The sequence below is a fragment of the Tympanuchus pallidicinctus genome, unplaced genomic scaffold (assembly GCF_026119805.1).
Source record: "Tympanuchus pallidicinctus isolate F22 unplaced genomic scaffold, pur_lepc_1.0 scaffold1, whole genome shotgun sequence".
In the NCBI taxonomy this organism is placed as follows: Eukaryota; Metazoa; Chordata; class Aves; order Galliformes; family Phasianidae; genus Tympanuchus; species Tympanuchus pallidicinctus.
This window is the reverse complement of record NW_026294618.1, coordinates 23,345,433-23,417,521: the sequence shown is the minus strand read 5'-3', so window position 1 is coordinate 23,417,521 and position 72,089 is coordinate 23,345,433. Positions and strand designations below refer to the sequence as shown.

The 72,089-nt window shown below is 37.1% G+C and overlaps 1 protein-coding gene across 2 annotated transcripts; it reads left to right on the top strand.

Moving 5' to 3' along the window:
• The first annotated feature begins 17,118 nt into the window (after positions 1–17,118).
• Positions 17,119–71,191, top strand: BMP5 (bone morphogenetic protein 5). Of its 2 annotated transcripts, XM_052676962.1 has the most exons (8): positions 17,120–17,375; positions 17,971–18,338; positions 41,123–41,315; positions 46,981–47,129; positions 57,462–57,659; positions 63,724–63,800; positions 65,428–65,538; positions 68,991–71,191. In XM_052676962.1, the coding sequence occupies exons 2-8, from the start codon at positions 18,089–18,091 to the stop codon at positions 69,138–69,140; spliced, it is 1,128 nt and encodes a 375-aa protein (XP_052532922.1). In that variant the 5' UTR covers positions 17,120–17,375; positions 17,971–18,088; the 3' UTR covers positions 69,141–71,191. The 2 variants fall into 2 exon arrangements, with proteins under 2 accessions (XP_052532912.1, XP_052532922.1); XM_052676952.1 differs by having other exon boundaries at positions 17,119–18,338.
• Positions 71,192–72,089: the final 898 nt, after the last annotated feature.

The window sequence follows — 72,089 nt, the reverse complement described above, 5'->3', positions numbered from 1 at the left end:
ATATAAGACCTCACTGTTCCATCCTTCAGCAGATCTTATAAAATCAAACTTCTGGAGAGTGTTTGGATTCAAAAGTATCAGCTTCACTCTCGTAAAGAAAGTGGTGAGTTCATGATTTCAACAGAAGCTGATGGAATTTGGTTTAAAGGAACTCAAGTAAGGGTTTTCCTTTTCATGTGGCATCCTCTGTGTTTTTTCACGTAGTCCTCAATTGCTTATAAAGATTCTTAGGAAATGTTTAACTAGCCAGACTTAAAATGAAGAGGTGACATTAAAGGCACTCTTGAAGTAGGAAACAAAACACGTTCCACACATCACAAATCAGTATTACACTGAAAATAAACCAAACTAAGCAAATTTCATACTTCTTCAAAATTCAGGGGATACCAATGAGAGAAAAAGACTTTCTACAGTGTAATCCTTCAGCAAAGCCTTTTCTGCAAACCATGATCACAATATGTCAGTCAAATTATAAATTCCAGGGTTTATTGGTGACTAAACAATCAGTGTCCATCCCAGTCTTTGTCTAGCTGGCATTAAACAGCACTGTTTCCCTTCACTCTTTGTTGTTTTTCCGTGACACTTCTGAAGCAATTCTCAGTGACACAAAAAAACGTGCTTTCCAATTTCTCCAGCATTTCAAGTATACATATAGTGCCAGACTGGATAAATTGTCTATGACTAGATTTATTGAGAATTTTACTCTAGATAAAATTAGAGTGCCTCTAGCAAATGTGAGGTTGATGTTCTCATACACAGAATCCCAAACGCCATGTTTTGTATACAGAAACTTGGCAAAAACATTAAAATAAATCTTGAAAAATATGAAGCATCTGTTGGCTTTTTCCATTACTTACTGTTTTCTACAATTTAACCCGGATCCTGTAAATTACTTAAGAGGAATTGACCTCATTGAATTTCAGCATGTGTTTAAAGGGAGGGCTTTGCTGAGCTGGGCGTCTTGCTGGTGCGTTATGATTTATTGTGCTTTTATTATGCTATCAAAGTTTCTCATGCTTGTCACCTTTGCTTTCAATGTTAGATCATTTCCAGGAATGTAGAAGCTACGTACGGCAGGTAAGAGAAACAAAAGATGCGAAGATCAGCCAGAATTGCTGAGTAAGCAGAACCAAACTAACAAAATTGCCTTCTTCCAAGATAAAAACTGGCTTTTCAGCACGTCAGCTTCTTCCTTCAGTGTGGTGCTGCCATGTCAAAAAATGTGGTCCATTGAAAGCCTATTGGAAGTTTCTTGAAATGTGCTCAATCTACTCGGGGATGAGGATGGAGTTCCATGAACGTGCAAAAATGAACGCTGCACCATTAGGGCTGCAGACCCCCAGAAGGACTGCTTAGCCAGGTTATGTCTACTTTCCATAAGAGGATAGAAGATTGCAGGCACATAGCAGGAATGCTTCAGACTGACTTAAGTTTCTGCCACTCATCTACAGGCTGTGATGTTTTGCTGGACTACATTGTTAATAATGGAAAAATCACTAATTTTAGATTGCCCATCTTCAATCTGACACATGAACTTTACAGATCTGATTATGCAATTGTGGAACAGATTGTAGTGTTTTTGCCTGGGTTGTGGTTGGACAGCTAAACTGTTGGATTCTTCTGTACGAGTTGAACTTAGCAATGAACGGAGTAGAAAGGCTCATTCTGATGAAGTCTCAAGCAGCTTTCACGTGTCTTTAAAACATACGGTGATAAATGTCTTAGTAGCTTGAGAAGTTGTAGAGAGAAAAAGAAGTCTATAAGCAGCCTTAATTGAAAATGATTTTTTTTAATAAATGGGGAAAATAGAAAGAAAAAGCTATAAAGCTCAATGGTTAAGCTGATTTTCACATCAAATGTACACAATTTTTGCCATAGTTGAGGACATTTATGCTCTTCAAAGTACCTTGTGTTAAAGTAACCCATGTTGCAGAATACAACCATAAGGCATAAGGATACTCATGTAATCACTGTTTTGCTGACTTAGTACTTTGTTGCTTAGGTAGTACTGTCTTGCTTTCTTCTTTAGCATTCATTCCAGATAATATATATTATAATTAAACTGTACACATTGAAAAAATGATGAAGAGCCCAAGCTAGCACTTCTGATTTAGAAAAAATTATGTGGAAGATTTGCTGCTGAAATGAATGCACTCTTACACCCCAAATATTCACAAGTTTGATTCTCTAGAAGTGAATTTTCTAAAAGTAATGCCTACTGTTTTATTATGTTGGACCACATCAGGGGCAGATGTTGGTGGTATGGCAGTAGTGGTTGAGCATTCCCACATTCCATTACGTTTTCTTGTTGTGAGAGATGGCAGCAGAGGGATAGTCTGGCAAAATGGCATCTGATGTCTAAGTGCAGATGATGGAAAGCTGTGTCACTGAATGCTTCTACATGAAAACAATTGCACTTGTTGATGTTCACTGATGCTTACTGACTGTTTATGGAGACCAAAGAGTGGATGTGAGGCAATGGGTGGTGGATTTCAGCAGTGGTGACAGCAACAGTAGGTCACCTCTGCTGGTGCAGGTTTTGATGAGTGCAACATGCAGCCCTTTTGATCATTGCTGATGACATTGCAAAGTTCACTGTGGTGGCTGTGTTGAAAAATAGTGTTTTGTAGCTGAAAATTTGCTCTATCAAGTAGTATTATTGTACTCTAAATAGGAAGCATTACTTTCAGAGCAACCTACGTATAATGTACTTTCATTTTAGTACTCCTGAAATTGTTAATCAAATAAATTAGGTTATAATTATATTATAGAAAGTAATCATGTGCTTCCTGCATACGGCATATTTGCAAAACAGTTTTTCAATTTATGCTTTTTTCCTATTGCATGCAGTCTAGAGTTGTGTTTTGATTGCTCTTTTTATTTTTATTTTTAATAAGCATGTATAGTTCTCTTAAACCATGAGAGTCTCTTTGGAATATAAGTCTGTTTATTTTATTGTGCTCTGTTTAGTTATTCTGAAAAAAAAAAAAAGAGAGAGAAAAAAAGAGAAAAAAAATTACACATAATTGTAGCCATCTGTTGTGTTTTAAGTCCAATCTAGCCCAAAAGTCAAAAAAGTCATGGCAACGACTTATAAAAACAATGGCAATAATATGAACTCACTATGGTTACTGGAGAACCTTTATTTCTCCACTCAAATGAAGTAAGTTTCCTCAGAGAATTATTTAATGTTTGATTTATTTCTTTATTAAATTTGCCCACAGTATGACCAGCTTCTCTATCAAGATTGTCATATAGCTGTCTCCTTGCAGTAAATCTGTATGTCTCCGCAATGTTGAATTCTGTGATTATACAAAACCAAACTCTAAGGGAAGTCACAGTGCTTGCCGTATATTACTCTAGCACAGCCATCAAGAAGGATTAAGATTGTTTAAGAAAATTTATTAATGGATCTGAGTAAAATGTATCATATCATATATTTAACCCATACTCTGACGGATATAAAATTCATTATTTATAGATTTTAGATATTTGAAGAGTATATTTGCTTTATTACTTCACTGAGATACTTGGTAAAAAGTTTTATCGATGAATTTCATCAAAATGTCAGCAACTTTTATGAGAGATTGTTAATTTTCAGTATTATCCTGTCTTCTAGATGTATCTAGTTTGAAAGTGTACCACAATTATCGTAGTGAGGAGTGGTGCATTAAGTACATACAAGTATTCGTAGTGTGAGCAATAAATGCCATGCTCGTGTTGAAAATGACCTCTAGAGGTACTGGGTAAAGTCGGATGGATGCTTTCTGCTGCTGCAGATTGCAGCCACAGTGTGTTTGATTTATTCCCTTTCCTGTATACTTATGGAGGAATCACATGATACAAATCCACACAAGTTGTTTTCACACATCTACCTCCTGCTAAATAGAAATGCTGAAGTGCATTTGGAAAGCAGAGATGTCCTTTTTAGCTGAATTACAGATCATTGGATTCTAGTGGCTGCTATCTACCTGTTAAAGTAAGGGTTCTTAGGACATGAAATGTATGCTAACTCCGCCCATTTCACTCTTTTGACTTTGTAGATCCTGAGCTTATGAAATTGTAGTTTTGACACTCATGCAGTGCCTGTCCTTAGGCAGAATGGCTACGATCCCAGGCACCTCCAGTCAAGTGGTGATCGAGTGATGAAAATAACGTTTCCTTCAGATTATTGAGCAGTGGGCATTGCTGCCTGGACCCTGTAAAATTCCACCATAGTCAACAGCAAGGAACTGGATTGTTTCTGTCAAACCAAATCTGGCACTGTAATGGTGAAGGTATGAGAAAACTGAGTTTGATTTCAAGTTTTTTAAGCTGCCTCCATTTGAAAAAAGAGAGGTAAGTAATGTCAATGTATATAGACTTTTAGTTAGTTAGCAATCATCTCACTGAAATGGGTGATACTTCAAATTCCTGTAAAGGAGAGGTAATATAGGAAATGCAAATAACTGTGTGTATGCAAACTTCATTCAGAAGAATGTCGTATGTGAGCCACCTACTATTTCTTTTGCCTGTCATTTATTGGGCTCATTAAGATGGTGAATGAGTGTCTTTGCATTTACTCTTGACTCTCTTGATAAATATGTCTACTGAGCATGGTAGTAAAATCATTCTTATTAGTACCTGCCTCATCATACCATTAAAAGTGGTGGTATGGGCATGCTTTTACAAGTTATTGCTAACTTTCAAGAGTGTACCAGAACATCCACTTTTGACCAAAATTTACTAACAGAATGATAGCAACTGCAAAATTTGGGTCAAAATATCAACTGATTTTCCTGAGAAACTTACAGTGAACAATTCTTTGCATGATCAGATTTTCTTTTATTTTCTTGAGTTGCAAAGAAGAACTTTCAACACAGTATCATTCTCTAAGCAAAATGAGTCCTTGGAGTCCTTCCCTGTTTTTGTTGTTCTACTTCTTTTTTCAGACTTCTAATCCTCTCTCATTTGAAATATTTTTCTACATGCTTATCATTATTTCTTGTTTGTGTATGTATTTGAGTCGCTGTCTTTTAAATCTTAGTGCTTAAAGTAATCTGGAATGGATGTATTCCTTTTAGTACCTTTTATCAAATAACGCAGTAAGTGAAAATCAATTTATTTTATGTAATTCATACTAGGTAGTCATTTATTTACTATTTCATTGCATAAAACTTTCTCAAGCTTCCTGTATTACTTCATTAGAAGCTGGTCAATGTGTAGAAGTAAGGCATGGCACAGAAGGCAAAAGGAGCATGTGGCTGGAAATAAAGTGTGCCAGACTCATGTCTGATCAGTAATGCTGTTGATAACCTCATTTGGTCATCATCCTCTTGCAGCTGGGACTACATTATGCAGCTGCAAGAGTTTCTGATTTTTTTAATGCTGTGTCATCCATAGCAAGGAAGAGAATTAATTATAGAAAAAAGAAAAGATCTTAAGATGTTTTTATTCAGCTCTGGAAGCTGACATACAAATGACACCAATTTAAATATAATTGGGAAGTTTTGGGATGACTTATAAGCAACTTTTTTTTAAAATGTAATTAATACTCCTGAACATCAGTGATTTATGTTTCTAATCAGAGATCTCATCTGTTACACAGGTGGTTGTACAAACCATTTGAAAAGTATTTGCAGGATCAAAATATCGCAGTTGTGTGCTGCAGTGTTTGGAATTTCAATTTGCCATTAACTCCTCAATCCCGTTTCAGTTCTTTCAGTCTCTGGTTAATATTAATCCTGGCTAATGGTGCAAACATTCTGGGTGTGATGCAACAAGACATAAAAGCTTGTTCATAATCTGAAGTATTCAAGTCATCCTTTTAACTGATAAGCATATGATTAAGTGCTCTGCTGGAACTCTGCCAGAGGACATTTTACTGCTAACTAGAATGAATTTACTCGCTCACTGCATCATACACCTTTAAATCCTGCTTGGGACAAGCCTTCCCTCTGCAGGATAGAGCTGGTACATTGTGCACTGGACTGTTGTCACAACGAACAGCCTCATGGTGTTCAAACCATCTGCCAGTGCCGTACAGAAAAAAGGCAGGGATCACAATCTGTGAGTGAAGAAAGAAACCAGGCCAATTTCCACAGTTCGCATGAAGCAAAGATCTCCCACTGACTTAATTAGGTGCCCTGTCTGACTATAGGCTGTATGATTTGGCCAATGTTTTTTATCATTCCGCTGTTGTGTAGTCATGGTGGTATGACTACATAAAAGAGGAATGTCACCTGAAGTCACCTGAGCAGTTCCAGCTGAGGAGCAGTCATACTTCGACTGGAGGACAAACGGAGGGCTGCTGCAGAATCTGCAGGCAGATTTGCAATGGCTAGTGATACTACATAATCCTGTTGCTCAGCTCCTGTGGAGCTTTCAGATTTAATGACCCTTTTATTTACACAATGACATGAGACAGAAAAGGCTTCCTCTTAGGTAAACAAAATGAAGCTTTTGTTCTTAGCTCTTGTATGTGCAGTATGAAAAGTTCTGTTCCAACAAATCCTGTAAAAATAGTATCTTATTTCAAATGCAAGACTTAATCTTTTATTCTACTTGTTTTATGTTTTTCTATCATAGATATCTTGTGGTAGAAATTTAGTTTCATTGATTTCCTGTTTGCATATCATTCTTAGGAGACGGATATCTAATTATGGTTTCTACCAAACACTCCCCATAGTATTTTTCACTATCTCTCTTCTCTTACTGAACAGACTGAATCTTGAAAATAACTCAAGTTTGTATTGCTGAACATGTCAAAGGGGAAAACTTCTGGTTTTCAAGGACTTCTACATACTTAAGTGTTTTCTTGACCATAGAATACAAATTCATCCTTTTTTGCTTGCTCTTTCTGGCACACCTTTTGTAGATGTTATTTCAGAAATTCATCTTCCTTTTCACATTTTTTGCTTTTTCTAAAAGGCCTTATTCACTTCTCTTCTATAGCAGAAAATATCAAACTGATGAGATCAAATACACCCTCCTAATAGATGGACTTTACTGGTTTCTGCTTTCACCTTTGCAGGCATCCTTTTTCTGGGAATTAAAAAAACGCCCCAAACCTAAAAACATGTGGAATTCATAAACATGATGTCAAAGCAATCAGTTTAGTCAGTTTGGATAAAGGAGTCAGATGATGGGGCTGGTGTTTTCTTTCTTTTTTGTTGTCACACACAGCCTGTTCATTGGTCCCTCATGTTTCATGCATGATGAAATATAGCAAGGATCAGATATAGAGGTGTTTTAGCATATGTCCAAGGGGAGAAAAATTATAAAACTGAACCTACAGTAGCGCTTAATGCAGTAATTCTTCATTACCAGTCCTCAGGCTTTTCTAAATCCCCATATTGGGCTGCATGCTCATTCCTTGCTCTTACCTTCACTCCCTGCTTGCACAGCCCTGGGTGCTTCTCCCTCTGACATCCAGGCCAAGGGTGTTGGTCCCTTCCCACTGCATCCCCTGATTGGAACTTGCTGAACACTGAGTCACTACCATGCCTGAAATCTCTCCTTTAAAGCTTCTCTTCTTCTTGTGATTAAAAGCAGAGCACAAGTCAGCATCCAGAAAACGATCCACTGCTGTATCTACTGGATTTTGCTGTTCTTTGGGACTTCACTGGACCTTGGATAGTTGTAGGCATCCTAGGCTCACGCTCTCTAGTCTTTCCGGTCATCCCATAGATTATTGCTTGTTCACCAGTTTTTCTGCCTGCGCTCTGTCACTGAAGCATATTTTCCTTACACAGTTGAAATCAATGTCACCTAATAAATATCTGGTGAGGAGTGATACGTGAGATATTTGAAACCTCAAAAATAGTTATTGGAGAAAGGCCTATGATATAATTTCTTTACATTTTCTATTGATTTTCTTGTTATTTTCTCTCTTACGTTTCTCTCCATTTGTTCTCCAAGGACACACAATGAAAACAAACACTCCATTTCCATTTTCATTCAGCTGTTTGGCCATCGTTATAGCTCTTTAGTAATTCAATACTGATAGCTGTTTCAGGACCCAAAAGGAAATCACAAGACAGTGCAATTATTTTCTTGTTAATTTTTTTTATTTTTTCAAAGCACACAGTGATAGATTATCTCCTATGCTCTTTTTCCTGTTCTTCACTTGCAAGATACAAAAGTCAGCAAAGACTTGCTGAGGGTCCTCTTGGCAGGAGGTACACTTCTGTAGGAGGAAGCAGGGAAAGATCTGCTGGTAACACTGACTCCTTTATCTCTTTCTTAGCCTGGGAGTGTGTTGGAGAAAAGAAAGGAAGTGACATAATTAGCTTTGATAATCTCTCTGGTTGGTAGATGGGCCTTGGGGAAATGATTGAGCAGTGTTTGTTAGAATAGCATGATTCCAAGGGTAGAAATAAGGGAACGAAGGCAGTAATGTGAGCTGAATTCTCACTGTACAAATGCAAGTCAGTCATGGAAAAAGTATGGTGAGAATCATAGTCTTTTAGCCTTGATCTGCTTTGGTTTGTATTTTGTTTTCAGGGTAAAAATGTTAAAGCATGTGTCCCATTTTTGCCTATGCCTATGTGGTGTTAATACTGCAACATGTTAGAGTACACATGCACTGTTGAGAACTAGTTAATTGTGTGCATATCATGGTCCATCTCTGAATATCTAATTACCGGTGCGGTCTTCCTGTCAAAATGAAATAGAACAACATTTGTGGAACATACATGTAAAGAGCTGACACTGTTTGTGGTTGTTGGCTATGTAAAGATATACCATTCTAACACCATAAAGCTACCTGAAAATAAATCAAGAAGCAAACTAAAAGCCCCAAAACTCAAAGAGCTTGTGAGGCAAGCCGCAGGCAGCCAGCATGGATCTGGCCATGCCTGCATTGGGTGAGGCCGGGGGCTTTGTCCCAGCTCAGTGCTAACAACAGGTGCAGCAGGCTGTGCAACTTGACATGCGTGGGGCTCCTTGGGCCCTGCAGCCCAGCTTCAGGATGCTGCTGGGTGGCAGCTGGGTGCAGGTTGTCTCTGTGGTCCTGGCCCACAGATTAGGAATTCTTGGTTAAGGAGAAAGTGTGATGGGCATCTGTTTTGCAGTTTGCACCTGTCTAGGGCGTAGACATGAGTGTACTTTTGGATTTAAGACCTGGTGGGACAGATAAAGGAGATCAAATTGATACTGTAGTATTACACTTCCCAGAGACTTAAACTATAAACCTTTTCTGATGAGGGGAACAAAAATATCCATTAAAAAATGCAGAGCAACTGAAGTCACCAAAAGACAGTTAATAATGACCTATAAAATGAATGCGATCTTCCAGTCAACAATATAACATTCATTTAAAATATTTAACAAAGAAAGACGACTACAGGCAAGAGTCTCTTTTACAAGAGCGTCCTGGCAAGAGGGGCAGCATAACAGTCAATTATTACAAACAAAATCCAGGTTTCTTAATTAAAATACAAAATACTGGCTCTGCTGCTTAGCCTGTAATAAGTTATGTCTTGAGAAGACTGTAATTATGCTGGCGCCTGCTAGTGCCGCCATGGTTAAGTCTGTCACCATTTCCATTATAAATCCCATTTTTGAACAATTTATAACTTAGCTATAAAAAATAATTTTAGATTGAAACTTGGCAAAGAGGTTCTTAGCCCAAAAACTTTTTTTTTTTTTTTTTTTAATACAAATAATCTGTTTGGTTATCTTTTAGTTTTTTTGAGGAGAGAACTAACCAAGCCAGAAGTTTTATGGTTTTGAAGCTTTCTGGCCATCCTGTATTATAAACATACTTTCTTTTTTCATCAGCATCAAGAGTATCTTTCATTTCTTGGAAGCAGGGGGATCTTAGCTCTTTGAAAGTCCATAAATAAGGAAAAGCAAAAATCAACATTCCTTATGGAAGTAGTGAAGATTCATTAACATTACAATGAAAAAATGAGAATGGACAGAAAAGTTAATCCTGGGCCTCAGAGGAATCATTGCAAAAGGTTTCTGCTCCCAAAAGAGACCTGTGGCACTTTCTCATGTTGGAGGAAGACATGGCTGGAACCAGAGGTAGCAGTATCTCATGGGTCTTGAGTGGACAGGGCCAAACCTGAAGCTTCCTTAGCAGCCCCTTCTGGAGGCACTCACAGGACACTGAGGAAAAGATCTGTCAGAAAATCATAGAATGTTCTCATTTACTTGTTTCAGTGCATTTTTTATCACCAAAGATAAAAAAGAAAACAATGAGCCCTGAACACACTGGACATCTGCTCTGAAAAAAGGACCGTGAGAAGCTGTACCTGTTTACTTGGGCTGTGCTGAAGCTACTCCTGTTAAGCATTATTGATGTAACAACTGAATGAACTACAGAAGTTCCCTGTGTATCATCCTAATCTGAGCTATAAATGAACAAAAACCAGTTTATTTTTATGACCCAAGGCTGAGTTTCTAGAGAGGCAGATACATTCTTTGATGAGTAATACTGAACAACAAATAGTAAAAACCATGAAAATGTAATTGTGTAACTACTTCCCAAAGGAAAAGATTGTTTCACAGTCCCAGCCTGCATCTGTAGCTGTCTGATAATTTACATGGCTTTAGTAAAATTCCTCTAGGACGTACCATTTGTTCCAAATTAAAGGTCTGAATGTTAAAATAGGATCACTGTAGGTAATGAACTTAAAGGATAGAACAGATGGACCGCTTGTATATCTCCACCATATTTAGATTACCATGCCGTTTTGGAAGCAAAGGTTGTGATCTAAATTATTCTTTTCTTGCTTAAATCTGTCTTATGGGGACATGCATTACTCTAAATAACATCATGCAAATCCCATTTACAAAATTCCAGCCCCATAAAGGAAAGCTTAGCTGCTAAAGTTATCTTTTAATGCTAGTATACAGATTTTAGTAAAAAGTAGGTAAATGCTTTGCCTAGTATTTCAGTTTTTGTCAACCACTGTAACAAAGAAACTAAGGAAAACAAGTGAATTTTCTAGGTCAAAAGTACAGATGGTCTTTTCACATTATTCCTTTGCTTTGCCAGCTTACCACATGCTAGTTTGAATAGATTGTTTGTATTAGTAAATTTTGGCAACCATTACCTACTGTTGGTTTAAAAAAAAAATAAAAATAATTCATCAGCTGTGGCAAATTGTAATCATTTGTAAGATAAAGGCAAGTTTATGTGCTACAAGGGAGTATGGTCTAATGAGAGAAATTCAGTCAGGCAATATTTCATTTGAAAGACTTGCATTATGGCCACTGCTGCCACGCTGCTTCTGCCTGTTGTCCAGTTGAACAAACCACAGGGAATTCAAATATTTTGTAATGTTAACACACTTACCTGTCCCAGTTTGGTTGCTATCCTGTTTTGGGTTGTTGCAGTGATAGAGCAAACACGAAAGATGCAGTAAACGTCCTTTCTGATTGAGGTAGTATGGAAACAGTGCCAGCACGTGTTTTCTAATATTACTGGACCATTCACGAAATTTCAGGTATTGTATTGATCACTCTTAGTAGGGCCCAATGTTGCCTTTTCCATACAGTGTTACATAGCTTGACTGTTGCCAATTCCCTAGCTGTGTGTGGGCAACATCCACAACAGATCACCATGCTTGAAGAAGTTTGCACGGAAAGACCAGCCAATATGCACCAAAAACTTTAGGGTGAATTTAGTCTTTTTCAGTGATCCCATGCTCATCTTTTTCTTCTGCAGACTTCTCACAGTAAGAGGTGACTGGTCTCTCAAGGACTGAGTGATTCATGGTAGTGCTCATTTAATTGAATGTAGCTCCTCTTTTACTGCCTGAGAGTCCAGATGATCTTTGACAAAAGGGTAAAAAAATTCCTAAACAAATGAATTCATTTTAAAAGAAGAAAATAAGATCTGTCTGCAGCATGTGGGTAGTGAGAAAAAAAACTTGAAGGGCAGCAAAATACAGTGGAAATGTGAGGGTTAAAAGTGTAAAGTTTAAAAGCTAAAAAGAAAGGCCATGTGGTACCAGAGGTAGCATATCCAAAAGCAAAGAGATATAATGGGAAGAAACACAGGAAAGAGAGAGGGTAGCACAAACAAAACAAGGCACAGGAAAGGTATAAAAACAAAACTGCAATTTACAGAATGATTGCGAGACTGCTGCGTCGTCCAGTCGCCAGTAGAGGTGCTAAAGCCACAGCTATCGAGCTTAGTGGCAAAACGCTCAGGGGAAGAAATAAATCCTAGATTGAGATAGATTGAACGTTTCAAGAAATGAACAATAGCGCAGTACAGCTATTTGAAGGGAATCAGCGAAGTGAATTTTTAAACTTCTTTGTAGGTGAAAACAAAAAGGCAGCCAGCAAGAGGCAGAAGGGTTTTCCCCAAAAGGCAGAGGGAACAGCATGGGAACAGCAGAAAATTCCTATGGAAGCATTGTAGCCAGCAAACAATGAGAGCAGGTACCAGTGTGCAGCTGGGGCACAATAAAACCCTCTACAAGCTGAGCCAAGAATAATCTTCTTAAAAAGTGCTGTACTTTGCTACTTAGAAATGTTGCTCTTGTCCAAGTGTTTTGTATTTGCCTCAGTGCAGTTCTTTTTTTTCTTTTTCTTTTAACTAATTAGAGGCTTATTGTAAACCAAAGGGGATTTCTGGAAGCTCTTTGGGTTTGTAAATTATGCAAATGACAGCACTGTGATGTTGGATCATATTATTAATTGTATATTTTGCGGTTCATGTATTCTAAAGAGTACGTGTGAAACAAGCTCTTCCTTTTTTTTATTTTCCCAGTCCTCAAACACAGTAAATTATAAGAAGTCTTCAAGCAGATTACTGAATGATTTCTGGTTGCTTTTTTTTTTTTTTTTTTAAATCTTTAAAAAGCGAGCATTGTTAATGCTGCAGGCTGTTTTGTGCTGAAAGCTTTACAACATTTTGCGCATGCAACGAACAGAACAAACTTCACGGATTATAATTTAGAGCTGGGGTTCCCTCCATAGCTTTTAAACAAAGTGTTCTATTAAATGTCACCTGTAAGATGCCTGATGACTTACCTCTTGGGCTGGTAAGTGATTGTGCAGGAACTTCTGCAATTCTGAATGAAAAACTACACATTGCTGATTGGTAACCAAATAAATTGCTCTATAAAGTCAGTATTGAATACTTGTATTTAGCAAACTTTGCTTTGCAATGCAGCACAAAATAGAAATGCTCTCCCTATATAATGCTTAGCAATCCTCAGGAATGTATTTACAAACAGGGTACAAACACTGTGTAAAACACCAGTGGTTACCCTGAAATTGAGGTGCGAGGAGCACAGCACAGCTATCATTCTGTCTGGATATGACGTTTAATAAGGTAATCATGCAGAACAAATTTTCAGTTACAGTAATGGTAGCGTTTCTGCGCATGAAATTATTCCTGTCAAGTAGCAAACACTGTGAGGTTATCCCAAGTTAAAGGGTTTTATATAGGTACGTTGCATTTATAATATTGTAATCAATTTATTTCCCAACTGCCAATTTCTCCAGCTAATGCAGCCAATTTTCACACTTTGTCAATTACAAGTGGAATTCCCTTTGCATTAGGAGACATGTATTTCATTGATACAGAAAAATGTTTGTTTTTCCTTAATATGTTTGCAGGGTAAACATGCAACTTTCTAGGCCATTAAACTCAATGAATTAAGATGAAGAAAAGCAAATGATATCATGATTGAACATTTGGAACATATAAAGATAGGCATGTTTATGCTCAAAAGCTTGTATGTATATAGCTGATGTCCAAACCATTGTAAATTCAGCTTAGAGGTAAGGAGTATAGCAGGTAAGCCAGACAACAGTGTCTGTGTAACATTTCTGTCCCATGAAGAATATAGAAGACTTGTTTTCTATTTTTCTGGAGAATCTGTAATTTTAACCCCTAGTTATTTTCCTGTTTCATGAATCCTTTTTATAAAAGTCTTTCTCCATGCACCTTTTTCAGCATTAACCTTGCAGAGACAGCAATGATAGACTTACACATTTTTAACAGTGGGTCATCTGTTTATGCATTATATAAATGCCAAGTTTAGCTGGTCGTTAAGGGGGAAAGAGCCAGCAGAATCAATCAGTTTGCATGTGTAGGCTTCAGACAAAGACTGCAAATATCTTGGAAAGGATCTGTCTTTTATTTTCCTTTGCATGTGACAGGCAGTCACGGAGACCTGCTCTTGTGGTGAATCTCTGCCAGCTGATGTGACAGTGAGGATCCAGTGAGTTACTGCACTTGCTGGCCCTCCACTGATTTTATTTCTGAGTAATGGGCACTGCCCATAAAATCAACCTCACCCTTAATGATTGCACTAGCCTGTGGAGAACAATGATTTGTTCTGTTGCAGTGTTAGGATCCATTGCGATCCAAGCCTGTTGAGACCTGGATTCCCAGGTTTCATGACATTAATTATATTTGCTCTAATATTGTGAAGGTTGATGCAGCTGTAAGAAGCTCCAAATCTGCTCATAGTGCATCCATGAGCCACATCATTTAAGAAATTCATGATTTCTTTCCAACATTGTGTTGCCTGTGGTGCCCACACGATGCTCTGGCTGAGGGCCATTTTGTGTGCTCCCGTGTGTCATTTTGGTTTTCCTCTTTATTTTGTTACGTTGCTACGTACCAGGTAAGTACTGGTCAGGTGATTTCTTACGTTGCTTTCCGGTTGAGCATCTGGGGATGAAAGAAGGTCAATGTGTGTGTATGTTTTATATTCTGGAATTTCAGTTTTGAATGCAGGGTAAAGCTAGATTCTCTAGGGCATCTTTTTTAAATCCCTGTGTTTGATTCTGGGTCAATAATTTATACCGACCTCAACTGTTATTTAGATTTGAATGTCTCTGAACATGGCATGAACATGGCATTTCTTTTAAGTTTTGATACTATGCAAACAAGTTGAAATAAGTTTTTATTGTAAAACTTGAAACATATATCTAAGATGACTTTGAAACTGAACCCCAAGCTAAACTGAATCCAGATAGCTGTGCCAATGTACTTTTATATTTTATCAAACAAAATATCTTGACATACTGAAATTGTATGTGATATTTTTCTCTGGAAGTAAATTGGTTCTTATTGGAACATTGAAATGGGACCTATCAGCTCTTAGAGAGTCCTTTAATTCCTCAAGCAAAGGCTTTCAGTTTTAGAGCTGGCTGTATCTCATGTACATGAAAGATCCACATTAACCATGACTGTTTATGGAATGCAGATTTATTACATAAGGTCATTGTATTTATTATTAATAACAACACATTTATTTTTATGCTCTACTTATGGATGTTTCATAGCTCGGTGACGAGGAGGTTACTGTAAAATAAATCCATTGTATTAGTTTGCATCTTTGGTTGTTGCTCCGTCAGAAAGTGGCAGGAGCTATTTTCATCAACCATAAGAATAGTAGGTTGTCCTACCTCATTTCTACCTAGAAAGAAGTTTACAAGGTAAAAGCATCCTCAAATGTGAGGGCATTCTTGGCTTTCTCAATAGAAAGAGATTAACTAAATGCAGAACTCCAGACACTCTAGTGGGATAATATAGGAAGTTTCTATTGCTGGCTGTACTGATGGGCTGAGGACTTAAATCCTCTGAGCAATCAATCCATGGGCTTTTATGAATGCTTAGGGAAAAAAAAGAGAATATATTGCTGGAAAAGAGAAATAAACCTTGTTGCGAAATACATGATGGGCTGATTCAAAAAAGACATATGTATGGTAAAGTCTCATGTATCATTACAACTGTCCGAGCAGAACAAATGAAAGCAAAACGAAAACGGAAATGATGGTTTTCTTCTAACAAATGGATTTTGGGGGAAAACCTTAAAGAGGGAAGAAAGCATATTCTGATTTTGAGTGTTTTTCCACTAAAAATAGCAGACCTCTTGCTACATAGCTTCATTAATTTCAGTGTTAATCCAGCAGGTCTAGTATGAGATAAATCCTTCCTTGGTGGAAGCATCGTCTATTACGTGTGTTGATTTATGAGAGAGAATCAGCTGTATTTTAATGATAGTTGGACTGCACTGTAGATATAGACTAGGAGTCACAATATATGAGAAAAGCTCATTTGTACTTAATATACTAGATGAATTGTTCCTGGCTTCTTAGGGTGTGACTATACTTGCTGTCACACTCCCAAGTTTACTCAAGGACTGTGTGATTTGCTGAGTAGGTGCTAGTCATGTAAGGGAAAACCCGGCGGGATGCATTTTATATACCTGTTTTTTTCCTCAGCGTCATGTGTTTATTAACTTTTTTTTGTCCTCCCCCCATCCCCACCCCCATCAAAGGAAAATCTCCCCAGGACGAGGTAGGGGTGAGAAAATGTGACCACAAACAATCTGAGTGGTTTGAAATTTAACACTGTGATTTTGTTTTAGCGAGAGGAAAACACAAGTTGCTGGCTCTCATAAAATCCTAAGCTAAATCCTAACTGCATATGTAGCAATTTTAAAATCTTTTTTTCTTTTTTTTTTTTTTTTTTTTTTTTCCCTTCAGTTAAGCTGTTTCTTTCTCCAGTTAATAACAGGTTGTGGGATTAAATCTCAGCTTTTGATATTTACTGGGAAATGTAGTACAGTAATTTATGAGTCAAAATCTACTTTGACTAAATTATCATTGCAAATTACAATTTATGAAAGTTGTGACTCTGACCATAATTACACCGTTGGCTGTGCACAACTTGAAATCTCGCTTGCTGAATAAATTTGTTTTCATTCAGAGTACATTGCCGGCATTTTTAGAGAAGGGTGAATCAAGCCTAACAGACAAAATTTCCTACGGAGTTTGTTAAAAAGGTTGCCTTTATTTGCTAAGCCTACCTAAAATATAAACATTTCTTGAATTAATGAGATGCTATTTTGATCTGCTATAAGGGTTTCATATTCAAGGTTACGAAACTATAGACTCCTGAGTAGAGTCGCAGGAGCTTCCACATTACGCCAAGCCTTCAGCTATCTACACATCCTGAAACTGCTAAAATTAAAAGTGCTTGCTTGGATATTCTGCAAGCTGCCAGGAAAGAAAAAGCAGTCGATAGGCAAATTAAGTGCATTACTGTAAGTTGGGGGGGAGGAAGGCTTAAATCTTTGTCTGGCAACAGAAGGGTTAAGGACTTTTTTGCTATACCCGTTTCAAATTACAATGAGAAGCCTCTTCTTTCCCAGCAGGGTTGTGCTTACATTAGTCTTTAGATCTCTCTTGAAGAGAGCTGTTATATTTGTGCCTGCAAGAGTTGGAAATAACAGTTAAGAAGCTGAAAAGGGTTGAATGGATTTACAGACGTTTTTTTTTTCAAGTAAATTCATGGCAACACATTAATTTGATTAGTACATGCTTTAGAATTACTTTACACTCAAGCGCTTCAAAAGATGTTAACGTTATCACCAGGCTGCTGGACAGATATGTGTTACACCACCAAGGTACAGATCAAGACTAATCTGTGACTCAGGATTTATCTTGGGAAGAGCGCAAGGTGTACGAAGAACTCAGAATAAGAAGGGAAGATAACTCTGGGAACTACAATGTGTCAGAAGAACAGCTCTTGCTGATACAGCTCCCCACCCAAGACCTGGTTATCTAAGGTTTATATAGGAATGCCTAGGTCAGCTGACAAAATACTGGTCTTCTGCTCCATAAATGCAGAAAAAACGATAACAAGAGTGGAAAATTGGAAGTCTGAATTTCAGCTTTCTTAGAAATAACTGCAACCTGACACATTCCATAATATTTAAACAGGGTGGGGGGAGAGAAATCACCAAAGATGTTACGTTTAGAGATGACATTGACATGAAGAATAGGTAAATTTTGTTTTTCAGCCACTGGGAAAGCAGACCTCATAGGAACTCAGGACAAGTAGGAGAAAAGATTTTTTTTTTCCTTGTTCTTTTTCTTTTCAAAGATGAACCTAACTGCACTCAAAGCTTTCGTGGGCTTGCTCTGGAATTGCTGGGTTCTGGTGGGTCACGCACAGGGAGGTTTAGGAGACAATCATGTCCATTCAAGTTTTATTTACAGGAGGCTGCGGAACCATGAAAGAAGGGAGATTCAGAGAGAGATTCTCTCTATCCTGGGTCTACCTCACAGACCCAGACCATTTTCACCAGGAAAGCAGGCTTCTTCTGCACCCCTCTTCATGCTGGACCTGTATAATGCCATGACAAATGAAGAGGATACCGAGGAGCTGGAGTACTCACTGAAGGGATCCATGGCAGGGGAGAGCAGAGGGATGCAGAAAGGATACCCTGCCTCTCCAAATGGATATTCGCGGAGAATACAGTTGTCTCGCATGACCACCCTGGCCACACAGAATCCTCCCTTAGCCAGCCTGCACGACACCAACTTTCTGAATGATGCTGACATGGTGATGAGCTTTGTCAATTTAGGTATGTCAAAGTTTTTTTGTTGTTGCTCTTTCTGCTCTGTTTGACGAACTGTTAGGCTGATCTTGGAGGGCTGAGAGAGGGAAATGTCTCAGCCGGAGTGTAACCTGTTCTAAAACAGCAGGATTGGGCCCTGGCTGCTGTGCCACTTGCAAAAGAAAAGTTGTACTAACGGTGAAGTAGCTACGTTGTAGGTGGCCATGGAAAAAGATTTTTCTCACTGTTTATATAAAGTCAGTTTCTATAACTCCCCTCTGCTGGCTTCTGTTTTCTTTCTTTCATTGATGTAATGAAAATTCTAGCCTTAGGCCAAACTAACTCCTTTTTTTTTTTTTTTTTTAAATCTCAAAAAATCAAACACTTATGCCTATTGCTCGGTTATTTCCCGCACTGTTTTGTTTAAAGCTCAGACATGAACAAACATCAGTTGTTAATATTTTAAAACCCAGGATGTTATGAAAAGGGAAAAGTCAAGCCATTTCTGAGGGGGACCAAAAAAAAAAAAAGATTTCTTAGGTTATTTGGGATTTTTTTTTCTAATGGTAAGAGTCAGATTTTTATTATCTTTTCAGCTGGCTGGCTGGATTTTATATAATCTGTTTCTGTTTCTTTGTTATTTCTGTTTAATAACCACAGACTGTGTTTTACTACACTGCCATGGTGCTCAAAGTCTGCAACAGTTCTTATTTTCTGCCATTAATCAATTAGAGAATTAAACACCAGAAACATGCAAGCAAGGAATGCTTTTGAAAATTGTATCATATCAGACACAAAACCTGATAAAACTAAATTATATTGGCTTCTGAGTACAATAAACATGCTTACCAGTTATGTTGTGGTTAAAAAAAGAGTTACAGATTTCTTTAATAGAAGGCAACCTAAATCTCATGAAGAAAGCTGCAAATAATTCATGAAATGTATTTACTATTTTTATAAGTAATTTAAATGCTGCAGGACTCATAAAGCTATCTAAAAACTTCTTGTTTGATCTAAATAGTAGCAGATTTAATTGGAAACTTCTCAGTAAGCTCATGCAAAATCTGATAAAACCTTACCTTCCAGGATAATGCTTTCTGTAGAAACTTTTTAAGCAATGGCACATGTTCTGAAATACCTTCCGATTATCACACAAGTTCTATACCTTTTATGTCTACCAGGTTTTTAATCCCTGCAGCAGGATTTAAAATGTTTCCAAACACTAAACTCCTCAACAGCTAAAATTTTTGGGAAAAAAATGACACCCTGGAGTTTAGCTGGCATAGTAATAAAATTACATTTGTTTGGCAGATTGGGGGGTGTTTAATTCTGAGATCTTTTTTTTTAGGAGTAACATATGTCTGAACTCTAAATGCATTTGCTTATTGCTCTTGCTCCCGAAATAGCAGGGTAGAAGAAAATTAAATCTCTGTTTTTGGAAAGTGTGTTACTCATCCTTAAGAAAGAGTTACTTCTTATCTCTGCGTTTCTTTTAACTTATCATCGGATGACTCGATTCACCCAGAGTGGCTGGAATACACTGAGTTTAAAAAGGCAATGTTACAAAGAAAAACTAGAAATGCTCTGATCTCTTCAGCATTAGGCAAGGTCCTGATCCTGCAAACTTTTTTCTCACTTGCCTTGTGAAAAACCCTCCGTGAATATGTCAGAGACCATTTCATCAATGGCACTGATGGCTGTTAACATGGGATCTACTCTTTGATTTCAAGAAACGTCTCTGATTGCAGGAGGACTTCTTGCACTTCATGAGTGTAAGTCTCAGGGTCAGTGTCAGACGTGTGCTGGCCTGATCCTGCTGTGTTTTCCCAGATGAAACTCCTCTCTGGGACGCTGCAGGTTTCCAGTGTCTTACCGTAATTGGGAAGTTTATAATATAGTCTCATTTTGTTGGGAAGGAAGCATTGCCTTGAGATAGTTTTTAGGAGAAGTTAAAGTCTGTGTATATTTCAACTCGTGTTTCGAAGCTGTGAAAAGTGGGAGAGTGTGTTATTTTTCTAGTGAGTATGGTTAACAGACTCAATTAGCTTACAGGAGAAAAAAAAGTAAATAGCAGTGTTTGTTTGTGTTCTGTAAAACTAAAATATGTCTCAGCTCTTAGTGAGGCTAAACCCTAATTCACTTCAAATGCCCTTCTATACTGGTTGGTTATTGTGGTTTATCACATATTCCACCATGTAGCATGTGTAAGAAATATTGACGACTGATGTAGATTAACTTCAGCATTTTTATTAAACAATCCTATGTTTCAGTATAATTAACATAATAACAAAATAAATCATGGAAACAGGTAACCATTTTGTATGATTTATGCCACATAAGACTGTGACAGATGAGGGCAAGCTCTTTTAATATACAATGGGAAAAAATATGCAGTGATAAGTGAATGCTAACACTGTACCTTAAAATCAATAAATGCTGGTGCAGCACAGTAATAATTCAAAAGGTTTTAGATTTGAAGCCCCAGTCAACTTGCATCAAATTAATCTGCACTGGAAAAACTATTCACCATATTCATACTTGCACACTATTAATTACATAAGGTGTAATTATAAAGCTTTATTAATCATGTTGATATTTTAAATTGAAATTTTCGTATATTGTTGCAACCAGTTATATTATTTTAAGATAAAAATATTTAAACAAGAAATATGTAACTAAGATGTTTGTTAAAAATTATTAAGCATTAGATTGAAAAGACTGAGTAGAATTAAAAAAGTAAAGTAAAAAAAAATGAGAAATGACAAATAATATTACACTCAAGAATAAAAAGTGGAATGCGTATGTTAATTCTGATAAAAAATCAACCTGTCAGAGCTGTGAACACCTCACTTTCCAAAGCAAATTTAAAAAATAATCATCAAGGGAACTGCAATTCGTCAAGGAACCAGGGAGAAAAACAAGATTGCATTTACTTCTCCTGAAGTTAAAATTGTAAACACCTGCTCCTTACACCGGAATTTCCATCTCTTTCTTTCTTGAAAGATACAACAAGGCAGAGAATATGCCTTGTCCTGTGCTCTGTATAAGACTGTGTGCATTGGCAGCTCTCCATAAATATTGATGACTGTAGCAGAAGAGTTAACTGGGGTTGGTCCAGCAGTCAAAGAATAAATCCTCCACTAAATACACTGGGGTTTTCAAAGATCTGATTATATCACCTACAAGTTCAGGACTTTGTTTTCCTCACTGAGTGTTTTTTATCCTGTTGTTATATTTTATTATATTGTTGCAAATCCCTGACTGTTTAGAGTTCTGGCATCTTCTTTTTGGCTGAGCTCCTAAAATGACATATATGGGATACCCTGTTCTTCCGAGAACATGCAAATAATGCTAATGTAGCTCTGCTCACTTTTGTGCTCACTCGAAATTCAGTTGAGGAAGGACTTTGTTAAGATAAATGTTAGCATTCCCAGTCCTCACCTCTCACCAAAAGAGTGGGCTCAAATAAAAACATAGACATGCCCTGGACTGGGAGAAACAGCAGCACTTTTTGAAACTACTTTTTGAAAGTTGAGCATTTCAAGGACTGAATTTTATGTTACCATCAAAGTGATCATTAAATCCACTAGACTTCCATGTTCCTTCTCATGAAATTCAAATGTTCTGTATTCTCATTGGTTTACAACACATCTGTGACTTTTTTTTTTTCCTAAACATTGTTGCATTCGCTAAGCAAATTTGTTTTCTTCCTCCATATTTTTCTGTGAATTAATTCATGCTCTATGTGTGATAGGGGGTAAACATATAAAAGCTTTGTGGTTTTTTTTTTTTTACATGCTTTTCTTAGCAGCTAAATTAATTTCAAAAACTCAGATGTGAAGATTACTGTAAAATTTGTGCCTTTGAACTGCCCTATGCTAATTTAGATTACAATGCAATATTATACAGACTTTTAGAGTTATTAACGCACCATCAAAACATCTTCACACTCAATGTGATTCTGTCATTTTAATTAACATAGTTAATAATTAAAAAATACACTCTCTGTGATCAGTTTTTAAATCAGGCATGGAAATCTAAGTGAATATTCCCTATTGGAGGCACGGAAGACTGCTCATTTTAGTCCAGTTTCTCTACCCCAAGGTTGCACACTGTCTTGTTCTTCTTTAAAACACTGAACAAATACATAAATTCACAAGATTTACAGTCCATTGTGTTCAGCCAAGAATGCTAACATGGTAGAGCATAACTTTTATAGAGCTGCTTTAAGAATCCTACAGTACATTAATCCACAACGAATAACTGTACAAACATTTTTTTTTGTTTCATCTGAGAAGGAAAATGTTGCTAAATACAATCAGACCTGAAGTGTATTTAGTAGCTCATTTCATAATTTAAGTTAATTCAGTTTCTTCAAGAGAAAATATCATCAGTGAGGGATATAGAGTGCTAAGACCTAAAATATCAGGGATTGTAGAAGGGGAGCTGGTTTTGAAGAATACGTGCCTCAGGCCTCAGGGTTGTTAACTTCTCCCCTCAAATTTTAGGAATGCCTTCCCTTCCTTTCCTTCCTTTCCTTCCTTTTTCTTTCTTTCTATCTTTCTATCTTCCTTTTTCTTTCTCTTTCTTTCTTTCTTTCTTTCTTTCTTTCTTTCTTTCTTTCTTTCTTTCTTTCTTTCTTTCTTTCTTTCTTTCTTTCTTTCTTTCTTTCTTTCTTTCTTTCTTTCTTTCTTTCTTTCTTTCTTTCTTTCTTTCTTTCTTTCTTTCTTTCTTTCTTCCTCTCTTTCTTCCTCTCTTTCTTCCTCTCTTTCTTCCTCTCTTTCTTCCTCTCTTTCTTCCTCTCTTTCTTTCATCCTCTCTTTCTTTCATCCTCTCTTTCTTTCATCCTCTCTTTCTTTCTTTCATCCTCTCTTTCTTTCTTTCTTTCTTTCTTTCTTTCTTTCTTTCTTTCTTTCTTTCTTTCTTTCTTTCTTTCTTTCTTTCTTTCTTTCTTTCTTTCTTTCTTTCTTTCTTTCTTTCTTTCTTTCTTTCTTTCTTTCTTTCTTTCTTTCTTTCTTTCTTTCCTCTCTTTCTTTCTTTCATCCTCTCTTTCTTTTTCTTTCTTTTTCTTTCTTTCTTTTATTTCCTTCTTACCTTCTTTTCTTCTTTCCTTTCCTCCTTTCATCCTTTCTTTCATCCTTTCTCTCACTCTGTCTCCTACTCTTCCTACTTCTCTCTCCCACTCAATTTCAGATATTGCTGTCTTACAACATTATGTGAATTTCCTTGGCGATGGTACAGTTTTACTCTGTAAAATGCAGACTTCTAATGAAAATATTGACACAGCCTTAAGTGAAGTGGCAGAAATAGTGCTATTATCTTGCCATGGACAGAGGGATGCTATTACAGAGATAAAACATATTAAATAACAAATAGACTCCATGTCATTATTTGTGGACTTGGATCAATACCAAGGCAAAATGAGAAAATATTTGTGAAGCTTTTTAAATGGCAACCAAAAGTCAATAAGATGGTGTTTTTCACTCTTTTCCTTAAAATTTAAAGCAAATTAGATCAAGAAGTTCTCATTTAATCTTTGTCTGAAGTATACTTCACTGGTATCTTGAAATCCCAAGATTTTTTTTTTCCCTTAGTGAATTTTAGTCAGCCAATCAGTGAGCTGAAATGATTTGTTGTCACCAAGGTACCCAATCAAGCATTAGAAGTAACTTTTAATAATGGAAAGATTTTCTATGCTCAAATTAAATGTTAAGGCAGCTTTTTACACAGGTTTATTTATTCATTTCAAGAACAAAAGGACTTTTCTAACTGGCTGACATTCCATAAAAATCCTCACCTGATCTTTACAATTCATTAGTCAGATTTAACCAATTTTGGTGTGATGACAGGGCAAGTTGTTCGGAATCATTTTTGATTTTGAGCTAGAAATATTTTCCATACTCCTTTTTGAAATTTTAGTACGTTTGTTGTTTTCTACTGAAATATTTTTATTTCTTTTTTAAATCTCTCATGTTACGTGGACTTTATGAACTACATAGTTTTCCCTCAAAATAGGTTTGTGTGTAATTCATAAATATCATCATCTAACAAAATAATGTTTTTTTTACAACTGTCAATTATTTCTTTGCCAAAGTTAACACTTAAATTCAAGCAAATTATTGTATCTACTCAGCCAAAAAAATGTCAAGCTCTCCATTAACTGGGGCATAAAACTGTCTGACTTTTCTTGCGGACAGATTTGAAAGAAATTGCAGATAACTGAAGAGAAACTGATTTAGCAGATGGTTAGACGTGCATGGTGAAAAGCTATATATATCCATGAATATATATAAATATATATTGTTAATAATATTTTTCCCATTGGGAAGAATGGCTGACCCAGTTCCGCTGCTTCTTTAGAAGCGCTGCTTTCCAGACTAAACACAGACTTTGGGTGGGGTTGTGGGGTTTGTATGTATTGTACAGTACATATTTTCCCAGGAAAACACAATCTCGAAGTGACTCTGGCTGGCCATGAAAGAGGAGGGCGGCTCGCGGAGACGCCTCAGTGCAGAGCATGTGAGGGAGGAATCGGCCTGACATGAGCTGAGTGGAAATCCTCCTGGTTCTCCTCCTAAATCCCACTTTATACGCTTAGATAACAGGACGGCTCTGGCACATATGTGATCTCCTACACTCATTGCTTCTGTCATTATTTTCTCTGGATGTTACATTATGCAAAGAATTTCACCATGGCTACCTGCCTTCTTACTGCCTGAGTTATGGCAGTAATTACAAGATGGGCAGTTCCTTTTTCTTCTCTTTTTAGCCATGGCAGCTCCTTTCAGCTCGCTTTCATGGGCCCACAGGCTAATGGAGTTCTGCAGAAAATTGATTGATTATAGTCTGATCATGCTCGGTGTTGTCTGGTGTTTCCACATAGCTGAGAATGAACAGTTTATGAAGTGCCAATTGCAGCCTCCAGCTAAAGAAAGACTCCCCAGGGCTACAGGAGGGCTCTAGCTGCTAGCAGATTTCATAATGATTTCCCACACTTCTCCCCATCCTCTCCTGCTCGTCCTTTCCCTTGTCTCTAGCCCCCTCCACCCGGTCAGGGTCACTGAACTTTAATTTTCTGTCAGTGGCGATCAGCTGGGGAAAGGATTAAAGGGGGAGAAGCGGTGAGAGCAGGCGACGGCGCGGGAGATGGTGGAATGAGGGGAGGAATGAGAGAAAAATGGCAAAGCTCCGAGCAGGCCTCAGAGGGAACAGAGGCCTCTGCTCAGCAGGCAGCAGCCTGTGGGCCTGGGAAAGGTTCTGGACAGAGGCACTGTGTGTGCTGGGAGGCGACTGGTGTTACTGGGAGCCTCCCAGAGGTGTTGTGAAGCAGAGCGTTGCATGGCAATCACAGAGGCGCAGTGGAGCAGCAGTTTAATGGTAGGGAGAAGAAGGTGCAAGCACACAGAGAGAGATGAACAGAAGAGAAAATGAGAGAGAATGTCATAAATATGGATCATTTATAATTGAAAGAGAAAATAAGTCAGGGCTTGGTTTTCTGTTTCCAGCAAGCCTTTCAGGTGAAGCGAGTGGTTTTCTTCCCGATCCCTCATGGCAGAGCTGCTACCTCACCCCCCAGCCATCTCCCCAGGCAAAACTTCTCATTCCTGCAAAATAAAAATGCAGCCCTCCCCACCTCCAGTATGTGTATGCAGAGAGCGCACAGACGGCCAACTAACGTTTATGGTAATAAATAACATAGAAGCTAGCTTTTAAAAACCACAGGTTAAAGGATGAGGGCTGCCATGACGCACACAGAGAGATTGAGATCAGAGGAGAAGCTAAAAGGGGTCAGGAGAAACAATGAATCCCCTTGTTCTTAGTAATATTTATGAGTGCTCCATTGCACCTAAAGTTCATATTTTATTGGCGAGGCCATGGGGTTTCCCCATTTGCTCATCTCTTAAAATAACACCCTTGGTTAAAATTTCCTATAAAACACAGAAGTGCTACAGCAGGCAGAACTTGTCAACCCTGACAACTACATTATGTGAGTGTGTGGGTGAGGTACACCTAGCAGGAACTGGTTTGTGAATTTGTTTCCATGCAAAAAACGACTGTGAACCAAGCAGTTCAGTTCTCTGTCCAGAAGCTTCCCATGATTATTAAGAGATGCTCCAAAAAGTAAATCTGAATTTTCAGATTTCAACTCCTTTTTTTTGAGCAAGTGCTCCAGTGCAAATTGGTTGACATCCTGGCTGCTATTAAATATTTTGATGGCATGTGTGGCATCTTGCCAGGATGCAGCTTCAGTTTGCTGTAATTAGAGCAAAGTGAGACAACATTTTTTAATGAATCAGAGCATAGAGAGATGATCAGGACAACTAGTAATGGTAAAAGACATATATCTGTACCTGTAAACTTTCACTTAATCCTCTGAGCTAGAAAGGTGAACTGCTGAAATTTCTTTAAGGTTTGTCTTCTGCTTAGCAATATTATTCATTCAGACCCCGCGAGAATCTGGTTTGTAAAATTCTTCTGGAGACTGTATCTTTCAAATGGAATTGTTGTTCTAATTCTCAAAAATCTGACTACAGTCAAATCTTGAAAAAGCGTAGCCATGATCCAGAATAGTCATAAATTAGTAATAACTTATCTAAGTATATCCGTATGAAATATTCCTTTGAAAAAAACTGAGAGAGAAGAATTTTAGATGAGATATTCAATTCTAAGATACTACAAAATAATTTCAGAAAAAATATTTCATTGGGCTATTGCAATATGGATAGCATCAATTTCATAAGTAGTGGTGATAAAATATGTTCTGGCAAACCTAGACTCCAGGAGATGAAAGAGCAGAAACACTAAATGATTTATGAGTTTGATTTTGGAGCAGTGGGGGTGGCATCCACTGGAGCATGGTATCTGGGGTCACAGAATTCTAGAGTAATGATTTGCAAAATAAGTTAGTTGAGAAATCAAAAAAGTGGGTGAACGGTAGTGTGGATAATAAAGCGGAGCAAACCCAGCCTACACCTCCACGGCACCTGTAGTCTTTGTGGTAATTTATGATGGCAGAGATGCAGCAGGGACATAACTTAGGAAGGCTCTTCTCAAGGTGCCTTAGCTGGGCTATCTGTCTGACTGCAGGTTACAGAGTACTGGTGATGTAGAAGGTTTATCTGCTACAAGGCAACCTGATTGCCTTGCACCTGAGATGCTGTGCAAAGGTCTTGCTGTGAGCCTCTCCAGCCCCAGCCTGAACCTGGAAGTTTGAGTGTGAAATGACTTAGGAGCGAAAAATGAAAACCTGAAGAGGCTCAGAGAGTGGGCCTCAGTCTCTTGAACCACAGAATGAGGATAGACAAATAGTTCTGTGTTCATTTTCACTTCTTTGTGCTCACATTCGCAAGGATGAATGCCCTTTTTTCTTTTACTTAGCAGAGGACTATAACATTTTTTTTTTTTTCTTTTCTTCTTCTGAAGTCTGTTTTTACTGTGGCTGACTAGATCTATGAAAGACCTAGCTCTTGAGAGCCTTGAACACCTTGCTTTTCCTCCTGGTGAGCTTAAGGCTTCGATAAGCCAAGCATAAGAAGTCTTAAAACAGATAGTTTTACAAAATAATGAAAAAGAAAAGGAAATATTGGAATTAAAACATCAAATCTGACATTTCAGTCCTGGTGTAATGCATGGTGAGCATGTGGTTAGTGTAGCTCTAGTTCCCAGAATGTAGGCTGTTTGTGGCATGTGTGCATGCGTATCAGCATGTGTGCATGGGTTTGTGTATGTAATATAGAAAGCATGTAAATCTTTTCAGTTTTAGTCACTGGGATTTTTTCCCCCTTAAATCATAATATTATTTCCCATCAATACTATGTGGCTTTAGCAGCCCTGACCTTTCAAGCTGCCTGTTTGGACCAGTGTTTATCAGATGACCATTTGACCTCCTTGTTAATTGTACTTAATTACATCCTGTCGTAACATTTTGAAATAAGGAGGAGAGTTTATGGATCTGCTCCAAAGAGCTGAAGTCTAAAAGAGCAGAAGAATTCAGTGGTATGAGGTGCTGAGTAATCTCCTAGTTAGATCAGTCAGAGTTGTGCTCAGTACAGTTGATTACAAAACATAAACTGCTCCTTTTCTATTTATGATCATTGGCATTTCTGAGAAGAAAATCCCACAGTTTTCTTTATTCTGAGAAAGATTTCTCTTCACTGATTCTCAGCTTGGAGCTTTCTCTTAAGGGATCGAGGAAGGAGTGAGAAACCTATCAACAGCACTGCAAGGGCTGAAGTTCACATATGATGAGACAAAAGAGATGAACCACAAATGATCTCTCTGTGGTTTTCCAAAACTTCAGAGTTCCTTATGCTTCCCTAGCATTGCTGGTTCCCATGAGTTTATTGAGAGTTGTATGATATTTGGTATGAGATGTTCTGTGCGTTAGTGATTTATGGGAACATCTAAGGTTTCATTAAAAAGCAGCAATTATCCTGTCGTTGCAGAAAAAAAAAGAAAACAAATCAACACACAGAAACAGATGCAGTTCTTCAAAATGGGCATTCTAAAGGCTCAGAAGGCAACTTCACACTCAGTATTTTATAATGCTTTTCATGTAGTTGATGTCTTCTAAAACCCTTAGTGTTGATCATATTGCTTTTCTTCTGACTAAAAACAATATGTATGTTTTCTATTGTTACTGTTGCGTAGCTCACTTGTCACAAACAGATTATATTAAACATGTTTTCCTAAATTAATGAAGGGGAAAAAAAAAAAAAAAAAAAAAGGAAGGAAGCCATAACATAAAAAAATGCAGGTGTTGTTTATTTTATATATATATATTATATATATATTTATATATATATATATATTTATATATATATATATATTTATATATATATATAGGCCCATAGCTGATTTAATAATTCAGCTCTATTAACATCCAGGTAACAGTGCCAATGAATAACAAGTGAAAATCTAGACCTAGGACTTTAAAAAACACAAAGCAAAGGAATATACCTTCATTCTTGCTTTATTAAGACCCTAATAATTAGACTTACTGGAGAATGAAGTGCCATGAAGAATTAATTGCCTGTGGAAGTGAATTTCACATAATTATGGCATTATTTTAAAAGGTCTATCGTGCAGCATGAGTAATATTTTACATTAAAAATGTTACCTTGTACTGTGCTATGAAGCTCTAGAATGATAAAGTACTGCCCATGAATCTTCTATCATGAACTGCACAGAATTCCTGTGAAAGTTCAAAATCTTTACTAAGTCTTTTTTTCAGGGAGCAATCACTAAAACTGAAGTTCAGGTCTATACAGTTGCATTTACACAGTTGAATATTTTTACATGTCAATTTAAGTTATAAGTGTCTACAATTAGAAACACGGACCTTTTTTTTTTTTTAGAATTTGGGGAGGTACAGGTATAATGACACAATATAATGTTCTTCATTGAAGTAGTTTAATGTTAAGTATTTTTTCAGAATGAAGTTCTTTGACTCCTTGACATTTTCTCTATTAATCGTTCTATTGCTCTTGAGATGAGTATCCATTTTAACCACATCTCTTTAAAAGTGATATTTTTTCATCACTTCTTAAGACATGGAACTAATCATTTTTTAGTGAGACTTTATATCGTAAGGAGACTATTTATAAGGAGATGGATTTATATATATATATATATATGCACACACACACATATATACTATAACTTAGTAAGTACAGTTTAAATAATATTATCTAAAATGCATATTTGTATAAAAATTAATGGAAAATCCAGAGGCTCTTTCTACTGTAGAATGAACACAACTGAGTTGATGCTGCAGTTCATAGAGTCAAGGTGGAGAGACAATATATACGCATATTTATTAGAAATGCAAAACCACATAGGATGTGCTTAGTAGCATGTGTGTTAAAGAGAGAACTGTTGTAACAGAGATTCTTAAGGGGGCTCAAATCAGTGAAACAGGCACACGTGTAAGTTGAAAGCTGGTCTCAGTTGGGACAATTCCAAAACAAGTTACGAAAAAAAGTTCAGACTTGCTCATCATCATTGCCATACAGGAATGAAGCTTTCTTAATTAACTTTATATCACTTTGGTCAGTGGGATTTACTGTGGCCTCCTTTAAACCTTGCTGCTCCAGCTTGTTGTCTTCAGTCAGGGAGCGTGTTCCCAAAATGGAACTGGAAATAAATCCAAAAAGATAACACTATGATGCTTTCAGTTCTGAGGATGGGCAACAGAGAGTTCTCAATTACTTTATATGGAAAACTATCAGCAAAAATGAAAGTAATAGTCCTAGCCCTTGTAGAAATCAAGTTTTAGCACAGATAGGTGCAGGGGCACCTTGCTGACTGCACACAGTGAAACACACACCAAGTATTCTTAACAGTGTAGTAATAAAAAAATTGCATGGAAAATAAAAGCACTGTAAACAGATGGCTTCTCTCTCCCTGCTCATTCTTAATGTCTGCTCAAAAAGCGCCTAAATTTTGTATGAGGCACATTAGCTTAACTAGTAGGAGATGGGAGAAGCCAGTGTTACAGAATACGTCACAAGCTTTGTGAGATCATCTTTGTTATTTCGGAGATGTGTTGTTATCTATAGATAAGAAGTTTGTCAGGAACTGAGCAGATATATTATGAAATATTATGTCTATATACATGTGAGAAATGCAGCCACAGGTGGAATTACAGTGAGAATGTAAGAATGATTGAGGTACATCCATCTGGACATGGTCTTGGGCACCCTGCTCTGAGTGCCCCTGCTGGAGCCAGGGTGGGATCAGATGAACCTAGAGGTTCCTGCCACCCTGTCTGTGATTCTGTGATCACAAAGAAGGCTCTTATCTTCATCTTCTACCCTGACCTTAATCATTCCTAATTTACTTTTTTTTAAAGTCATTTTGATACTCCTGGATCTTTCTTCCCCAGTCTATCTAAAATAACTTACTGTGAGGGATGCTCACTTGTTGTTGTCTTACCTATAACTAATCTGAGCTTTTTCATGGCACAAATACTTTCTGTGAAGTCTGTTTTTAATTTTTCTGACAGTGCAGGCCTAATGCTGGATGGCCAATACAGAGAACTTGCAATTTATTAACAGTCAATTAGTTCCTGTCCTAAAAGAGGGTCGAAATATTCATTAACTCTGAAAAAAACAACACAAGTGTTTTTTACTTTGCAGTGAGTGTATTTACTCAGTATGGGGGATTATTTGTAGGTGAAATAATCTCTCCTCATGATGAATTAATTATGATCAGATTAGACCACCAGAGCTGAGGGTGCTGTCTGAATTAGTGTAAGAAGCTGTTAAAACCATGGCTTGCTCCTAAACTGGCTGTCAAAACAGTTATGTGTAACAGGCCTTTCTTTACTCTGAATGAGATGCTCCCAAGGTCTTCCTTCCTTGTAATTGTTACAGCTGATTTTTATTGAATGTTTAGTCAGTGTTAATGCATATGGGTAGTATTAAAAAACTCAGATGTGAGGCTAAGCAGAAAATAGTGTATCTGGTTGTATCCATTTCAATGTGCAGAATTCCATGGATGCTCTTAGGACAAAATCCACCAAAGGAAATAGCTGGAGCTTTCTAGACAACATGAACAAAATGGTGATGGTGGAGTTACTTGGCACCATTGGGTAGAAGTGAGCAGCAGAGGGTTAACATGTGCAGAACTAAGAAGATGTGGGAAGCTAGACTGTGCTTTAATGTTTAGTTTTACTCCCCTGCCAGTTGGCCTATGATGATATATGACCTTTCACCCTGCTCAGAAGTTATGTTCCATCTGTATACTTCTACAGTGTCAAAACAGTTATAACTTACACCTATTTTCTGACCATTGGATCCCAGAGGTATAACTTTTGTTCCTACTCATTTGCAGCTGAACTCAAGAGGGATTTCTTTTTTCTGTCATTTGTTAACCTCAAGGTTGTGTTGATCTGACATCCTGACTTTCACACACAGTCAGAAACCTGGGAATAATTGTTAGTTTTCTTTGTGACAATTTGTGATTAGAGAAAAGCAAAATTACATACAAATAAAAATGGAAGTCTATTGACAGAAGATATCAAAATACAGTGGTTTGCCAAAGCAGTGACAAATGTCATTGAAAGTGCAGAAAAAATTAACAACTTTTGGTCATGTTGCAATGAGGATTAGTTAATTTATCTATGCATTAGCTCAGAACTGAATATTTTTTCTCTAATTGGTTCTACATTTTGAAGTAAAGGTGATTTTCACTGATGAAAATGAACACAACCAAAAATCCAGTGGCTATGCATTTGTAAAATAGATATTTAAGATCAGAGTTCTTTGGCAACTGGATGACTTAAGGAAATCACAGGCTTCTCCTTGTTCCATATGTTAAGGCAAACTGCACCCCATCCTGTCTTCATTGCCTTCCCCTAGATATTTGGTTGTAATGTGTCCCTCTTTTGGCACACATTTCTAACTGACTGCCCAAAATATGATGTCCTGGTAAGACCTGTTACTGTTATCCCCCAAAGCTGTGATCACCTGGGCTTTCAGCTACTAAATTTATGAAAGATTCAAGTGAGATACATTCTGCCATTATTAATAGAGCTATAAAGGGCATGTATGCTGACTGTCTTTTTCTGTGTTTTGTGTTATGGTGAAGTTTTACGTTCAAGAAGTTGATGGATAGAGAACCATCAAAGAATAGCTTAGGTTGGAAGGGACTTTAAAGATCATCTAGTTCTATACTGTACTATTCTACTATACTGTAAAAACTAGAAATAAAAAATAGATTGTGAAGAGTGGCTTTATATTCCTTTATATTTATATTCCTTTGCATTCGGACTGTGATAATATCCTGGCATAGACTCTCACGGTATTGTTCACTTCCAAAGCTCTGTAACAGCAGCAGTCATCCAATCTCTTTATTCAGGTTACTTATTCCTACTGTTGCATTGGCCAGCATCAGAACTGCATAAGAAAAGCAGGTTTCTGTTTTTCCACTTATTCTGTATCAACAACTGAAATCCTTCCAGCATTTAATTATTGCTGGAGTAGCTGCAGCGTAGCACTTGTTTTGACTTGCCGTGCAAGTGCATTTGACTTGGAAGACACAGAAAACAGTAAATTGAATGAATACCACATGTTTACCAGTAACATTTTCAACAAAACATTGGCTATTGAATGAAGACCAGCAATTTCATTAAAACAAGTATTTTGTCCCATATTTTGGACAGTGTGGAAAAAAAAGAAAAGAAAAGAAAAGCATCATATTCTCATGGTGTAGAGAACATCTGGGAGACTATAACTGAGATAGCAGAGCTCAGTTACGCCTCTTTGGTCCAGGTATACGTTTAGTTCTGCAGTTATAAATACTGCTGGAAGGCATTGCTCTGCAGTTCCTGAGAAATCTTTTGTGCTCATGAGGAACGGTAAAAGCTTTTAACTACTGAGTTTTAGTTGTTAAAATTATTCCAGGAAAAAAAAAATATTCTTTTTATATATGCTCTTATATTTTGCTGTGTCTTTGTAAATTCTTCTGTTATTTGCCTAGACACTGCCTACCCCTTACTAGAGTTGAATATATGTAGGAAGGCTTTGAGGGAATTAGAAAATAGATATCATATCACATCATTTGAAGGTCTCCCTTAACATGAACTTCAAAACATTCAAACTATTTGTCTATTTATTGCTAATTAATATAAATCTATCTAATCTTATAAACTGCAACAATAAAAGTAGGAACTTAAAATTTCAATAATAGAACAGTACTTCTCTGGTCATACTCAAAAATGTAATACTAAGTTTTTGGGTATATTATAACTTAATTCTGTTATATAGTATTATACAGTATAGTATTATATTTATATTATATATATATATGTTATATGTTATTGAAACTTTTTTTTTTTCTGTGAAAGATAAAGAATGAAAACCAATGTGTGCTTGAAAAAAGTCCATGCAAAGTATTTTATTATTATTATTATTATTATTTTAAGTTACAGTTTTCCTTTTCACCTTGGCTCTAAACTCAGTTGCAATGACTGAAAGTTTTCTTATTGACTTTATCTTCCTTGAATTGCTTTGCAATTCATAGGGTTTAGTAATTTTGTGGAATTATGGAAGAGTTATTCCACTATTAAAAGCCTGGATTTAGGAAACAATAGACGATTTCTCATTTACTGAAGCTGCCACTAACTGCGTAGTATTTCATCAAATTTTCTAACTGTCTCTAATTTAGTTAACCAAAACAACCAAACACTGCTCACTGATGCCAGTAATTGACTGAAAATACTTTAGTGAAATAACTCCAAACGTGTGAGTGTGACCTACAAGCCTTCTCCTTTCTGTTTCAATAAGAAAATATATATTTTGTAAAAGGGATTTGCATCACTCTTTCAAAACCACATCTGTCACTCTTTAATTACTTTAAATACAACCAACCTAATAATAATAAATACAGAGAAACTAAAAAAAATAGTGACATAGTAACACTTTTTTTTTTTTTTTTTTTTTTTTTAAGTGAACTGGTGCAATGAAAAAAAAATAAGATTTCTGGAGACTTACCCTACTCAATTAAAAAAAAATTCTCACTGATTACAGAAATAATTTTGCTTCTAAGATGCTTTTGCATTTAAGAAGGGATCCAAATTATAAAGTAGACTAAGACCCTGATGGATGCATTCGGTGTTTATGATAGGACACGAATGAAATGCACTCAAAAATACTGGTAATTTTGAGATCACCTGTTATCAGCTGCCTGCACTTCTGACCTAAGGTATCCCAGTACAACTGCTCTTGGGATCTGAGTACCAGCTGATCCGTTTTGTGCAGAGATAAGTCCCAAAAGATCTTGATTCAGAAGGCACGTTCTGAACACAACTAAAGAACCTGCATTGGCAACATTGAAGCCTCTGCAACATATTTTCATGACAGAACCCAGATGATAATGACCACATCTTCATTCACTTTTTATTTCTCTAATAGATTGTTCACCAAAGAAACAGAGAATGTAGTTTTGTTTTCCACCTCAATCTAGGGAGAAAAATCAGAAGGAAAAGGATGATATTTTAAGTCTCAATCACCTACTTTTCCTTACTACTGGTTGCAAAGTACAAATGGGGATCTAAGCCCTCCCTTTCTCTGCTGATGAAAATGGGTTGCAATGTGAAAAGAAATGCAGAAAACTAGGCATTAAGAGATCAGGCAAGTGGGCATATGATTCTGAAGCTCTATGGTCAAAACACTCAGATGAACGATTATCTAGTAGATGCCTTTTATCAGTAAAATAAACATTAGGAAAACAAAAAGGATGTGAGAACAGAAATTATTTTTTTTTTTTTCAGTTTTACCAACTCCTGTTTTATGTTTGAAGGTGGCCCAGGATGTCCCATTACTGAGCTACTCAATATTGTGGCAGTCAGGATCTTGTCATTGAAAATTGCTGCCATGGGTTGAAATGTCTGTTGAGAAAAGGCTATCTCTTATTCCTCTGGTCTGGAGCAGTTGACTAAAGGGGAAAGGTAGATAAACTTGTCTCTTGTTATGGACTGGTGCAAGACAGTTGACTCTTAACAAACAGAAGTGGTTCTCTAGTGACAGTATCAGGCTCTGATGTCTGAAACATTCTTCTGAATACAAATGACTATTTACATGAATTTTGACTTCTAAGTCAAAATAGCCTTGATTGCAATTCTTATAGTTTTATAAAAGCAATTAAATTTTTAACAAAGCAGCATCACTAAGGCAAGTATTTTCTTTTTCTTTTTCTTTTTCTGGTTTTTTTTTTTTTTTTTTTTTTAATTATCATTAGGAGAATATTTTTCTTTACACTTGACTTTTAAAAGCGCACTCATTTTAAGACCTTTCTGGAAGCTTAATTCTTATTCAAAGTCTAACAGATAGATATAAAAGACTGCCATGTACTTCAATAAAATTTGAATTAGATTTTGCATTTTGATAAGTAAAAAGAAGAAAAGTGTATTTGCTGAGTTAAGCTTAAATTTTTTAAAGTTAATGTTTTTATTCAGCAGCCAAAAAGCCTGCACAAAATTACAAAGATTTAACACATTTATTTTTAAAAGTCTGTTTTGTGATCTCCTCAGCTGAGAATGATGTTTTGCTTAATGTGGTTCTTAAATTCTCTGTGATGCACTTTGTTAAAATCTTGACATCTGTCATATCAAAGAATCTTTCATTCGGCTCATGGATTGCATTTTGTCCCTTGTCAACACACTCTATTTTTTTTGCCATATTTTGTAAAAAGCATTGTCACTAACATAGACTGATGTTTAATAGTCTTGAATGGGTTTCTAGGATTTGAATGCTGGAGAGCAGAGCGATGAGGTAAATAGCTATTTGATGTCTGTCTTTTCACAGTAGCACAATAGCTAATTCCTAGGGCCTCTGACCTCTTAGTGTCCTGTAACAGAGTACTTGCATTAATCTGTTGCTTATCTGTCACCTACCACATTTGATATTTCCAGCCTCTGCTTTCAATTATCAGTCATTAGAGGCAGCGCTGAGTAATTTCAGGAGAAAACGCCTGGAACCTTTGACCTGTTTCTGTCAGATAACCACAAGTGTTCACTGTAGATAAACTATCATTTCATTATACTCAAGATGTAAACAAGTGTCGTTTGTAGTGTATCGGCTTACTGTAACCTTTATCACCTTGAAGTGATTAAAACTGACTGGTTTACTTAGTGCTTATACAAAGAATCCAGAATTAAACAGTGAAATTCAGTGAGATTAGTGCAAATGGCCTCTTATAGTTACACGGTCTGCAAGACCCTTTCTTTGCCTTGGCATGTATATGTAGTGGTTAAACATCAAGTTGATTAAAGAAGCTTCACGATTCATGAATCCAGTTGGGATTCTTGGACCTTATGTAGTAAAATCAGCTTGTTACAACCTGGCCTTAGTTTGCTCCCCACTTGCTGAAAAAGCTTTCACTTTCCATACATGTCACCACAACCTCTTTAGGAAAAGTGAAATACATAAGTGGGGAGCTAATTGCCAATGAAAGTGCATGCATAATAGTCCCATGCACTACAGCATAAACTTCTTGCTAGCACTTTCAACTTTTTTTTAAGCTCAGTCAACAGTCAATTAGACATTTGTAGCTGAATTGGTAATACACTGATTATTTACTGCACTGTTCTTCCACCTATGTGCTTCATATGTTTATTAATGGAAATCAGTGCACAGTATTTTCATGTAACAGATAACCCTTTTTTCAGAATATCTTTGTGGTGTAGACTCCTCTTCATTCCTTCTGGATTGGGGTGAGTGTTAATACAGTATGAATATTTCATCAGTGAGCCACATGGGTGGAAAATATCATTCTTTCCTATCTTACACACACAGGTGTTTGTGATATTCCCCTGAGCTATGATTTTTCTGATGTAACCGTAGCGCTGAATATATTAGTTTCAGGTGGTATGAGAATACCAGTGCAAAAAGCCAATGCTCCTGATCAGCGAGAGCAGATGAAGAATTTTGTTGTAATCAGCACTGACCTGATATCCCAGTCCTTTTTAATTACAAAAATTATGGACTTTCAATGGTTAAAAAAGGACTTCCTGATATTCTGGTCAACTGGTTTTTAGATGCTGTGATCTGTCCCGCAGAGATGCATTTTGGCAGATGAATTGAGCAGAGCTGGAATGACATGAGAATGATCTGGAAGAACTGAATACTTCCCAATCTTGAATGGTATTTTTCGGACTGCCAGTCCTGAAAAGCTGTCACATTTAAAATAGAAATACTTGAGACATAGTGCCCTGCTGCACTTAATGCCATTTCAGTGATGCAAAGGACCTGATGGCCAGCTTACTGTGCATTCAGTGTCTTCCCTAACAAAGCATTTATTAGATGCACAAGAGAGCTAGATTTGTATCTTATTTTTAGCACTAAAATACTCATTAAATAACATTTCTCTTTTATAATTCGTCATTGTAGACACTAGACAATGCTGCAACATGATTGTGATTGCTTTTTTCCAGTCTGCTATATGATATAAAATCTTCACTTTTCTAAATACAATAAAATTGTTTTTAATGTTTTGTACACTGGCCTACAGAAATTTATGGTTTGAGATTCTGGCTTCAATGCAGAGGGTGGGACTTCCCTGGACTCAAGATTTTTCATGGATTTTAGTGCCTGTTTTACACACCCCTTCATTTTTGGAGGCTATTTCTACTCCTGGGTCCTGCCTTGCTTGCCAATTCTGTCCTGCCAAGTAGAGGCCTAAGGAAATTTTGAAATTGCAATCCTTTCAGATGGCAATATTTTCTCTTCCTTGGGTATACATGGATACATAATATCTAAGTTCACTGTAATTTGGGGCTCAACAGACAAGGGCTATCAGTGTTCTTTCAGCAGTTGAGCTCATGAGCCGTAAGTGCTCATGAGAGAATCCCATCAGTGGTTATTGCACTGTGTCATAGAGGTTTGTGTCCAAACTGTAGTGTACATGGAGACAACTGCTTTTTCCAAACTAATGTTATTAATTAGAATGTACTTTGTAAGAAACTAGACAGAAAGAAACCTCAAACCCAAATAAAAACAGCTCAGGCCAGGAGTACTGGCGTTTAAAACTTTTATTCAGAGCCTAATTCTCCAGTGCTTACTCACAGTGAGTTGTGCTTAGTTACCCATGAAAGCTGGTAAATACTTGTTGAATAAATACTAATGCAAGATATTGTTGCTACATTAATTCTGGCTTTAATATATTTTTCATTTGCAGATTATGGACATAATCTATTCTACATTAGCTCAGCAACCCTCAGCTATAACATTAGAAACTTGTGGCAGACTCTATGCTCGAAAAATCCTCCACAGTTCAGTGCATTTGCATATGTTAATCTCTGCCAAGTTCTCTCAGAAATGAAAGGCTTTACATGCACATTAAAAAAAAGGCAAACAGACCCCAAACCTCAAGCTAGATCTCTGTGTATATCTCACAGCTTAGAGCTGAGCAGCAGAGCTGCTAAATAGACTGTATCCTGTTTCTCTTCAGTAGCAGCCCATTCATCTCCAGGTACAGAGCAGCCCGTTTACATGCTTCTGCCTCTTTTCTGTTTTACTTTTTCTGCATAGTGTAAGATGGCAAACCACGTAAGCTAAATACAAAGTTGAGCCAAGTAAACCTTGCAGCTAGCAGACAATTTTCCGTTTGTCAGCCAAGGGAAAGTTCATTTTCACTGAAGACAAAATGTTCTTATAACCTATCTATTTTATTTTTGGTGATTTGTAAGGCAACGTCCTTTTGGACACTTCCAAAAAAAAAATTCTCATGAAAACAAAGATAGTGAACATTTTTGAAAGGATGAATGTGAAGTGTTCTATAGGGCTCTAGCTAGATGGCCACAGGTGACTGCTGCTCTGAAAAAAAAGTGTAAAAGCTTTTGCTTCAGTGATTTTCATTTTAACACATCCATGACTGTGCCCTTAAACAGCAGCTCCAAAACATAGCATTTTCTTTCAGCACATTTCTGCTTCGTAAGACATGTGCATTATAATAATGCAAGCAGCAAATATATACAAACAGATATGCATTGTGTATGTAGATGAAATAGTGTCAATGTACACACAGACATGAACATCTAAATATAAAAACATTCTAATAATGAAGACATTTTATTGTTCATAAATATAAGGTAGTAATCTGTGCCTACAATTTTTCAGAACTCATGTAGTTCCTTCCCAGGATCTGAAGACAGTTATTACCAAAACTCATTAGGAGAGCAGGAGTTGTATGAGGGAGCATTTACCGAAGCTGGGCGCAGTCACAAACCTTTAGCTCTGTGTGTCAGGCTTTGTCCACCATTGGTCAAATCAGGAGGAAAGTGAAACTTCACTGCTGCAGGGCCAGAGCACAACTTTTTTCAGAGGTCAGTGTTACACTTCTAGGAAGGAAAACCGTGGATGATTTTCCCTTTTGTGTCTGTAAAATCTGGGCGTTCATCCCATGAGATAGTAATCAGACAGCACTGAGCCCTGTGGATTCCCTTGCTGCATCAGAATTGCTGCATCAGATATTCCTTGGTGGGACTAGCACCTAACTCAGGGTCAGGACTGCAGCAGATACCTGAGCAACCCCCAGTACAGCTGTACACTGAAGTCAACTTATATCCCCATCCACTCCTGACCTAGGGAAGAAAAAAATTAGTTGTTTTGGAACTGTGGTGTCATAAACATTGGCAGTGGCCCTGTGCGGCCACTGCCTCTCAGAGAGACCTCTCCCTGCCCGTGCAGGGGTTCAACACCATTTTGCCTCTCAGCCCTGATTCATGGCTCCTTCTGACCGCTGGCATGATGAAGCCGATGCCATTAGATTGCAGCATGTGTTAATTTACATGATGTGATTTATGCGATGTGACCATTTCTTGAATATATGGTGTTGTAGTGCACTTTAGCACTACTTCAGAATTTGTTATTTTAAGAGGGAGTGATCAGCATTCCCTTCATCTGCCTAGATATTAGTGATGTGTAGCACTTTCAAAAGGCATCTATTTCTCTGATATTACTGCTGCTGTGCTTGCAACCAAACTGAAGTCCTAAGTCCTTCTGCAGCTTTAAGTTTGTCCATATTTCTAGTTACTTTACAACATGCCCTCTTTCAGCTTTTTTTTGATATTCTTTCCACTCCGGCTTCTGGAATTTGTATAAAACCCACTGAGGGTTTTTCCTTTTGAACTGAAGACATTTGGCTTGTGGAATTTCCTCTAACTGGAAGTATGTCTGAGCTTGTGGTTTTATTATTTCCACAGTTTTATATTGTCCTGTTTGTTTACTCCTAAGCACGGGGAATGCTCCATTAGTCATGGGAAATCAGTATTCACCACTTTAATTTGCATTCAATTCTTTCTCTAACAGTTGAAAGAGACAAGGACTTCTCCCACCAGCGAAGGCACTACAAGGAATTTCGGTTTGACCTCACTCAAATCCCACATGGAGAAGCAGTGACAGCAGCTGAATTCCGGATATATAAAGATCGAAGCAACAGCCGGTTTGAGAACGAAACAATTCAGATTAGCATTTATCAGATCATCAAGGAGTATCCCAACAGGTATCATGTCGGCATGAGCATATTATGCCTGCAGTAATGTTCCAGATTTCTATCTGAATTTGAGAGGTGATAACTGATCATAAGCGTGCCCTTGGCAAGGCATTATTGCTGTCCCTGTGGTTTGTGTTGCATTAATTCCTAGGCAACGTCAACAAAAACTGAGCAAGAACAAAACTTATCTTCAACATAATTTATTCCAGGTTTATGGAGTTGCATTTCCAGCCTCACCAAACAGTCTGCCCATATACAGAGAGGGTGAGGGTTCATGTTCTCAGTGAACAAATGGTGGAATCGTATGCGCAGTGTAAGCGTCTGGATTTGGTAAATACACCATTTGCTGACACTGAGGTACTACAAGCCAAGATTCAGATAGTTCCTTACAGGCAGATAGACTGTTCAATTTTGCTGACTTTTGAAGGTTTTTTTTTTCGCAAGCGTGTTTTAGTATTCTGCAGAATGTAACTGAAAGATTAAATCAGGCACTGCCTTTAAGATGACATACAGACACTTAACACTTGCTGCGTACAATAACTAAGAATTAAAACACAAAGACATTACACATGAGCAAATATGTGATCCTATGTTTGCGGAACAGCGTGGGACACATTTCCAGGACTGTGCAACAGCCATGTAAATGACCAGATTTGACAAGGCAAAGTAGATAAATATCCCAAAATTCCCATTAAAAAGTAGTACCAATTCCAAAATGCTTCTGAAAAAAAGAAATGGCATGTCCACAAAGTACTGGAGTTTTTACCTAGATTGGTGAAAATTTTAAAATTAAATTGCTTAATGTCTTTAATGTTTAAGCAAAGCGAGAAAGAAAAATTGTTATGAGTTAAATAAAAATCTCCCTCATCTTGGAACAGATAACACATTTCTATTCTGGCAATGTCTAGCAAAGGCAGCGGAAATGGTAGCAGAAACTTGCAAAGCATCAAGCACTCTATCATCAGGTAGCTCAAAGGCTGGGCCAGAGTTCAAATCTCTTTGCTGCTCACAGAACCCTGAGCTCGTACCTTCCAGGTGAGATCTCTGACCATCAAATTATAAACATTTTATGACTATAAAGAGGAGTTGTTTTTTGTCAATGGAGCAGAACCAACAGAAGGGAAAACACTTATCCTTGCAGAGTATCTTCTGCTTTCTTACTACATTGTGCAGAAATAGAACAGTGCAGGATATTTTTTTTTCCTCTGTGCTTAACTTGCAAAAGTTCTGTTGTTGTAGGTTCCAAAAGAAACTTTTTGGAGGAAAGAATGAAACTGGAAGGAAAAAAAATATATATTTTTGAAGAGCATATGTCAGGGTTGGGATGTTGAAAGCTCTTTACTTGCAAAATCAACAGACGTTTTTTTAAAAACAAGTGGGAAAAGTTAGTTTTCTAATCCACTTTAATGGGTTTCTTTATTTGTATGTTGGTTGGTTTTTTTTTTTTCATTAAGTTGCTTCTGTTTTATTTTAGAGAAGGCAAAGTCACTTACTTCTCTGAAGCAAGACGAAACTTTAATAAACATCTGACCTGTTAAATGACAGTTGTCCCTAAGAAACCACTGAAGAATACTCATGATTTCTTTCGATATCTTATCTACTTTTCTAAGATAGTAAAATCACTATTTCTATTTATAAACATTTTTTAAAAATACGTATGTATTTCCATTCACTAGCCTAATAACCCCACGTGTTCAGATGGAATCATGATGTGGGAAGAGTACACATGCAATGACACACCGTCCATTGGCTTTTCCCTATTCTATCTAAGGAAATTTCAGACTTAGACTTATTAGACTTAGTCTTATTCAAGTGTTTCTCTTCAGTCTCCACTTATATATGCAGCATATGATGGCAAATGCTTTAATGTTGGGATTGGAGAAATCCACAACCTCATAACCTCTACAGTGCTCATATTTGAAACAAGGAACTTTTCCCACTTGCTTCTCAGTATCTCTGATCAGAAGAACTCCTAAGCATATTTTATCACTGCAATAAAGTTACATTATTTTTTGCCTTGGGATCCAGACTTCAGTAGCATTAGTCATGACTTTGTCACCTCAGTTTTGTCCTATATCAAGACATAAGACTTCAGTTGTAAAATTTTCAGATTTAGGTGCAAATATTTCTGTAGCTATGGAGTGCTCCACACTCCTGCTAGTCATACCACAGCAGAACTGCTTAATTTGACCCTGGCCCTCCACCTTTCTTTGCTCTGAATGGGAAATGGGGGTGCCCAGTAGGATTATGCAATCTGTAACGGGTTCTGCTGTGCTTTTGGGCAAGGCATGGTCAGGGTTTATGGGTTCTGTGTTGCAGTCTTTGTAGTTTCAGACATTTTTCTGTCTTTGGAGAAGCTGCTGAAATGCGTGCATTGAATTCATTTGGAGTTTGCTAAAATTACAGTCTTTGAGATTGAAATTTTCTGTTTGTTCTAAGGGAATATGTAAAGCATTGCCAATGGCAAGGCAACTTTTCTATTCAGCCCTGCCAATGTACTCCTGATCTTTTCTCATGACGAAAGTAATGTGCTCCAACAGGCCAAATCCTTGTTCATGATCTAATGGCAGCTAGCCACTAATTTAACTAAACCCCAAGGATTCTTCCCACATTAGGGAATCCTCAAGTGTCATTAAGATACTAGAGCAGCTTTCTGGAATGAGGCGAGAGGTGAAACCACATTATGGGGATGGCCTATTACATACTAGTAGTCATGTTTCGATCTGGTCAAAATCTTTGCTGGGTTTCAAGGAATTTAGAGATGGTTTATTTCACCTTCACTTTCCTGAATGACCCAGGAGATCTGGATCTTAGACGTTCTGCCCATAGCCTCTGCTGAAATTCTTGAGTGTGGTAGCATTTCTGATGTAGGCAACTGGTCGTCTGAGTCCAGACTGTGATCAGTAAACTTAAACAGCCTCCAAAAAGGTAAAGCCAATCAGCTGTGTTCTGCCTGTATATGTTCACTGTTGCATTTCAGGCTATTTACGACATAATGCACTACTTTTTTATTAAGTGTTGTGGACTATTTTTAAATAGATTTTTTTTTTTTTTTTTAAATTAGAGCCAAAATTTGCAGCTGTTTTTCATTTTAAATGTGATTGTTTTTTCTTCTTTCTCTTCATAGAATAAAGGAGAATTTAAAAATTGAAAATGTTGTGAAATGTGATAAGAAATTTCAGTGACATCAGCTAATGGTAGTATACTGAATCCAGAGCAATCACTGATTTTTGATAGGCCAGGCATTCACCCAGTATTTATATGAATTCTGAAATAAGTCATTACTTTCCCGACACGTATTTTTAATTTCTGTAGTAAATTACTGCTATGCGGCCTAAAATTTTTAATTTCTGTAGTAAATTACTGCTATGTGGCCTAAAACATTGGTTCTGATCTGGAGTCTTTTTCTCTATTTTACTATTTTACTCTATTTTACTTCTCTCGCAAATCAGTTCTAATTTCCTCTAAGTACACACAGATAATTTTTAGTTTATTTGCCAAGTAAATGGGTACGAACAATCTGCCTGTTCGCGTCTGTTATCACAGCCAGATCCTTGCAGGAAGGTGAACATAACAGTGCCAAAGACAGAGTGATGTGAGTTTCTACTGCCATACAAATAACTTCATGCTGTGAAGAGATCCTCGGAGAGAATTTGTCCTTTACGAGGATTTCTGGGTTACCCTGTTAGTAGTATTCTGATTCAGCATAAGGATATCATACGCACTGACTTTTGAGAACTTTTTGTATCATTCACAGCAAAGTTTGGAGCTAAAAGAATATATATGGGAAAATAATTGTGTATTCCAGGAGGAGACAATAAAAACAAGAAATCATGGCACTGTAATATTGTAATACTTTATATTCCACATCGTTCTACACTTTCCTATTAAATTTACCAAATGGTACAAGAGATATTTACAAATAACTGTCATAAAGCCTGCTGCATTCAGAATCAAACTGTTCAGTTTTAAAGTTCTGATAAAACTGCTTATTAGAGAAAAAAATGGGCATTTAAGACTCCAGAGAGTACTATTTATGAGCTTGCGGTATGTTGTTAATTTCTTCAGTGCTAGAGTAGTTGGTCAGGCTCTTTTGAATTGTAAGACTGTTTTCATATTAGCTCTGGAGGGAGAAAGGTATGTTTTCTCCTTGTGTGGCCGTTCACACAGTTCTAGTGGAACACGAGCCGTAAGAGCTCAGCAAATGATTATCCAGTAGAAGGCAAAAAGGATGAATTTTAAAAAAGTTCCAACAATTTTCTTAAAAACAAATAAATAAATAACTAAAGATTCACTCATTGCTGCTGAGCTCTTTAACCTGATTCTGCAACTGTTTCTCACGTACAGGCAAACGTGCGCTTGTCTGAGCTCATTTGGTTTTATTTTCCCATGTGTTGAACTAACACAGTTTCAAGAGCTATACAAAATGTTTTTTCAGTATAAGAGCTTTTCAGTGCGTGTAAAGTGGTTAGTCTAGATAAAGCCGTAAATTCCTACCATGTCATTGTGATTAAGCAGACTGCGACTATTGCGACAGCAACATCATAATTCTAAATTCTCCTATGCGCAAAGCCTGTTCTTGCCGTCTCTCTTACCTCCTTAAACATACATTCATGCTGCCTGCAAGTTAACGGTACAACTCCAAGGTCTGTGTAAGCCAAGTTTGCCTTGACTTGTTCAGTCTAGATGCAGAGTAAAACATTTCTTCTTGTGCACTATTGTTTTGATTACTTTTTATGGCAGAGAAGGGAAAGGTTTATATAACAATAGACTTAAGTTTAAAAGGCACAATGGAGAAAACAGTTTTTAATAATGCATGCTGCTTTGTTGAAGTGTGTAAAGTGAAACTGATGAGAGTTAAATATCTTGTTTTTAGCATCGCCGTTGCCGTAAATTATTTGTAATGCAGATGTGGTTCTGGAAGCAATTGTTTCGGGAGATATGTGAAAACAGAACAAATAAATGATCCATGCTAAACATTTAGTAACACAATTATACGAACTCCCCTGAGTAGCCCTTCTGAATTACTGAAAAATTTCATGGGAATGAATTTGAGAATATACCAGGGAACTGAGGGTTAAAATGTAATAAGTACATTAGTGAATCAGTATATAATTTCCACTTTGATATATAGACTTATTTTCTAAACATCTTTTAGATGTTTAGATCTTTTATTAATATGAAATTGTCATATATTCATGTTTTGTTATATGATATCGCTGCTGTCATATGTTATTGATAACAGATTCTTTTAGCCACACTATGCCTTTGAATTTTAGTTGAAATTTGAACGTGATTTTGACATTTTTTGTCATTTACACTAGATGTTTTATAAATGTTAATGTTCCTGAGACATTCTGGTGCTGAAAGATGAATTCTTTATGCACAGTCTCAATTATATATTTTGTGTATTCATACCAGGAAACTAGATTTTTTACATTTTCCAGAACTGCAGTTTTCATATGCTGGATCATTTCAGCAAGGCATCTGAGGGGAATACCTGTATTATACTTAACAATTATGTGTTGGCTACAGCATACGCTGTGCTGTGTCATGATGAGGATGTGTCGAAGGATTATTCATTTGGACTGGAGAAAGTTATTGTCAGCAAGGAAGTTAGGGAAAAAAAATAGTAATATTTGAATGTCATAACTCTCTATTTCCTTTAACTTAGGGATGCAGACTTGTTCCTGTTAGACACAAGAAAGGCTCAAGCTTCTGATGTGGGCTGGTTTGTGTTTGACATTACTGTGACCAGCAATCACTGGGTGATTAATCCACAGAACAATCTGGGCTTGCAGCTCTGCGCTGAAACAGGAGACGGTAAGGCTGTAACTATAGCTTGTTGCTCCATATATGCTCTTGTCATCCTCTTGCTGTGAACCTTTTCTGGATTGGTGTTTTTCAACTCTACTGGGTGGCAATTCATGGCGGGTTTATGAATGAAGAACACAGTCTTGTCCTGGTGTAGTCATGATCTGGAAACTATTTATTGTTCTTAATTCTATAGAATATAGCAATTATAAAGCTAACTGAATCTAGTCAAATTAAATGAAATTTGGGATAAAAGCTCTAACATTAAAAATCTGATTTGATTTTAATGTTCTTCCGTTGATGATTACCTACATACAGTCAGGAAGCTCAAGAAGATTTGGGGGATTTTTGGTTTATTAAGCTTCTAAAGATCCTTCTGAGGTGAAGTATGGAGAAAGCTATAAAACAGCTACAGGACCGGAGTGACTTCCTTGCCACTAATACTGACATTGGAAAAAGGTTAATAATGGGGTAATGTGGAAATTGATTTTCTATCTTTCAAAAATTTTTTTTATTTCAAAACATTTTTACCTGAAATGTGTCAAAACTTTAAAATCTTTAACATTTTAATTAGCTAAAAAGTAGAAAGAATCTTATTAAGTCTGAATAATAGCCATGATATTTTAAGAACAATTTACTAGACTACTATATTATTTACGGTTATGCTGTTTATTACAAAGTGAAAATACATCTCAATGCAAGATAATATTTGAGAAGTGTTCTTTCTCAGATTTCTTTAAAAACTAATAAAAAGAGAATTATGTGCAATTTTTTTTCTGTGATGGTTCACTTAATCTGCGCTACTTTACAAGCAAACTTTCAGATCTAGCTTTCTTGTCGAAAAGCTTTTTATGCCAAAGGTCAGGGGATCTGTGATGCCAGCTAATCTAAACCTTAGCTGACATAATGTTAATGAGTAGCAGAAGAAACCCTGGTGTAAGAATTAATATATTTTTTTTCCTCTTTCTTTGTTCTGGCTACGTTTCCTCATTGGTTTTGATCTGCATTTTCCCTCAGGCTCAGCTGGGCTGTGAACAAAGTCTCTCAGAATTTTCCGGCAACTTCTTTGCCTGCTGGAGAGTTATGCAAAAACCTGCCACGGCCCGGAGTCCTCCGCTAGGCACAGTGTTCAGAAAGGCTTGAATCGCGGTGGCCAATTTCACTTAAAATTGCCCAGAAAGTTCAGTGGAAAAGGAAGACATTGATCCTAAGTAGGCCGCCATGTTGTTGCTGCATTCAACATGTCTTCAAATGCCCCGCACCTGGCTGTGGGCTGTGTGAGGAGGCAGCTTGGTTTGGTTAAGGCCAGTTTTAAACCCTCAAAATTTTGGAGAGGTGACACTTCCGTCAGGCATCCAAATGAGGTGGATTGGCTCCCAGCCAGTTTTCCTGCTCCAGAATAAACTCCATCCATGACTTTCCTTTCTTTTTTTTTATTTCTTCCAGGAGATTCAAATACAGAAATTCTTGAAAATTAAATATCCATGAAAGGCACTCATTAAGAAACCCTGGAACTAGCAAATTGTTGATTCTAGCCTCAAACTTATATTCCCTCAGTAAACAGCCAGAAAGTTTGTACAGTTAAAAGAAACTTTTAGGTTAATACACTGAAGAAATTGTAAATGAACGGTTTATATAAATATTTCCCCTGTCTTACTCCCAAGATCCGAAAGGTGATAGATAATTTTCTATTTTAAATACCAACGTCACAGGCAGGTTTACCTTCTTCACCTTGCTTATTTTAATTTCTCAACGCAGCTGCTGAAGAGAGGAGGGAATTCCCCTTTCCTCTCTTTCTGTTCCCCTTTTAGTTTATTCATGCAAGAAGACTGCCCTTCCTTATACGGACTAAAGTTTTCAAAGCTATTGGGAAGACCTGTGCTATACCACTTCAGCTTAGCATAAGGAAAATCATCCTTTTATGCTCTTACAATTTTGTTCTTAAAACTTTGTTTACTTTTATTGGGTTGCTGTTACTTCTGGAAGCTATTGGAAACACCAGCAGTTGAATGACACGTTTGTACAGAAAAAACATGAATTTTTATACTTGGTATTCAGTGGACTCTGTTTTCAACCCAGGGAATCCCACCCGCCTTGCCTCCAACCACTTCTCTTTGAATGCCCAAGGGAGTGATCAAAAGTAATGGAAAAATCTGCCATTGGCTCAGAGGAACATAGGCCATGAGGGTATGAGGCACCTTTCTTCATGCCCTCGGCTATCTATAGAGTTAATGGAAGGTACAGGAATTGTGTCCCCATAACTGGAGAGACATTTATGATAAGACCTAGACCATGAACCTTTCTGTTGCAACAGACCATTAAACTAAATACTAAATTGGATTCCATTAAGTCAGAGGATTCATGTTTAGTGTATTCACTGGGGCACTGGCCAATAGTCTGTAAATACATACTCATTTTTTCAGATTTATTCACAGAGCACTTTTAAAATAGGGAAAAGGTAATTACTGAGACTCCAGGGTGCTACTATATTGTTATCATTATCATTAATAATAATCTTTCTTATAGTTATCTTTCAATGAGTTTTTAAGCAATTACTTGTAGAGATACATTTCTTTGGTGAAAGGTACATCCCTGAAGAAGGTACATCAATAATAATAATGTCTAAATGAGGAATTAAAAAAAAATGTAGCCATTTAATACAACAATGTGATTTAAAAAAACCACCAACAACAAAACAAAACAAAAAACCCCCACAAACCCTTGGAGAATGTCTGGTTGTTGTAATTCATATTTTTTTTCCTTTTAAAAATGCTGAAAAAGTACAAAAAGCCACATGACATCGGAATGCATTTTCTTTTTTTCTTTGAGACAGTATTTGGTATCATACGCACCATTTTAGCATGGAATGTAGACTTTTTCTCTTAATGGGACATTTTATTTTGAACAGTAAGAATAAAGGTTTGCATGACACATATGGAAGCTGTCAACATATAATGCACTGTTTCCCTGGGGCTGTGGTAAATTAAGGATCAGGTTTTTTTGATTCTCTTTTTTAATGTCTCCTCAACATTCTGCAGCATCTCCTTTGGCCAGTTCCCTCCTTTTGACACCAAAACTCTCCATGGTGTTTAAAACGAGAGGTGATCATTTTCACACTGATGGAAATGCGGGTGTTAGATGAATTACAGCATAAAGTCAATGCAGATGCAGAAACAATTTGAAAAGCTCTATGTGACGCTTTTTCTCTATGTATACCATATGCCTCCTAAGACTTAAAACATGTTCCAGTGAATCAGCACCTTTGTATTAACATATTTATAATTAGCCATCACTTCTAATGGAGGAGTACAAAAGCTGCAGGAGTCTTCCTGTTGCCGTTTCTCTCATTGCTGAGGAGAACTTAGCATTGCCTATGGAAAATGGGAAAGGAAGAAAGAGCGTAACAGTGACACGGATCTCAATACAACGTTCTGGGTAACAGTAGGCATGTATTTCTGTGCCTTTTCCTGAATCACTTTGCCTTATACTTCATCAGGCTGTGCATCACATGGGAGAAACTGGGACTTTCCTTGAGAAGTCCAAGTTGATTAAGATGACTTCTATCAACATGTAGTCCTATAGCAAGTTTCCTTAGGCTTTCTTACTGTTCGAGGTAGGCAGGAAACAACAATCCTCAGCTCCCTGACAGCCTCTTCAGGTATTTATTTTTTCCTCAGAACAAAGAGAAACTAGAACAAAAATAGGTTTCTTGATCCAAATGAAGTCTGGGGAAAGCCAAGTCTTTCTCTAGTGCATATTTGGGAATACTACTACATGTTCCCCATGGAAGGGGGCTTTGCTCCTACTCCTGCAGGAAATACTCCAACAGGAATAGGGGAGATGCTAGGAAACATATTTTTGTATCATCTCATCTGAGGCTGGGCCTTTCAAGGTCCCTATCTTCTGTGAAGCCTTCAGAGAGGCAGCATGAACAAATTACTTTCAACCAATAACAACCTGTGCCAGCACCGTGGCTTTTTCAGGCAGTAGGCTGCTTACTTTCACACTGGCCTTGGCATCACTTTTACAACATTCAACATTATCACTCTCATCCCAAGGTTGCCCCAGGTCAGTCTTGGCACCTACCCACATGACCACAGTAGCTGGCACGTCCTCCAGAGGACACTGTTGTGTTGTTCCACTCAAGTCCCTTAGTGGAACTGATATTTACAAGGCAAAACATCAGAGTAATTTCACCTTCATTAGTGTCCTTATAGTGAGGGGAATTTAGGCTATATATATATATATATATATATATATATATATATATATATATGTATATGGACTTTGGCAGACAATAGCTCTGCCTAAATTCTGAGCCATCTGGAAGCCATATAGCCATGTTAGCACAGCACTGAACCCGAGCTAATATATCCTGCCCCTCAGCAGGTTTTATTAGCTTGGGCTCGAGCACTGCCTAAGTACAGCTACATGAGTTCTGGTTCAGAGCTGACTTTGGCCAAAGTTATAAGAGTAAATTAAACATGCTCGGGAATACTGTGGGGCACTGAGTTCTGCTGGTGTAAAATGAGCCAGAGAGATGACTCTCTTAGACTCCAAAACAGGGCAACTACATGGAAGTTGCCCCTGGGAGAGCCTGGGGACAGTGCCACGAGGGACAGTGGGACAGCTGATACTGGCCACAAGTACGCAGTAGCACCCTGACACCCAAGCAGAACGGACAGTTCATCTCCAGTACCTGGAGGTGAGCCTGGACACCCCGTAACTTAATCCAGTAAGTGTAAACCATGTTTCCAGCTGGGTCAGAAGTACCACGAGCATCTGCTTGTAACAGGCAATGTAACCATCCCATGTTAGTATGGGCATGCTTACTGAAAGCAGGAGTGTTGAAGAGGTGGGATGTGCCAACAGTGCATGCTGGTCCTGATCCTGCTGGCATAGCTGTGCAACAATCCTCCGCCAGCCTCCCCAGTCAGATGAAGGATGCTTCTAAGCTCCAGTAGTTGAGTCAGTAATTAGTGTTGGTCCTCAGATTCATTTAGAATGTTTTTAAACTTTTATTCTTTGGTGAATGACTAATTAATCTAATTTCTCCTTGTTTTATTGTCTTCCTGAACATATTTTTAACCGGAGAAAACCCCTTGGACTCCTACAGACGGTTCACGGCTTAAGTACATTAAATCGAAAGGATAAATCAAGTACTTAGGAAACATTTTTGTGTATGATTAGATTCGATTTCTTGCATAAACATGCACAGTACTGCCACATTTTGCAGCATATCATGGTTCCTAACATGTTCACAAATAATCCCACATGCTTTCTTCAAGAGCTTTATGAATTATCAAAATCAACACAAAAAGGTACAGAAAATTCCTTCAAATAAACAGAATAAAACTAACATTTTAAAGATTTTAGTACCAAAAGCAGGATCTTTAGTTTTGACTAAAGCTGAAAAGCCGAGGAAATGCACAGCAGACCATCCAAGACCACCTATTTTTCAGAATTCCTTGAAGAGTTCAGGGAGCAGAGAAGTCTATAAAACACATGAATCTTGTTTCAAAAGTTGTATTTTATATCCATCTAGATAAATGTTTCCAACAAAAGGAAAAATTTGCTTAACAGCTTACGGAGATAATACAGTAGAGAGGGTATGAAATACTTTAGAGTTGTAGTATTGGGGATATCTTCCTTATAAATGGGCCATCATACTTGTGTTGTTAGCTTTTATCTTTTTAAAATAAATCCTCATTTAAGCTATTTTACAGCTGATCCCTACCTCTATTCTTTTGATTCTGTGAAATCCCATTGCTCTCAAGAGCACTGTTTAGGCATGAGAAATCATGCAAATTTCTGTCTAATTTTGAAAACTGCCTCATGATCTTTCCGAGTCAGAGCCTCAGGAGAGTTTTTGCTCAAATATCAGATGTTATTGGATCCTCTATACTCAGAGTCTTTCTCCAAGAGGCCTTCCCCTATCCTTATTGCAGAGATCACTCTCCACAAGAAGTAAACCATAGATGTGATGTTGGAATGCTTTTGTTGTTTGGTTTTGGATTTTTTTTCTAGCAAATCAGAAATGAATTCCCAGCGTCACTGAAGTTCTCAATTCTATCTACAAATATGTAAGACTATTACCAAAATAACTACTGTGACCTAGAAGTAGTGGTTAATCTGTAAAATGTGTTTTGTGGCTTGTCAAACACTTTTGAAAGTAAATAAGTGCTTGTTTTTCATAACAAAATGAGTGGTTTGTTGCAGTTCTATGACTCAGGACAAAATAATGGATCTTGGACTTACTCATTGTCCTGTGCTGCCAGTGTAAATCTGGCCAAGATGCATAATGGCTGAAAGCTCTTGCAAAATTAGTGTCTGCTAAGTGCCTTACATAAAATATATACTGCCTGAGGAAAGAGAGCCAGGTCACAAATCTCACCACTGTCACTGGCATCCACACTGGTGATCTCAGAAAAAGTCAGGATTTTGAATGTCATGAAGAACGTGGTGATCTCTCCAGGTCAGGATTCCGAGACAGATTGTTTCTACAAACTTGAAGTGTTCTTGCAATTCTGTTTGGAGCAGCTGGGGGGAAAATGAATTTTTAAGATGGAACTCAATCAGTTTACTACAGGAGTTGTGTGCTGCAACTGCGTGTGACAGCAGAAAACTACACACAGGAGTCCCACAGCAAATCACTCCAGAGTGCTGATCCTGTGGGTAAAAAAAAAATTATGAAATTGTCAGGGTTGTTGAGGAACTACCTTTAAAGCTGATTTTTTTGAAGCAGCTATTCCTTTATTATAAGGAGTCATAATGTTAAAAGGCAAATAATATTCATTCAGTTCAGTTACTCAGCCTGGAACTTCCATACAACCTTTTCTGTAAACTGCTAAGGGCACTTTACTATCAAGTAGAAAAAATGCCAAAAGTTTAAATGCCAAGTTAAACAAACACATCTTGCCAAGGACTCAAAATCATATGAATAAGGACGAAGGAGTTCAGCAGATTTGGGACAAAGTGCTTTAAATGATTTTTTACTCTCCAATATACCTGTCAATATGGAGAAGAGACAATAAATTCTCATAGCAAGACTGAGAAGCACATGCCAGAATGAGAGGAATATGGAGGCTCTGGACTGTCCCTGCATGAAATCTATCATCTGTTGCAGTTATTTATTTTTGCTAGGTGTAGTGCAAGTGCAGTGGCTAGGTTCAGTAAAGTTGACTGCTGGTTGCTTACAGAGTGTCTATGGGCAAAAAAAAAAAAAAGATAATTGTAATGTTCAGATTAAAAATATGATAGAAGTATAAAAGAAAATTATTTTGGAATGCTTGGAGATATTTGATTCTTTGGAAACACCTGATTAGCAGAGATATACTTTGCCTTTTTGGTTTTACCAGCTGAGTGAAGCCATCCGGGAAGATGTGGGTCTGCATAAACCACTCAGTTGATTTTAGAAAATATTGGCCAAGTATTCCAGTATGGAACAACTGTGCTGGAGACACCTCAATTTCTAGTTGTCCTTGAAGCCAAGAGAAAGATTTTCCAAATGTTACTAGAAGTGATAGACTAAAAAAATGAAACCCATCAATGCTTCTTGCTACAAAGACCAGTTCATGTTCGGGTAAGACTTTTACAGTATTCTGATACCCATGCTGTAGAGAAAGATACATTCTACAAGGGTATGGCTTGGAGATGGAGCTCCTGCTATGGCAGAGCTCTCGATGCTTTTCAGAGTTGGGATACTTCAAAATATCCCCTCTTCAGAAATAGACAAAGCTTTTTGTTCTTAGCCTGAACAAGATCTCCCCAGTGTCCCACCTACACACTTTTTTTTTTTTTTAATTTTCTTTAAATAAAGGATAGATGTTCTGTAAATGCAAACTTTCTTTTGCACAGAAGCTACCTAAAATGAGACAACATATGTGGTTTGCATTTCCAAACTAAACAGTTCAGAGATCCTCCTCCGAAGAAATATAGTGTCTCGAGGGTAATGTATATTTTGATCGCTTTGTCTTCTGAAAGTTAGAATTAAGCTAAGGTATATGATAAACTGAGAGAGAAGAGTTTAATGACAAACCCACTGAAGTCAGTACAAGTTTTCCTTTTGACTTCACTAGAAGCAGATTCAGTATATACACTATTCATGAAGTGAAAAAAAATGGATCCTAAAAACTCTGGCTGGCTGCTTAAAAGATCAAGCAAATAAGGGAATAAAGTCACATAAACTGTTTCTCTGTGTAAAAAGGCTGTGGGTTACAGGCTTAATTTTTTATGGTATATCTCTATACCCTGAATAACTAAGTAAGCCCTAACTTGTGGAATCTTAATAGCCATCTCATTGCTGAAGTTTAAAGGAAACCCAGAGGAAACTTAATAATATTAAAAGTTGTTTTAAAGGGAGTTCACATTGGTTTGAAGGATATTTTGCTTCGCACACAATATCCACCATTGTAAATTCAGAGAACCTAGATTTAAATTCGGAAAACCTACACAGATCTTTACAGCCCTCAGTATATAAATCTAATAGTATTCTTAAAATGTCCACCAGTGAGGTATTAATCTCTTAGAGATAAAATTAAAATTCTGAAAGTCATTGGAACAAAAAATAAAGAAAAATAATATCAATATTCCCTCTAGAAATGAGAGGAAACTTGGAACTTTGTGGTAAGAGGTTGGTTTGTCCATGAATTGCAATGAATAGAGAATAGTCTGTACAGTTTTTCATATCTGACTTGCGACAGAAGATTTGAAAATATAGAAATTAATGTTGCTGAATTATTTAATAGTTATGCAAATAAATACATGAAAAGAAGAATTAAAGAAACACAAGGCTAAAAAGCCATTTAAAATGAAATCAGAAGCTTCAACAAATATATTTTTCCCTTGCAGTCAGAAAAGTAATTATCAAAATTGTTCTGAATATGTTGCCAATTACTCTACTCCATAACTGCTAACTTTCTCAGTTCTTCTCCTGCCTTTGCTGGGCTCTCTGTCACTGGAAACATCTTAAACCAATTTAAAGTGCTACACCTGAATAAACATGTTGTAAAAGTGTTTATGTATTGAAGTGGGTCAGTTCAAGGTATGGTATTTGGCTGGAACTTCTAATTTCTCTTTTTACTGCAAAAAGGCTGCCAGAAGGAGGAAGTCTGAGCTGAATTAATACATTTGTTACAGTGGAAGTAGAATGGAAACTACTTTAACCACAAATCAAACTGCCTCTTTCATTTACGCCAGTGATAGAGTTTTTCTAAGAAATATAGACTCTGGCGTACAGCCACTGTGTGTTTGTGTTTGAAAAGGAAACCTATATGCTTATTTCTATAAGGCCGATTCCTGTGCTTATTTGTAAGTTCTTTTTCAGGGTGAAGGAGCTAACAGTGTTATAGGTTTGTGGGGCAGATGCTCCTTTGTTGTCCATGTGACAACCTTTCCAGGCAGCTTAGCAGAGTTCCCAGCATAGTGATGCTGTGCGGGCGGTGCCAGTGCCCGCACCTCCCATTTAAAAGACCTCCGTGTCCCCCACCCAGCACAGCTGCACAGCTTCACATGACACTGTCTCATTTTCTGATGGTTGAAGGGCTCTGCATAATACACATATGCACAAAAGCATTTATGCTGCCAAAATAAATTCTGTTAAGAGCAAGGGTTTATTTGCTAAAATGTCACTGATGCAATTTCAGTGAGTTGTTTTGCTTTCTTTTCTTTTACGGAGGTTCAGATCCTATAATATAGTGAGGTTACCACACAGTCCTGGCTGAACAAATATCTTAAAGAAATATGCACATCTCTCGGGAACAGAACCAGAGTCAATAATGTCCATATTTCAAATCCTGTTCTCTGGAGTGACTGAACTCCTTCCTACCTTTACTGCTGAATGAACATCAGTTTGAGTAACACTGTACGATATTTGTTTTTAAAGTAGAGGTATATTTATTACCCACACTTCTCTTTGCTGCATACTTGCTTTGGGGATATAGGGTTTCACATCTGACACCCAAATGATGCAAAAACTAGATGACCGCATTACATTATCCTTTTGGTAGCCTATAGACTTTAGTGGGCCTCATTATTTTTTTGCTTCTATAGATGTGTACAAGAGACTGAATTAAAATATCAGTGTATTGAATAAGATACGTAGTGTACGGAGACTATAGTCTTATGCAATGACAAACTACTTGAAAGCAGTTGAATTGTTGAATTTTTTTGCCTTTTAAGTTTTCTTCAGCAAAAGGAGGTGAGGATTTCTTGTTGTGTAACTTCAGGATTGTGGACAGAATTCTTATCGTGCTTCAGTCAGAGGTGGAACTCCCACTGTGGCTTCAGGAGGGGCAGAACCACACCTCATGTATGCAACTTACAATTTCCATCGCTTTATAGGTCGAAGTATCAATGTTAAATCTGCTGGCCTGATTGGAAGGCATGGGCCTCAGTCAAAACAGCCATTCATGGTTGCGTTCTTCAAGGCAAGCGAAGTGCTTTTCCGTTCTGTCCGAGCAGCCAACAATAAAAGGAAAAACCAGAACCGCAACAAATCCAGTAGTCATCAAGAGTCTTCTAGGATGCCAAGTGTTGGGGGTAAGACAAAACTACTAGTCTCTGATTTACTAGTCTCTTTACAGTAGTTATGGCACTTGCTCAAATGTGGTGGAGTCACAGCTGGTCATTGGCTGAACTGCTGGAAACTGTTCCTGCTCTATTTCTGTCTGTCTCCACAGCTTTCCTTAAACCTCTTTTGTTATGTCAGCCGTGAACATGATCTAGCTTGTGTGAGTCAGTTCACCTGTGTGTATCATGGGTTCTTGACAATGAATTTTGGAAAAGGTGGTATACGAGCTTGAAACTTGTCCTGTGTAACAGGCAGCTGGATGAGATCCTTGCTGCACGTGAAAATGAGGCAGAGAGAGGGCTGTCCCCCAACTGCTTCACGAGAACAGTAGTAGTTCTTCATCAGAGTCCAGAATAAATTATTTTCCAATTCTTTCCTGAAATGTTCTTTTCATCTAGATGGTAAAGTCACTTTCTAAATATTCTCTCTTTTGACCAAATAACTCCACTTTTCAGGGACAGAATGTGAAAATGTGTCTTTGTAGAAGTGTGGCAGATCTAGTACCAGTATATCAAAACCTCAGTGCAGATGCAATTCTTAAGCTCCACCTATAAGCAAGCAAATTAGTATCTTGCTGTGGAAAGACTTCCGCCTCGGAGTGAAACTCAACTATTTGTGAACATTCACTATGAACATTATGCACTACTTTAGCCCATCTCAAAACCTCAAAAACAAATGGCAGATCAGAGACCCCACTCATGGAATGTGTAAGCCCTTCCCTTATCTTCTGTACAAGGATTAACAACCTTGTACAGAAGGTACAACAACCTTAACAACCACAAATTACTATTAAGCTGGTAAGGAAATCATAGAAATCACTTCAATAATCTGTCTTTCACAAGTAAATCACAAGGTTTACCTAGTGATCTACAGGAACTAAACATCACTTTAAGTTTAAAATGAATATTAAAATATATTCTGAAATAAAAGTTTTTACTTGCAGTGTTTGTTACCACTTCAGTAGTGTACTCAGTTTTATTTATGTGTGACTTATACGTAGAAAAAATACATACTGCTTTTCTATTTACAGTGGTGGACTTGGAACATAGGGATTTCTGAAATACCTATCTTAGAGGCAGGCATATGTTTCCTTTTGATGATCCTAGGTTTTGTAAAGCCCCTGACATTTGTAAAGGCACCAGGAATATCTGTTTACAACAACAGTTGTGTTTTTGTTATTTACCTGCTGATTTACCTCCTCATGCAAGACATAGTTAAAGTAAACGACACACTGATGGGCAAAAGTCACCATGTGATAGAGGTTGTTGTTTGCACACTTATTCCACAACCTAATATCTACTGCATTTTAGTCAGACTTCCACAGTGAAAAAGGAAGCTAAATGTTATGTAACCAAAGCCAGATAGATATGCTGCCATTTACATGTCACAGAATTCAATTATATTTTTCTTTGCATGCTAATCCCAAATTTACTTTGGCCCTTCCTTTTCTCTTCACTTTTCTCCTTTTTCTCTCCATCTTCTGTTTTTGTTTTTGTTTTTTTTTTGTTGTTTGCTTGTTTGTTTTTGTTTTGTGTTTTTTTCCTCTCTTCTTTTTGGCCCTTTCTTTCTTCCCCTTTGCCTTTTGTCTTTTTTATCTTCTTTCTTTCACATGTTTCTGGACTCAAGCAAATATCTTTACTATAGTCTCAGTACATCAAAAAGGACAGCCCTTCTAGGCAGCTCAGTTCTTCCCTTCTACTAGAAAACATATTTTTGAAGTATTCATGAGGATATACACAAACGCAATATGGAGAAAATAAAATCTACATGCATCAGTTATTCTAGTAGCTGGGCAGATGTTCACAGATTTGGCATCAGGATCCTCCTACTACTAAAATCTTCAAAGGAACATGAACTCCGTGTAGCGCATTCAGACTGCGCCTGCCTGCTATGCACAAAGGATTAAAGTGTTTATTACTTATCCAGTTATATTGTGGTTGAGCTGCAGTTAAAAGGAAAAAAATAAAACAAATCAAAACTAATGAATTTTTTTTCCCAAAGTGCTTCAAAAACTCTACCTTGAAACGAAGTCTGGCTTTTTTTTCTTCTTTTGAATGTTACCTGAATTGAACTACAGTGGAATTAGGCACTAGAAAATATCCATATTTAAATAAATAATGATGATTCATACTATGAAGTTCCACAGAACACCTACATAACATTCTGTCATGCGCAAGGACTGATCAAGAGTTCTTCATTAAACTAAAAGCATACAGCTTTTTGAAAACTCTTAATGTCTTAGAGTGTCCTGCCTTGCTTCTAGTGGCTATTCCAGAAAGACACAGAACTTCTACAGGATGTGGGCATATATTTTGACCCTATATACCATGGGGCAACTGTGGATATCTGACATGGCAGCAGGTAACTAACTACTTGTGGAGAACTGAGCTGAACCTTTAATGCCTGTCAGTCCATTAAGACCTAGAAAAATGTCACAGAAAAAAAGATAGTATTTATCACTAAAAAGGAAAGAGTATTTGGGTATTATAGCTTAGAAAGCGCAATTTACCACCCATGGTGATACTACAACAAATTATTTAACATTGCAAATGTTTGTGTCTTGACTTGTGAACAGCTTTCGATACTATCTCACTAGATATTCTGGGGCCCAGGTGCATTCAACAGAAGTGTGGAAGGGAGGAAGGGAGGAAGGGAGGAAGGGAGGAAGGGAGGAAGGGAGGAAGGGAGGAAGGGAGGAAGGGAGGAAGGGAGGAAGGGAGGAAGGGAGGAAGGGAGGAAGGGAGGAAGGAAGGAAGGAAGGAAGGAAGCAAGGAAGGAAGGAAGGAAGGAAGGAAGGAAGGAAGGAAGGAAGGAAGGAAGGAAGGAAGGAAGGAAGGAAGGAAGGAAGGAAGGAAGGAAGGAAGGAAGGAAGGAAGGAAGGAAGGAAGGAAGGAAGGAAGGAAGGAAGGAAGGAAGGAAGGAAGGAAGGAAGGAAGGAAGGAAGGAAGGAAAAGGAACAGAGAAAGAAAAGAAAGAAAATCATATTCAAATAGCATGTTACTAATAGAAGTAAAATTTGGATGGGTATTTTTAACGATATCTCATTGAATCTCTTCTGGATCTGATTCAGTCCAACATTTTATTGGTAATTTGGATGACTGATGACTCCCCCAGATCTGGTAACTTCTGTGAACTTGCTGAGAGCACACTCTGTCCCTTTGTCCAGGTTGCTAACAAAGACAGTTAAAAGTATTGGCACCAGTACTGGTTCTTGAGGGACATCCCTAGCAACCAGCTGCCAGCTGGACTTCATACCACTGATCACAACACTCTGGCCCAGCAATCCAGCCAAGTTACCACCCATTATATTCTTTACCTATCCAAAACACTTCTGATCAATTTGGCTGTAAGAATACTATGGGAGACCTCTTAAAAAAACTTTCCAAAAGTTATTATGAGGTTATTATGAGGAAAAATACCCAGCTGCGACTAGCCCTCGGAGCCCTTCCTGTTCTCCATAATGCCTGGACGAGTCTTTCAGGAGGATTTGATCCACAGATTTCACAGAAACTGAGGTTAAGCTGATTACTCTTCCTGAAGATGGGTGTGGTATTTTCCATTTGTGAATCATAAGAAATATTCCTCAGTCGTAATGAACACTCAAAAATGGCAGGGAGTGACTTTTCAATGATGTTGATCAACTCATTCTCCACCCTTAAACTCATGCCTTCTGCTCACATAGACCTGTATATTTTTGATTTGCTTAAATGCTTTCTAACTCTATTTTACTGTGTGGATAGAGTTTCAGCCACAAGGCTCAAGAACTCGGGATTACTGAAGGCAAATCTTGCTAGTAAAAAACAAGGTAAATAAGACACTGAGGAGCATAACTGCTCTGAGTCCTTATCACCAAGGTTCTCTGCATGGTTGAGCAATGGATCTATATTTTTCTTAATTTTTCTCTTGTTCTGAATATACCTATAGAAGCCTTTCTTGTTACTCTTCATATTCTTCAAAGTTTCAACTCCAGCTAAGCTTTAGCTTTCCTACTACTTTTCCCGGTATGCTCAGGAAATATGTCTCTGTTATTTCTCATTCTACATCGATATTAGAATTATTTAATAAGTGAATTTGAGCTCAGTCAAGAGTTTACTATTCAGTGGTAGTAGCTTTGTGCTACTTTGTGCTTGACTTGCATACCTGATGCTTCTCAGAGGTTCTCCTGGCAGATCAGATCAGCCAGTCATACCAAAGCTCCTTAGGACTCCAGTTCAGTTTCCCTAAAGATCACACTGAGAAGGCCTCTGAGTCTGAAACCTATCCTGTTATTCTGAAGCCCAGGTTTACAACACTCTTGTTGATCTTCATCATCTCTTTTGAACATTTAGCTCTGTGATCTCATGGTTTTTACAGATCTCATCAATATTCCCAACCCTAATTTGTTCTTTGTTCATTGATATACATAAATTCAGCAGAATAGCCAGCAGTACTTCAAAAGAAGAAATCTGAAATGGATCATTTGGCAGTGTGATTTTGCTTTAAAAATCCCATTCTGTGGTCTACTGCTAGAAAACCATCCAGAAATCACAGGAAATAATTATTTTACTTCATGTAGCACCATCCCCAGTATTGACCTTCACATCTTCAGAAAGACACAGACAAACTGAGAAGAATTCAGAGCATTGACAATAGCACAGATGAGGGTAGTGACAAGAAGCAACTGATAAATTTGTAGAAAACTCATTTAAATCTTCTGCAGGCATGGTGAGGCAATACAACAGGTTATGTCAGATGCTGTAGAACTCACACTGTTGGAGGTTTTTAACTATACATTAGGCAAATAACTGTCAGCAATACTCAGTATATACTGATTCCATCTTACAGCAGAAAATTAAGTTATCACGGAGCTTTTATACAGCCTACCAATCCTATGACTTCATGGTGCTTAACTGTGAGCTTTAATTAACGGAATTACTAATATTTCTAAACATATATGTAAGCTTTTCATTCAATTAATCTGTAAGGAACCTCGAAGGATCTGAAAACTAATTCTAGAAGAACCTCCTTCTCTCTTCTCCATTTTCTGTGGCATGTTATGGAGTTCCTCCAATCAACCAAAAGCTCTTCCATATTATTCCAGGGTACAATTAAAACCGTTTTTTGGGTTTGTTTTTTTTTTTTTTTTTTTTTTTTTTCATTTTATGTGAAAAAGTTCTCTGCTTTAATTTTCCAAGCCCTTTTAAACTAAGACTATCCTATCCTAGCTTCAAGTCTTTCAGTGCTAAGAACTATTCAGAAAATACTGCTCCCTCACAGATCTCATTGACACTCAGTTTAGAGCATTAGCATCCAGGGTGAAGGCATGACCACACCACCTTCTTTTCCTGTTACCCAGAAGAAAATACAACATTTTCTCAAGGCTTAAAGTTGTCCTGGAGAAGAACACGTGGTAGGTTCTGCATGTCCTTCAATCCTGACACATCTCTCACTGCCTGGAAACATTCAGACCTTTAAAAAGCAGTTGTGATTATACTCATGTACATTATTAGATCTAAAACTACAGATCATTTACTGATTGATGTTTCCAGAAAATATGATTTAAAAAAGAGTACAAAACATGCTAATATTTAAATACTAGACTTCTTCGAGTTTTGTTGATTGGGGGCCATTTTTTTCACTGTTGACTTATCTTTTGGACAGAGCTATTTTATTTACCTCATGATTAAATCTGTGCCAACATGCAGAAGACTTCATTATACCCTGGATCAGGCTGTTGGTGTACTGCTTTAACTACCTGTGCAGATATTATCAGAATTGTTACTTAGCTAGCAAGCAAGCATAAGTCATATTAACCTGCTCTTTCCAGTACTGTCTCATTCCTGCAGTATGCACACATTGCATCAGGCTGACATTAGTGATTCTGAATATCCTACTTTACCTTGCCTTTATGATCACCCTTAGGAGTATAATTGACAGTATGGTTGTCACTTTCCTTTGAACGGGTTAGTCAGGAGTTCAAAAACAGCAATTGCTTTTCATTTCTAACAATGTTTCTTTAAAAAAGATATTTATTTTTTTATTTTCTTCCTACAGATTATAACACAAGTGAGCAAAAGCAAGCATGTAAGAAACATGAACTTTACGTCAGTTTCCGAGATTTGGGATGGCAGGTATTGTTATTAATTCTGTTTCCTATCAGTGCTAATTGGGACAGTCTAGCTTACAGTCCCCTGGGATTTACAGTACATTTTCCTCATGGTAACTGGTATTTCACTGATGGGAGACAAATTCTTTAAACACATTTTGAAATGAAACCCTATCACTATTTCTCTACCTTTTTTGATGCTGTTCTCTTAATCTTTTTGCAAACTTTAGTGGCTTTACAATCTGAACACATTTGCTGAAAGATAAATCTGAACCATTACTCATGATCTGTATAGGTCTGCAGTAAATGAAGCCTAAATCTCCACAGTTGTTAGTAAAGGAACTTTTGAAATTTGCCCTCAAATTTTCCGTGCTCCAGTCTTCTGTGAGTCAAAGGGATTTCACTGGGTTTGGACCCATAGACAATATGAACTTACATCACTGTTCAATGGTCTTTAAAACACCAAAGCCAAATTGACATAATTCCTAGGAAAAAATCTGTCTTTTGCAAAATAATAAGAAAAAAAGATATTTCTAGTAGAGGGCCACAAAGACAGAAATAGAGTTATTATGAGGAAAAGAAAACAGAGAACAGTCTAGATGTTTTTTGGCTCAACTCAAATTCTGAATTTTGTAGTATGTTTATACTGACAGCAGCCTGAAGAAGTAGAAATAGTGTTTTCACAAGTTTGCAGAGCATAAGTATCGTGTCTGTGGTGACAGAGCAGGCTTGTGATATTGACTTGAGCTCAGGCTTCTGAGTCAGTCAGCTTGGTCTGTCTTTTTCAGGCATCACCAATTCTTTCCTTTTTTTTGCTGAAACATGAAATTCTGGTATGCCCCATGATACACAAGGCGCACAGATTAGTCAGTCAAGGTGGTCATAGAAAAAATAAAATCTTTTTTTTTCCACAATAAATACTTGAAAAACTCGAAGTTGCATTTGGAGATCCAAAGTTACACTGTATAGAATTTAATCTGTGAGACTCAGAATAGAATAAAAAACAAACAAACAAACAAACAAAACAACAAAAAAAAACCCCATGAAATAGATTATCTTCCTTCTTTCCATGGAAAATCCTTACCTTTGCCTAGCGAAGGAGGAATTCAGTAAACTAAACACATTGATTTGTTAACATTTTTATCTATTTTCCTTCAAATGTTCTTTTCCCTATACAGTCTGTGTTGCTAGATGTTATCAAAATTAATGGTTCAGTGATACTCAACTGAGTAATCTCTAGTAACCCATAGTCTCATGCAATATTACAATTGATAGTATTGAATACGATGAAAAAAGAGAACACATTTTAATTACGTTAACTACGTAATTACACGCTCAAAAAAAAGCAGTAAATAATTTATTTCTGGGAAGAAATGTATGCTAATAAATATGTTTGGACCTTTAATTCCCTTTACAGCCTCATTGGTTGGTATTCAGTTCAGTTTAATTTAATTTTCATTGGAGTTTTGCAGGAAGAAAGCAAATACTTTTATTTTTTTGGCAAACAAAAATATATTAACGTGCCACATTCTGAAGTTCATTTTGTCCTTGGACAAGCCTTAGTTAGTTTGATATAGTTTTACATTCTCTGCGTGAAAAAAAAAAAAAAAAAAAAAAAAAAATTCAATGAATTTATTTGTTGTGATTTTTAGGACTGGATTATTGCACCAGAGGGCTATGCTGCATTTTACTGTGATGGAGAGTGTTCCTTTCCCCTCAATGCCCACATGAATGCAACAAACCACGCCATTGTTCAGACACTGGTATGTCTCTGCCTATGTTACACTTCCCTGTTTCGCACTTGTGTCTTGAGACAGGGCCTGTCTCTTCCTCTCTGTTTACTACCACTGGATTTTCATTATTTCTATGAAATTACCCATTTCAAAGATGTGACTTGATGATTACACAGGAGAACAGATGAATTGTCCACAATGGCCTGTGTGATAGGTTTCCCTTCAATTTAAAGAACAATAATACATGAGAAGATTATGTCTTATTATTGAAGCACTGTGTGGACAGGAACCAAAAGGGGTCTCTGGTTCCCCTGATTTTTTTTATTTTTATTTTATTTGAAGCTCCATGTTAACATCTACATGCTATTCCTTCCAGAAATGTTGACACTTGGCCACTCTGTGGACCTCTGTCGTCAACTGTTGGCAAAAAAAACTTCAAATGTAATTGAATGTGAAGCTTTGCAAGCAGATGCATTTGCATTTAAGAAATTGTGTTCAGCCATGCCTGGCTAACAAATACAACTTATAAGTAAGTGTGCTTGGATTTGTTGCTCTGCCTGGTACATGTAAAAGAACTGCAGCCAGCTTTTTGCCTCTGCCAGTTCTTATGTTAGTCCTGTGCATCAACCACAGTTGCCAAAAGGATGATCTTAGTTGGATCAGCTCACAAGTGTTCAGCTACACTTCAGTAAACACAGCAGCTCCAGAAATCCAGAAGGACTTTTAGAATGCAGTGCCGCAGGTCTGATGAATGGTCATGATTTTTCAAATGCGGCAGCTGAACTGAAAACTGTTAGTATTAAAAGACTGATTAAGAAATGGAGGAATAGATACAATAAACAAGAAAGGAGAGGGATTATGAAATGAGAAGATAAAATGGTTGTCATTTCTTATGAGTTTCTAGAAATGTCAAAGCACTTGCTTGCATGAAATTACAGAAACACGGTTTTGTGCTCTTTGATTTGGATTGAAAAAAAGTAACAGAACAACTAGGCCTGAAAAGGCCTTTTCAACTGTCACCTTCCCAGGCAAAACCAAAAAAAAAAGAAAAGAAAATGAAAAGAAATTTTGGTTTTCCCCAATTCTTTCTGATAGAAAAAACTTTGCTTCTGAGAATTGCTATGTTACTTGAAAGGGATACTTTTAGAAACCATGTGCTGAGACCCATCCCTTTCCATACAACTTTTCATTTATATACCTTCCCCAAGCCCAGACACCAGTATAACTCTTATTTCTCTACTCCAGAACTGAAGCCAGCAGGATGGAAAAAAAAAAAGTCAGAGGCTGGGAATACATAAACTTGTGGTAGAGGTTCAGGTGAAGGGGAACAGCAAATGCTACTTGGCCAGGAATATAGCAGTGTACCTAGGAGAGGATGAGGAACAGAATCCATGCAGTCTTGAACTGAAAATAAATAGGCCAGCAAAGCAAAAGTTTATCATTATGTAAACATGGCCCAGAAAAATTACCAATAACACAGAGATCCTCAACTTAGAGTTCCCTGCTACAATTATGGGCCATTAAATAAAGAAATGGCTCCATGCTATTTTCTCTTGTGCATCTACCCTCTCAAAAAATGATTAATTTCCTATGTTTAAGAAATTTTTGTAGATTGTCCACTTATTAAAAATTGGATACTTAGATTTTCTCTCATTTTTATGGCCTTTCTGGATTTGTCTCCCTCTGCATGTACTGTACATGCGTCCAGTTGTGCAGCCAAAAAATCAAGAGGCTAATTAAATTTTAACTGCACATAAATTAGATGAGATAACAGTAGTTGAATGCTTTATGGTTTAAATTATGCACAATTCAGATTTACACAAGGTGTGCACATGGGGATGGCTTGAGAAACAATTATTCATATACCCCACCCTCATCCAAATCATCTCTCAGTCATACTGATTACACCATTCTAAAAAAGCCCACTCTTTTGGGCTGGGGAAGTGATCGTTCCTTGGTACCCCTCCAAACTTTACTCTTTTTTTTTTTTCTTTTTTAACAAGCATAGGAGAAATGTTGGGCAAGTACCTTTCTCTTTTTCTGAGGTTGAACTTAGGTAGACAGAACATACAGATACATATAAATACACGAAAGGCTGTATTTAATGAATTATATTATCTTTCTTCTCCAGTCAACCTCTGAAATTTGTTGACATAGGAACGATCTCATGATCATTCAGTTCAGGGCATCTGCAGATAGACTCACACTGTCTTCCAGCCTTTTGAAATTCTATCCTTTGTACAGATGCTCCCTCTTCACTATGCTGTGCTCACTGTTGTGAGGGGCTGCAGGGCGTCGGAGCTGGTGAGGCAGGAGCTGGTGGAACCAGAAGTAGTGGTGGGGCAAACATCTGTCCAGACATGGCACAAACATCTTCAGTTGCTTTGCTATTCATTTGTTAAACTGTTTTTAAATGTGTGTCTAAACCCTTTCTAAACTGTTTCTTCAGGATTTATTATTGCTCATTTCAAAAGACCTTCTCATGGTAACAGTTATGTAAAAATCGTTTCCTGATAGACTTTTCTCTGTTATCTGGCAAAGACTCGGGGCTTATATCACTGCAAGACAGATGGCTCTAACAGATTTACAAAGACTTAACATACAAATGAAACCTATTACTGCTGAAGTCTTCATCCATGCCTTAATAATCTCTTGCCCTCTCTATTATAACTCCCTTCTTTCTGGCCTCCACAGTTTCCAAGTCTTCAGCATGTGCAGAATATTGCATCCAACCTTCTTTCAAGCACAAAGAACTTCCCCCATTTTCAGATATTTCCACTAGATCTTGTTCGTTCTGGGATGCTGTTCAAAACTGTTTTTCTTCTCTTTAACCTTTCATTGATATATTTCAGCCTAGTATACAGAAAGCTTTCTCAGTCTTGGTCCTTTCCCCAAACTTCCTGTCCAGCTGGCACTCAACTTACAGATTCATTTTGACTTCAGTAGAAGTAGAGCTGGATGCACAGATACCTAGATAAGACCTTAAAATGCACTCATGCTGTCAGAAAATGCACATCTTACTCTTTCATAGACTGAAAACAGTTTTTCAGTATGAGCCATTTGCTTTCTGCCACATCTTTCCTCCATGCTGAGACTCTATGCAAGAAAGCATTTTAGCACATGCTGGTGACTTGGTGAGACAAGGGACATGAGCATGTGCTTCACGTTAAGCATCGTCCTCAACAGAGATGATACTAACATATGCGTTTTCACAAACTGCAGCCTAACTTCAGCTCTTTTCTAAATTTCATCTGAAAACCAACTTTGTATCTTGGCTGCTTCTCCTCCCTTAACTCTCCATCTGCTATTATTGTATAACACTGCCCGCAGGACTGAAATCAGAGCAACATTCTGGAGGTAAGCTCTGCTTTAAAGTTGCTAACTGAGGAAAATCTGCAACCACAGCAGTGAATTGCAAAGACATGTCTTGATCTGATGTTTCCCTTTTTGATACATGAGCTGTGTATTTCTGTGTCTTTCAGGTTCATTTGATGTTCCCTGATCATGTACCAAAGCCATGCTGTGCACCAACAAAACTGAATGCCATCTCCGTGCTCTACTTTGATGACAGTTCCAACGTTATTTTAAAGAAATACAGGAATATGGTGGTGCGTTCATGTGGCTGCCACTAGGATGAAAAAAGTAATAATCTAAAGCAGAGGGGTTTGTTCAGAATTGTAATAAAGTCAAGATATAGGCCTTGCTGATGGGAAGGCAGTTCTAAATTTATTCCATTTCATGTCATCTCTCATTTAAATGTACAGTATAATGTATATAGCAGCTTTTATTTATTTAAAAGTATATAGTTTCTTTTGTATGAGCAAAATTTCAAAATCATTTATTTTATGGGTCACCTTACTAAGCAGTAGAACTTCAGAAACTAATTTTTTTTTTAATTGAACATACTGGAACATAAGTAATTCCATTTCCATACATTAAAGTAAAACCTTTGTATAGATTTTTTTTTAAAGTTAGTAACTCTGGAACTTCTGTAGCTGCTTCATATTGTTTAAAGAACTGAAATATGTTTGGTCATATTGTGCCAATGAAAACTGTGGAGGGATATTTATTTAGAAAAAGGCACAGAATAAAAAATAAACATGACTGCTTGGCCAAACATATTTTTTTCTTTTAGAAGTTCTGCTCCATTAGAAAAAGTGAAATGTTGAACAGTGTTAAAGTAAATAAATAGTAGATAGAAAATAGAAGTGAAGAGATTGCACATGTAACTATTTTCTTTAACGAGATGAGTGTAACTGAAGGAGCGTGCTACTTCTGGGCCTGTGGGCTGCAGGGTTTGCAAAAGGATCAGAACTCTGGGAATTCTGCAGACAGACTCTAGCCTCTAGATCTGACCTTCCAAGTTAACACTAAACATTGACCTACAACGTTCTTACCTCAATTCACATTAGTCCATTATCCATCACAGCATGCTACCGAGGCAAATATTTTTATAATAATAGCACAAGGTGAAATCAAACAAAAACCCACACAAGCTGTACTGCCACACAGGTGAAGTTACCATATACTTGTCTGGGATGATGGCTGTTCACGTGGAAAGATGAAAAATACCATTCATAAGTAATTTGCAGCCCATGGTCAGTCCCATCTTCTTTCCTAGTAGGTTTGATTTAAATAATGAGACTAAGATTGGATATCTTTCCTCTTCTTAGCATCAATTTTTATAACTTTGAGATTTCTTAAATGCATACATATATTTTTTCATTTCCCTACATTTTTGGCCTCAAATAAAATCCTGTGGTCATGAATTGCACAATTTATAATGGTAACATTACCATTGTCACAACCAGCACCCATGTGCTTATTTTGAATTGAACACATTTAAAAACTTTGGATGCCTCTTTGTTCTAGAATTATGAAAATGAGACTATTGAAACTCTTTTCTCTTTATTAAATGGCTAACCGCAGTATGCTTTTATCTTGAACTACCTTGATTAAAAATGCTTTTTAACAGTTCTCAGAGTGCTGTTAACAAGTGAATAGTACATACAAGTCTCTCCTTAGACAATCTATTCATGTAGATGATGACTTCAGTGGTTATTTAAGGCACATTTCAGAAAACTCAGATTATGACAGACCGTTAAATCAGCATGTGTGTGTGACTGTGTATGCATGCGAACGTGCAGCTGCCTTTTTTGCAAAAACTAATTTATTTTATCTTGCTACTGGAGTATTACATACATCTTGTTATTCATACACGCAGGTTTTTGAAAAATGAATAGTTCTGATTTCTGTCTTCAGAGCTCTATCTCTTTAATAGGAACAATTCCATTTTACGCTTCCAGTTCTACTTTATACATACATGACCAATATCTATGTTTAGTTGTGGTTCATGCACAATGATTTATATCAAATTATTATGTCTCCAACTGAATTACCAATTTGGAACAGCTAAATAAAAATAAAATTAAATTACCGAGTTATTTTCAAAAAATTTTCAGGTTGCTGTATAAATTGGGCAGGAGGATATGCTTTTTAGAAGTTGGTTTTTTCTAAATAGAATTTGATGAAACCTACATTTTGGGTACATTAAGTAATATATTTTTAATAATGGTGTACCATTTTGAGAATAAGAAACGGAAGATTATTGTTATATCATTCTATAAAATATGCTGTTGGAATATATTTCTATATTTTGAGACATAATAAATCTGTAATACTACTTTGTTCTGCTGTGATTTTGCTTCTCAGACACATGGCAAAGTGACACCTACTTCATACATTATTTTAAAGCTAAAAGCAAGAGATTGCTTAGTTATTCATAGATTTTTTTTACAGTTCATTTTTATTACAGACATTTTGCAAAATGACTTTTGTTATGTCTTCTGATATGTCCTGTATTTTTTTAAGCTGCAGCTGGTTGAACCATCTACTCTATTAATAAATATCACACCTTGAATTTATACCTCCAAACTGCTCGCACTCCATTCAAAATATACTAGAAATGCAGAAATATTTTTTAAAATCTCCTTAAATACCTAACTAATCATTCCTCTGTTTGAAAGGAAGGATATTGGCACCACACTCTCTGCATGCTCTGAATAAGGCTATATATGCATGCTTTCATATAAGCTGGTTCAGGTTATCCCTTCTCCAAAACTACTGTACAGGGCTTTCTGTTCTTTTGCTAGGTCCTATCAAATATCTCTGATTTTATATATATTTATACATAACACATACACATATAAGTATACATAGAATGTGTATGTCAATGTTTTAAATTATCATATATATAATCATATATAATATAATATATTATATATATATATAGTATGGTAATATAATCATATTATCATATACATAATCTGGACCTATTTCCATTTTCATTTAGGACACTTGAGACTTTCATCCTTTTTAGAGTTACTTAAATTTTCTGGATCCTGAACAACTGGGAAGAGTCTAAAGAGTTAAAAAACATAAAAAATAGAGTAAACAGTACAAAATCGGTGTTTCGTTATGGGCCTGAACGTCTGAATTTTCAACTTACTCGTAGTGTTAGTACTATAGCTGTATATCGTTGGCCAAAAGCAAATGTTTATAGGATGATACCAGTGACAATT

Coding starts and splice junctions, on each gene's coding strand:
- BMP5 (XM_052676952.1), top strand. CDS start 17,855: ATGAACCTAACTGCACTCAAAGCTTTCGTGGGCTTGCTCTGGAATTGC. Junction 41,316..46,980: donor ATCAAGGAGTATCCCAACAG/GTATCATGTCGG, acceptor CCTTTAACTTAG/GGATGCAGACTTGTTCCTGT. Junction 65,539..68,990: donor ACGCCATTGTTCAGACACTG/GTATGTCTCTGC, acceptor TGTGTCTTTCAG/GTTCATTTGATGTTCCCTGA.